This window comes from Cibotium barometz, chromosome 26 (genome assembly GCF_041138505.1).
Source record: "Cibotium barometz isolate CiBa-2024 chromosome 26, ASM4113850v1, whole genome shotgun sequence".
Lineage (NCBI taxonomy): Eukaryota > Viridiplantae > Streptophyta > Polypodiopsida > Cyatheales > Cibotiaceae > Cibotium > Cibotium barometz.
The window spans coordinates 36,435,365-36,507,453 of record NC_141071.1 but is presented as its reverse complement, the minus strand read 5'-3'; the positions used below and the strand labels follow the sequence as shown (position 1 = coordinate 36,507,453).

Sequence of the window (72,089 nt, the reverse complement as noted above, 5' to 3'; positions counted from 1 at the left end):
GGGGTGGTGCCTTATACCTTCTATTTAATAAATGTGATGGGGGCAGAGGGGAGTTTCACAAAGTTAAATAAGAGTGAGAGACAATATAAATAATATATAGGAAGTTTGATTTCTTAGCATTCTTATTAGTGGTGGAGTTAGAATATACTATTTTGGGATTAGTTCATCAATTTTCACCAAAACTAATGTATGAAAGATTTGTTTTTTCAAGGCGGGAGTCCAAGAATGTGTTGCCAAGCTTGGCAGAAGTAAGAAAATGTAATTTTGTGAAGAAATCTATAATTAGAGTAATTCTGGGAGTGGAATGAGTGAAAAGGAGTAATGTTTGGGTGCCCAAGCATTGGAGGTGTGAAGAGGTGTAATGTAGGTGTGAAGAGGCCCAAAATTTTCATGAGAAGGGAGGTTATGGAGCAGTTTTAGGTGCCTCCTTCAAGGGGATTTGGGGGGGCTAGTTCTTGCTCTCTCTCTCTCTCTCTCTCTCTCTCTCTCTCTCTCTCTCTCTCTCTCTCTCTCTCTCTCTCTCTCTCTCTCTCTCTCTCTCTCTCTCTCTCTCTCTCTCTCTCTCTCTCTCTCTCTCTCTCTCTAGTCTCTCTCTCTCTCTCTCTCTCTCTCTCTCTCTCTCTCTCTCTCTCTCTCTCTCTAGTTTGTGACGGTGTTGGGGATGGTGTTAGTTATGGATAGGAAGGGTGAATGCTTGTGTGTTCTTCTCCACTACCTCTCTAATTTCTACATAATTAGAAATCTAATTAAGGGTACTTAGTGGGTTCAAGAGAGGAGTCTTTGATCATTGAGAGTTATTTGATGAAATAAGGATGGGAAGAAAGGGAGGATAAGCTTAGAGAGCCACAATAACACATTCCTTGGTCCCAAAGCAATTGAAACAATTCATCTTTGAGGTATTTCAATGTGTTAATATGTAAGAAATAGTAATAATTAGTGTTTATTAAGAGTTTTAATGCATAATTAATGGGATGATGATTAGCCAAGGTGAATTATATTATAAGTTAGTGAATAGTATGTAATAGCAAACTAAAAATGATTAGTGATCATTGGTTTGAACTTTGGATAATTAAAGATGCAGTGTGGATTCTTCTTCCTTTTATTTGTGAATTCTTTCCGTTGACCATCATCTAGGATATGATTGGTGAACAATAAGGAGAAGAGCTAGGTTTTATCAACCCTTCATTTATTTGCGCCATAAAATCATTTTTTGTGATTATGATTGCACCTAAATTAATGAAGGAAGTAGCAATTATATTAATCATTTGGAACTTCTAGTTTAAAACATGGAAATAGTTTAATGAGAAGACACTATGATAAAGTTTTGGTATTTTTAGGATAAGTTTTACTAATTAAAGATTAACTTTGAAATTATGCAGCAAAGGGCTATGGAATGGGTCAATCATGATTTCAAACATGCTTTAATTTTGGAAATGATTAGTGGTGTTTTACTAGTAAAAATTAGGGCTTTACCTATTTTTGGGAGAGCTATTAATCTTTTAGCTAAATAGTAATAAATTAGTAAATAATGTCAAATAAAAATTAAAAATTTAAAGTATGTCTTACTATTATTATTCTCAATCAGGTGAAGTTTAACAATAGAAATATTTTTTAATAAAAGTAAATTTCTTAATATTTGGACTATTTTTTAGAAAATTAATAATTCATTATCTTTGTGGGCAGCGTTTGAAAGGAAACTAGGCATTTTTTAAAATTAAGTTTCATTGCATAAAAGTATTTTTACAAAAAATAAATTCAACACCTACTTGTATTGTAAAATGAGGTTAATTACATGTTTCATGGAGCATTAATAAGAAGAGATAAATAAAGAATCTATGGGTGTAATAACACATGAAAAAATTAATGTTTTAATGAGTTATGGAGTTAGTAAAAGTATGAGAATGATAGAGTTTAAATTGATGATACTTCCTTTGTAATGAATTTCAACATACTTTCTGAAGATAAAGTGTTTATTTTGATGACTTCTTGTGGCCTACAAAGTTTGATCTTGATTGGATTTAGTTTGATGGTACTGTAAAAGGGCTTAATCGCTTCCATGTTGGAGGGTTAATAATTGAAGATTTAGAAGTGATTACATGTTGAAGAAGAAATGTTTATTTTGTGGTTTAGAATGTGTGTATGAAATTTGAGCTTTAAATGAATTGATTTGGTAGTATTTTATTTGTAAAAGGAAGCTTGTTTATTGTATAAACGTAGGGGTTATGTGTATTATTTAAGTAGCATGGGGTATCCTCGGTTCTCAAATGATAATGTTAGCATTATAGAGTATCTAGGAAGGAATAATTGTATTTAAGGACTACAAAGAAGTGTTATATCAATGTATGAATGAATGATAATTATTACCTAATTAACTCTTACATAGTGTAATAGCCTAATACTTGGTTGGCTAGAACCCTGTTTAGAGAGTTATTTAGGAGTATAGTATATGTGGGTCAATCCTGAATTAAATCTTTTTGTGCTAGAATGTTCTCTTAGTAACAATTGGAGAGAGAACGCATCCCCATTGGTGAATGGTATGTTTCCTTTTTTATTTTGGAAGGAAAAGTTATCCTTATCAATAGGATTTTGATCTCTAGTGTCATTTATTTCATCTGTTTGCGAGACCAAAGGAACAATAGATCCTTAAACTTAAGGAAATCCTCAGAGAGGTATTATGGGGGAGACAGAGTGGCAAGAGGAGGGGTGCTAAAGTTAAATGGGAGATATGTTATCTTCCCAAATATGATAGAGGTTTGGGAATTCTTAAAGTCAAGGCTCTAGTTGATAGACTTAGATCCAAGTGAACTGTTATAGCATTGGAGCTAATCTTATTATTGTAATACCTCCTTGATTAATCCTCAGAGTTGTTTAACTTGGAAGTGGTTGCCAACTATGTCTAACTTATTTTCCACTTTTGAAGGCTCTGATCTTTGGATATCTATATGGAAAATATAGGAAACACATAAGACCCTCCTCTCATGGAGGGAGGAGAAATGTGGGACTACTATGTGTGGATTTAGTTTGGGTCTTGTTTGGGGCTGATGTGTGAACTCAATTTGGGTGTCATCTTGCAATTCAAACCAAGGCTTGGATATTAAGAGGCATATGGTGGACACAAGAAAGGAATTTGAGTATGAGGGAATCTATAGGACTTTGAAGCCTGTCAATGGAATTCCATTTAGATAATTTTGATAACGTTTCATCTTAGCAAAAGAGAAATTGACCCCTTAGGTAGGGAAATGTCAATTCAAGCAACACATGTTTGATTGGAACAAATAGTGGAGATGAAAAGAGGTCTCTTTACTCCAACCTACTACTTTTTGTTTACTAAAGTTTTAATAAGTCCTATTTTTTTTAAAAGCACAAAACTAAAATTGGAACAATCTTTTTTTAATAGGATTTTAAATTTAGGATAAAAGTTGAGTAAAAACTTAAAAACAAGATATTAAAAAATATCTTAAAAATAAAAATTGCATTCAATAGTAAATCAAAATTATGTATATTTGCATGTTTTCTTTGTATAACTATATATTATTTCTTGAAGAAATTCAAGTAATTTATAATATTTTGATAATTAATAGCTTATAAAGACTAATAAAATGTGCATGTATATAAAAACAACTAGTGGAGTGATGAGAAGACACATTAATAATTAAAATAAATATATTTAATTTATGGCATTGTAGCTCTATTAATGGATCACTATGATTTAATTTCATTGTTTTCTCTCACTAGGACCATAGGTCATCTGTATTTGTGAATTTTTCCTTTCATAGACAATAACATCTCGTTCTCTCTCTCTCTCTCTCTCTCTCTCTCTCTCTCTCTCTCTCTCTCTCTCTCTCTCTCTCTCTCTCTCACACACACACACACACACACACACACACACACCACACACACACAATTTGAAATTTGTTGTTCAAGTCACAAATTTGTTGCCCCCCCACCCCCAAATGCTAGACACAAACAAAATACATTCTCTCTCTCTCTCTCTCTCAATTTGAAACTCTGTGTTCAAGCCACATTTGTTTCATTACACCACCCCCTATGCTATATACAAATAAAATACATATGCTCTCTCTCTCTCTCTCTCTCTCTCTCTCTCTCTCTCTCTCTCTACAAACACACAATACCATGAGCATGGCCCCACAACACTGCTATCAAATTTTTTGAATCCCTCATCTAAATTGGCAGTGTTACTCCAAGAGGAACTAAATGAATATCACTAAACTTACGTATCACACTTAACTATTGTATGGATAGTTATGCTCCAGAATCTTATTTTCAAGCTCATCACCACCACTCCCTACATTCGCCACCACCCCTGGAGCTACCTTTATCTTTGTTAAATTGATATTTATTGCTTGCTCTATCTAAGCGTGCAATTCAAATGGTAATTGTTCATGTGCTTGGGGATCTGTTCGCTAGCAAAAGGGTTCAAAAGTAGAGAGAGAGAGAGAGAGAGAGAGAGAGAGAGAGAGAGAGAGAGAGAGAGAGAGAGAGAGAGAGAGAGAGAGAGAGAGAGAGAGAGATGGTTTTCACCAAGTGTTCATGAGCATAGTAATGATCATGGTTGTGTTGTTAATTTTGCATGGTTAGGTGAGAAGATGATGGTGAGAAGATGATGGTTAGAGGTGAGAAGATGATGGTGATTTTCTTTGTTAAATGTTCTAAGGAGAAATGCTAACCATGACGTATTATGTTTCATGTAATCCTCTATGTGCCAAAAAGAAATCATTGTTTAAAAAACAAAGCATTGTTTCTTTGAGAAAGCATCATATTTGCAATAGTGATTTTTAAATTATTATTTTTTGCTTGTAATAGGTTCTTAATTAAAAAAAAGTGCCATTTCAAAGCTTAGCAACTTTGCCAAACACCATTTCTTAAGGGAGAGGGTGGTATTTATAATATTTTTTTGAGAAAAAAGTGTCCTTTTGGAGGTCTAACAACTTTAAAAGCTTGGCCAAATCGGAGTTTTTAGCTTAGCAAATGTAGCACCTGTTGAAATATACAAGTGAATAGGGTGTGTGCAGGAACAAGCCCTTAGCAAGAGGCTGTAAAAGAGAATCTATAAATGTGAGAGAACCTGTGAAAAGGTGAGAAGTATCTACTGGGAGAGAATAAAGGGTAGCATGAGGACATTTAAGAGGTGTGGAGATATTCTGGGAGAGGTGGAGAGAAGCAAGCAAAAGAGGTGGAGTGAATCAAGGAGAAATCAGTGGGATTGGATGCTTGGATGTAAACTCTATAAATTGAGGCATTGGCCTAATGAGTGAGAACTTGCTGGTTTTTTATTATCCATGCCTACATTAAGCTATCAGTTAATTGCTCACTAATCACATCTTAATTATCATCTAATCACATCTTAATTGCTCACTAATCACATCTTAATTATCGTCTAATCTCTTTGTTAATGATGTTGATTCTAGCATTTGATCCACCATAGCTCATCACATTGCTACAAATTTAACATGGTATCAGAGTAGCCTAACCTAGAATCCATCAATTTGTGAGCCTATTATCTTGCTAATCACCTAGCTAATTAGGATTAGTAGATAATTAATATTTTTACCTCTTTTCAACTAGCTCTCTACACTCCCAACCAGTGGAGGGGCTTGATCTCCCTCCAGGAGAAACATTAGGGCAAAAGCTTCTAGGCAAGCATGGCCAGCCTCCCCACAGTCCATAAAATCGGCACGTCAAACCGCCAAGCGAAGCTCACGAAAATCGCGATTTAGCAGGCGTCATTTTTCTCAGGGAAAAATAAAATGTCTTCTTCTCTAGATCAAATTTCTCTAATTCCGCTTGGCCCTAGGGGTTTTCAAGGGTGCTCTACAAGCTGGTGAAGACAGATTTTGATTTGATCAAGTCTACAGTGAGATCCATCAAATCTACAGGTCACTTTGGTAAAACAAGGATTAAGCATCAATGTTTGGTCAAATCTTGTGTTTCTTGGCTTAATCCTCTACCAGACTAATTGCTATTGATGGCCTTAAAAGGATTTGAGCTCATTTGAACTCTAAGGCCCCAGATCTGGACTCCCCGCATACTCTATTTTTTGCACACAAAACATAGGATTAATTTGCTAATCAGTGATTAATCAACACTAAACACTATTTTTTGGTACAATTGAGGGTCCAAATTAACCATTAGGTATCTGATACAAATTCCTATAACTTCAGATTGCAATTCAGAGATGGTTTGACACTCCAACCTCCGTATAGATTTGTTACCCTTGGTTTAATGTAATTTCTGGTAAAATTATGCTGGATAAATTTGTGGTAATCATCATCTTGCATTTAACCCACACACGAATTCAAGTTATTCACAGCCAAAGTTGCATTTGGGAATGTGCATAAGAATGAATGCTATATGCATTATAAATTGGGCACATTACATCATTGTAAAAATGGAATCAAACACTACCCTTGTCCAGAATAAGGCAAGAGGCAAGACCTCCCGCATGAGTTTGCATTGCATAATGACACAAGATAAACATCAAAAGCCCAAAAGAATTGTTAACAATACATTAAAAGTTCTTGCTCACATGGAGCAAGAACTGACACGCAAGCTCATGGCCCCAGCCATGAAAGAAGAAGAACATCTCTTTCCAAGAGGAAGATCAACACCGAGAAGAAGAGCTAGACGAAGCATTGAAGGAAGACATGGACGCATGAAGAGAAGTTGCCACCCCCACGACAAGAAGACTGAAGACAAGAGAAGATGTGAGGCTCCAAGAGGTGAGGAGCCATGTGAAAATCTCAGAGAGAGAGAGAGAGAGAAAGAACCCACAACCCAATGTAACCTGCCCCGACAGAGTAAAACCACCTTTGAGCCACCGATGATGTAGGCCATGTGGTAGATGTATGTGTGAGTACTTTAGTCAAGGTCACGGGCACTTGTAGTAGCCTTGGACACATAGAGAGAGTGTGTGTCAAGGACTATGAGTTTAGGGACTTGAGGCACTGATCGCGCAGACTATCAAGTAATAAGAAGGAAACTTGGTATAGGGTCCAGGTGTGCTAGGATTATTCACTTGAGGGGAGGTGTGCTAGGCACTGGTTGCGGACTATCAAGTAAGAGGAAAACTTGGTATAGGGTCCAGGTGTGCTAGGAGTATTCACTTGAGGGGAGGTGTTGAAATATACAAGTGAATAGGGTGTGTGCGGGAACAAGCCCTTAGGCAAGAGGCTATAAAAGAGAATCTGTAAATGTGAGAGAACTTGTGAAAAGGTGAGAAGTATCTACTGGGAGAGAATAAAGGGTAGCATGAGGAGATTTAGAAGTTGTGGAGATATTCTGGGAGAGGTGGAGAGAATCAAGCAAAAGAGGTGGAGTGAATCAAGGAGAAATCAGTGGGATTGGATGCTTGGATGTAAACTCTATAAATTGAGGCATTGGCCTAATGAGAACTTTCTGGTTTTTTATTATCCATGCCTACATGAAGCTATCAGTTAATTACTCACTAATCACATCAATTATCATCTAATCTCTTTGTTTAATGATGTTGATTCTAGCATTTGATCCACCATAGCTCATCACATTGCTGCATGGTATCAGAGCCTAGCCTAGAATCCATCAATTTGTGAGCCTATTATCTTGCTAATCACTTGGCTAATTAGGATTAGTAGATAATTAAGATTTTTACCTCTTTTCAACTAGCTCTCTGCACCCCCAGCCAGTGGAGGGGCTTGATATCCCTCTAGGAGAAACATTAGGGCAAAAGCTTCTAGGCAAGCATAGCCAGCCTCCCCATAGTCCAGCCCATAAAATTGGCACGTCAAACCGCCAAGCGAAGCTCACGAAAATGGCAATTTAGCAGGCATCGTTTTTCTCAGGGAAAAATGAAATGTCTTCTTCTCCAGATCAAATTTCTCTAATTCCTCTTGGACCTAGGGGTTTTCAAGGGTGCTCTACAAGATGGTGAAGACAAATTTTGATTTGATCAAGTCTACATTGAGATCCAAGCTCTTCATCAAATAAGCAGGTGACTGGTACAACAGAGATTAAGCATTCAATGTTTGGTCAAATCTTGTGTTTCTTGGCTTAATCCTCTACCAGACTAATTGCTATTGATAGCCTTGAAAGGATTTGAGCTCATTTGAACTCTAAGGTCCTAGATCTAGACTCCCACTCTATTTTTTGTACACAAAACAGAGGATTAATTTGCTAATCAATGATTAATCAACACTAATCACTACTTTTTAGTGCAATTGAGGGTTCAAATTAACCATTAGGTATTTGATACAGATCCTTATAACTTCATATTGCAATTCGGAGATGGTTTGACACTCGAACCATTCCGTACAGACCCTTGGTTTAATGTAATTTCTGGTAAAATTATGCTGGATAAATTTGTGGTCATCATCATCTTGCATTTAACCCACACACAAATTCAAGTTATTCACAGCAGCCAGAGTTGCATTTGAGAATGTGGATAAGAATGAATGTTGTATGCATTATGTATTGGGCACATTACATCAAATGGGATCAGACACTACCCTTGTCTAGAATAAGGCAAGGCAAGACCTCCCGCATAGATTTGGGTTTGCATTGCATAATGACACAAGATAAACATCAAAAGCCCAAAAGAACTGTTAACAATACATTAAAACATGTTGCTCTAATGGAGCAAGAACTGACGGCGGTCAAGCTCATGGCCCCAGCCATGAAAGAAGAAGAACATCTCTTTCCAAGAGGAATATCAACACCGAGAAGAAGAGCTCATTGAAGGAAGACATGGACGTGTGAAGAGAAGCTACCCCACAACAAGAAGGCTGAAGACAAGAGAAGATGTGAGGCTCCAATAAGTGAGGAGCCATGTGAAAATCTCTGAAAGAGAGAGAGAGAGAGAGAGAGAGAGAGAGAGAGAGAGAGAGAGAGAGAACCCACAACCCAATGTAACCTGCCCCAACAGAGTAAAATCACCTCTGAGCCACCGATGATGTAGGCCATGTGGTAGATGTATGTGTGAGCACTTTAGTCAAGGTCACAGGCACTTGTAGTAGCCTTGGACACATAGAGAGAGAGAGAGTGTCAAGGACTATGAGTTTAGGGACTTGAGACACTAGTCGCGGACTATCAACCAGTAAGAAGGAAACTTGGTATAGGGTCCAGGTGTGCTAGGATTATTCACTTGAGGAGAGGTGTGCTAGTAGGCACTGGTCTATCAAGTAAGAGGGAAACTTGGTATAGGGTCCAAGTGTGCTAGGAGTATTCACTTGAGGGGAGGTGTTGAAATATACAAGTGAATAGGGTGTGTGCTGCGGGGGAACAAGCCCTTAGCAAGAGGCTGTAAAAGAGAATCCGTAAATGTCAGAGAACCTATGAAAAGGTGAGAAGTATCTGCTGGGAGAGAATAAAGGGTAGCATGAGGAGATTTAGGAGGTGTGGAGATATTTTGGGAGAGGCGGAGAGAATCAAACAAAAGAGGTGGAGTGAATCAAGGAGAAATCAGTGGGATTGGATGCTTGGATGTAAACTCTATAAATTGAGGCATTGGCCTAATGAGAACTTATTGGTTTTTGATTATCCATGCCTACATTAAGCTATCAGTTAATTGCTCACTAATCACATCTTAATTATCATCTAATCTCTTTGTTAATGAGAACTTGCTGGTTTTTTATTATCCATGCCTACATTAAGCTATCACTAATCACATCTTAATTATCATCTAATCTCTTTGTTAATGATATTGATTCTAGCATTTTATCCACCATAGATCATCACATTGCTGCAAATTTAACAGCACCCGTCTAGGAGGAACCCTATCGATACCTCATCTTTTTGACAAGAATAGGGCAACATAGCCTATCCAAAGGAGGACTATGGTTGAGATTTCAATGGGGTCATGAGTGATGATGCCAATGCCTTTGAAGTGTATGGTCGAGTGAGAGAGGAAATAAGAAAATTAATAAGCATGTAATAGATGGTTGGCTTGAGATTATGCAACATGCTACACGAATACTAATAATGATCAATATTACTACCCTTCTGGAAATTTCCAAGGAAGGGTTAATTGGGTGACACCAAGGATGGCAATGTTGATGGTACCTAGATGATACCCAAAACTATTGGTATGGAAGAAGGAGGTAGCCTGCACCTCCCATTTAGGAGCCACAACTAGGTGTATTTCAAGAGTCCTTGCCGAGGGTTAGTGAAGCCTATCCAAGGGGAGTGTTATCAACTCCTTTCAAAGATCCCTACTCTTTTCCCTCACATTTTCCCTCAGCGGCCAAACATAGCTCCGATAACCAATGTGGCTAGCCTAATTGGTAGGTAAATGAAATGAAGGGTAGGAGTAAGCTAACATACTATAATACATGGAAGATACTTTAAAGGAGAAGATTCTTAGGGTGAATGGAAAATATCTTTTGGGTGGCTTAATCAAGGTATGCACTAAACAACAAACTCAAAACCTATCAAATTTAAGGCTTCACTTTGATGACAAATTGCTATCATCGATATCTTTAAAAAAGGTGCTTCATTATCGTCATCTAGGGATGCAAATGATGATGTTCATGATAGTGGTGATGTACACAATGACAAAGGGTAGTTGGTCTCAATTTGTGAGCACATATGGGTTATACAAAAAACTCTGTATTAGTGAACACAATTTTGCACTAATCTCTTGTCTAATAGATTTTTTGAACCTAGCTAGCCTATTATATATGCTCTAAGCTATTTAATGAGCCTTGACATGTTAGATCTATAAAGTTTTTCTAAGATAAATGGTGTAATTAAACTCTAATGTGCAAACTTGAACAAAACAAAGAATGAAAAACAAGCATAAGCCATGAAAATACAAAGAATCAAATCACTCCCAAATCACAATGTGAAAAGCTGCCTACAAGATCATTTTGAGATTCTCCACTCCAATGCTTAATTTTGCAATTAAAAACCGTAAAATAACACAAAAACATTGGTGTTTTTCTACATTTGAGGCAAGTTAATGACTCTACCAAGTTAAGAAATGAAACAAGAACTCTAAGTTAATGAAGCCATCCCTAGAAACTTAACCAAACATGTTCATTGAAAGAATTGAAAGAAACTTTGCAATTAGGAGAAAGAAAAAAAGGCAAGGTTTGTTAAGGAACTTACCAACACTGCTACATAAGTTGTGACCATAAGAGACTCATTTGCTTCCTTTGATGTTGTCACACCACCAAAGTTATCTTAACCAAATGGGTATGTGTAGAGATGGACCTTCCTACCATGTATACCTCTCTCTTGAGAAGAGATGCAACTAAGCTACACCATTCATAAAAGATAGACTCAACTCCTACACATGCAAAAATGTAAGCAAACAAGATCACACAATAACTTAAAGCTAAAATACATCAAATCGGTGTAGCCATTTCCATGGTAGTGATGTGTGGACGTAGGCTAATAATGGGCTTGGACACTTTTTCCCTCTTTTACCCCTTGTCATCTTCTCCTCAAGTTTCTTTTTTTATTATCTCAGATTGAGTTATCCTATTAGGTGGAGAAGGTAACCATATAGTGTGATGTTAATTTGTTAATGACATTTTTGCATGATTCGGGCCTCGTTGGCATGTTGTAAGGTTTTCGTAGGGCATCCTGAGAAAGTGTTAGCTCAAACGCTTTTTGTTTGATTTTGGGTATTCTTCATAGCAAAAGAAGCAGCTTTTCGTGTACAAAAAGGGTCATCGTCATCTTCAACATCACATCTTTGAGCTCAGCGTCAACATTAGCATCAATTTTTGCATTCCTACTAAGTATTACACTCTGTAATTTCTCATACACTTTACAAGTTTCCATTGTCATCGATGATTTATTGGCACGATATCAGTTGCATTCGGTGGGCATTGACCATATCTGCACGTAGTTAGGATATTTGTATTATGTGTTAGAGATTAATTTTTTGTAGGGCTGAGTGACAAGCAGTTATGTATTTGTTATGCTTTCTACTGAGGATAAGCTTGACGGGACCAATTACCTTGTGTTTCTATATGATACGCCAGGGCTTTGGAATATTGTTATTGGCATTGAGGGGCACTCCTTGTGTTACTAACACAACAACATAGTATAGATACTTTGGATGGCGATACAAGTTCTAATGTAACTATGGCATTCGCCTCCGCTCCTCCCACAATGGAACAACTAGGTGGAATGGTAGGGATGCATAAGCACATCCATTAGTGGCACTTTCAATGAAAAGGAGCATTATTTCTCATATTCGATCATGTAAAATTGTGAAACATGCTTGGGATGCACTTGTTGTGCTTTGCCAGATGCATAACAAGACACGAGTGGCCTACTTGCATAAGTAGTTAGAGTTTGAGCATATGAATGAGGAAGATTTAATGGATGAGTTCCTCACAAGTATTAAAGATCTCAAGGAGCAGCTGACATGTTTTGACGATGCCTATTCGGATAGTTCTTTAGTGTCTGCTCTACTGTTCTCATATAGCTCTACTAGATTCATACCAGGATTTTGCATCTACACTTTGGCTCATGAGGAAGGGTGGCCCCAACGCCCTTACTTTTTTGATGAGTTAGTTGCAGTTCTCTTGTAAGAAGAGAAATCTCAGTAAAATCGATCTAGTATACATATACGAAATGCTAGTCAAAAAGATAAAGGCAATGCCTTTTCTCCGAGTGGCTATAAGCCAAAGGCAGAATCAACCTAGGATGTCGAGAAGGAGGATGATGAGCCTAATAAGAAAGACAAATGCCACTATTATCGAAAGCCATGCCATTACATCAATGAATGTAGAAAAAGATTGGAGAAGAAGAAGAAGAAGAAGAAAGAGTCAGACATGGCTATGGGGTTGATGCATTAGCACCAAGTAGTGAAAAAAGAAGTCATCAAACTATACACAGGATGATCCAAAAAAGGAGTCATTGAACTATACACACAAGATGATTGGGCATTAAAAAACACCCCTTATATACATGTTTGGCAAGGGGGTCTCAAGCTTCTGCAACTCCAATACTATCTCTTGCCTTTTAAGACACAACAAACTACCAAAATTTAACTGACCAAAGCGAGCATGCCATAGCTTCTTGTCACTCATAGCATGTGTGGTAGTAATTGAACAAGAATTATGTGAAAATCTCTCATGCCTATCCAACATGTAAAGCCCATGGCTTGGACAAGATGCCACGGGCATCATTTTCAAAAGATCAGTTAGGGATGTCCAAAAATTACAACTTATACACAATAATATATGTAGTCCCATGAGGACACCATCGATCGGGGGACTTTGTGACTTTGATTGATGACTACTCTAGGCACACCTGGGTGTATCCAGTGTACGCAAAGTCAAGAGGTTTTTACATGCTTTAGAAACTTTCTTTCTATGGTTGAAAATGTGTCTACATGTAAAGCTGGCACCCTTCGTATAGATCAAGGGAGTGAGTATATGTCAAAGGAGTTTCATGTATATATCACTGAAAGAGGCATAAAACATCAATTCTACACCTTAGCAAAATGGTGTGGCTAAGAGAAAGAACATATCTCTCATGGAGATGACACATTACATGGTTAAGGGCCATGATTTACCTCATATTTTTTGGTTAGAGGTAGTTATGTGTGCCACTTATGTGCTAAACAAAAGGCCTTGTATATAATTACCCCTTATGAAGCTTGGAATGGCAAGAACCTGTCTATGGCTCATTTGTGTGTTTTTAGTTATCTTGCTTATGTTGGTCTTGAAGACTATAAACGTGTTGCTACACAAATAGAGACAGATACTAAGCTTAGTCTCCAAGATGCAAGTAAACCATTTGATGCACCACTTTAGCAAGCTATTGGGAAATGCCTCATCTATCTATTTAATACGAGGTTCGACAATCACTTTGGGATCTCACAGTTGAACATGTTTATGCATAGTTCCAAAAGTAAGCATTAACACGTTGCTAAGCAAGTATTCTACTTATAGGAAACTCAATCCTTTTGGTTTATTATATAATAAGGAGAGTAATGTTCTGCTACATGCTTTCAGTGATTTTGATTGGGATGGATATTATGACACGCGATTATCCACTACTAACTTTTGCTTTCACCTTGATGATTCATGTATATTACGGCTTGGTAAGAATCAACCTCGATAGTGGTCACTTCAAAGATTTTATAGTGAATATAGAGTGTGTATGGCTTAGATGCCTTTTGGCATATCTTATTGTTGGACAATAGTTCCCCATCTCCATCACTGATAGCCAGATTGCATTAACCTTATGAGGAACCCAATATTTCATGCTCACACAAAGCATATTGAGGTGCATTATCATTATATCAAGGAGAAACTCATTATAGGAGAGATTAGCGTGCCTTATGTCTTTACACCCAACAATATGGTAGATATATTCACGAAGACACTCACAAGAGAAGTTTAAAGCTTTTCGCAAAGCTTTGGGCTTATTGCCATTTAGGAATTGATCAACCATAAGATCCCTATAGGGAGATTTGTAGCCATTTCCACGATAAAGTGATGTGTGGTCACACACAAAACCTATATATGAATAATTTATTGCCCACAAGATGTCTAGGGCATCGTATTCTTATAATTGCTACTATTCCTAGGATATGTATATTACAAAGATGATTGCGAGCTTGTTGCATAAGCATTTTAAGCTTAGCATCTCGTTGATTCATAACATCTAGTGTTTAGCATGGTTACAAAAGATAAGATAAAGCATAAACCAAGTGGTACAAAAAATATATGTAACCATTGTAGTTCAAGTCAAATGCTTACCTTGGCCTTTATGGAATCATGTCATTGGGTCGTACCTTCAAGCCACATAAAACTCCCCGATGTGGGGTTGTGCTAGCTCACCGCCGTTGCATCCTCACTCCATTGTCACTACCAACCTCTCTCTAAGCCATCCCTAGCCAACCCTCCACCTTCCTTATAGCCTACTCGCTAGGTGTGCCTCCTACCTAGCCTTTTATGTGCAATTGGTAAGCCCTCCAATAGATTACTACCACACCTACTACCTCTATAATTTTGTGATTACTGTCCTATATTATTCTAGCCCACCAAAATATACCAAGAGCTACATGTGTTTTAGGAACACATCAAATATTTGCTTCTTGCCCCATATAGCCTTACTATATATATATATAGCCATTATACTGTAATACATCATTTAACATTGTTTAAGAGATCTTTACTACTATCCTATCTTGAGAGAGAGAGAGAGAGAGAGAGAGAGAGCATGTGTGTACTCTTTATGAGGTCTATTCAATCCTTTCAACACTGTCCATCAATACATCTAAATTCACAACCTACCGTATAAATTGAGGTTCCTCCTGTCCCCAAAAGAAAAATATGGACTGTTCAGCAAACATGATTGGTCCTCGAGGTGCTTCATGATATAGATAGCATGCCCATTAAATCGTGGCTGGCGTACGAGACCATCACATAGGATAATTGTTACAAAGAGCGCAAAGACTAGTCAAAATCATGTCCACTTAATAGTGACACGATTATTATTGTGTACAAACCCTGGATTTGAAGGTGCTAGACCTAGCATTTTGAAATAAAGAACCTAGCTTATAATCAGAGCAACTACACCATACTAGGCAAAATAAAAGAGATTGACAACCAGAGAGAACTTTGCTATGGCATTACTCTGTTTTTCTTCAAAGAAATTTCACATCAAACTTGTACTAGGGCTTTGTTTTACTCCTCACAGATGGATTTCCAATGAGTCTGTTGCATTAACGGATGATGAAACAAAAATGGTGTATCAGGTTTAATCTTTCAGAAATCATTACTTTAGAGTGCACCCCACATGCAATCCCAGTGGATTCACAATTCTGGATTGAAGTAAACCATCTTATTCCCAAATTTTCCCACTCAATGCTGCAAGTAAAGATGTGTATGGTCAATATCATTTTAGTACAATTAATGGGCTTCAAGTCATGAAAATTATAAGATGACGACATTGCAGATCATCTCCTGAAGAAGAGTGTTTGTGATTGATAACAAACACTCCATTCATTCCTGAGGATGACCAACAGAATGACCTGCCAACTTGTTTCACAACTCAGAAATCATAAAAGAATGTAGAGATCATCTACACACATGAACCAGACACCTTGTCTTTTGAAACATATTCAATTTTAAAAGAACACTAAATAACTAGGATAACATTTCCTCATTCGCAATACACGGGGCCTCCTCTTTTCAAAGCCAGTAACAACAGCTCTGCTAAGCAAGCATCAATGACACTGGCTGGAACCTGAAAACTGCTACAGATCTCTGAGTCTTTCCATCCATAAAGAAGGCTACAAAAAAGACCTACAAAAAAGAATTTCTCTGCAGCACCTACTCAGGTGTGCTATGTTTCAATGGCACTTTTGTGCCATGTTTGCAACTATGTTGAAACATAGTTGCAAATTTAAGCTGTCCGTTTCCTTTTTGAACGCTTGCTTCTTTTTGCTGCAGAGGAATTTGGCCCTCCTGACCCATTCTGGCTATAAATTTCTTCTAGTGAGTCCTGCTACAAAAGCCAACGAGCCAAGTTTGCTAAACACCCATAGGTTGTACCTCTAGCATTTTTAGACAAAACAAGTAAAGGATTCACCATAGACCTGTCTTTGGTCAGCAGAGAATCAGTGTTATCTAACTACTACATTAATGGATTACATTAACATGTAATTGTGACTGTCATACAATATACTAAATTTGATACACACACACACATTGATGTATTGAATTAACATGTAATGATGACATGCAATTTTAAATGTGATACACGCACGCATGTATACACACACACTAATATGTTGCAGGAAGAAATTATTATGGAAGTTTATATTAGCACAGATAATACATAGACATTTTAAAACATTACTTGCAAGTATAAAAATCATGTGTTTTTTTTTAAATGTCTAGTATACACGTATGTAGATTATATGATTCTATGATGTATATATAGTACATATATATATGAGCTACTGCGTCCACAACATGCATACAGCACCATGCATGCATGCATGCACACATTCATATATATACATATACATACCTGCATATATACATGTGTGTATATATATGTATACAAATATAGCTATATATATGTATATAGATATATATGTAAACATATATATAGAGATATTGTCACCATTTGGCCGCCCAAGTGGTCTTCCTCTATTTTGTGCCAGGGTACGGGAGGCCACGGAGCTTCATGTATACACACACTAATATGTTGCAGAAAGAAATTACTATGGAAGTTTATATTAGCACAGATAATACATATACATTTTAAAACATTACTTGCAAGTATAAAAATAATGTGTTTTTTTTTTATGTTTAGTATATACATATGTAGATTTTATGATTCTATGATGTATATATAGTACATATATATATGAGCTATTGCGTCCACAACATGCATACAGCACCATGCACACGTTCATACATATACATATACATACCTGCATATATATATGTGTGTGTATATATATGTATACAAATATAGCTATATATATGTATATAGATATATATGTCAACATATATATAGAGATATTGTCACCATTTGGCCGCCCAAGTGGTCTTCCTCTATTTTGTGCCAGGGTACGGGAGGCCACGGAGCTTCTCTGTACACACACACTAATATGTTGCACAAAGAAATTACTATGGAAGTTTATATTAGCACAGATAATACATATACATTTTAAAACATTACTTGCAAGTATAAAAATCATATATATATATATATATATATTTTTATGTCTAGTATATATGTATGTAGATTATATGATTCTATGATGTATATATAGTACATATATATATGAGCTACTGCGTCCACAACATCCATACAACACCATGCATGCATGCATGCACACATTCATATATATACATATACATACCTGCATATATATATGTGTGTATATATATGTATGCATATATATCTATATATATGTATGCATATATATCTATATATATGTAAACATATATATAGAGATATTGTCGCCATTTGGCCCCCCAAGTGGTCTTCCTCTATTTCGTGCCACGGTAGGGGAGGCCAGGGAGTTTCATGTCGCCCATATTGAGGCCAGGCCTCGTGTCACCCGTAGTGTGGCCAAGACGTGGAACCCATTGTCAAGGATCCCAATTTAGGCTTCCCACCACTGAGCCAATTCCGTGCTATGGAAGACATGCTATTTACAAGTTCCAGAAACAGGAGATATATCCATTGCTTAATGCATATGCACACATCTCTAACTGCCTGAAACTGTTTTCACAAAACTTGTTTTTGTGTGACTGCCTACTACGATGTGTCCAGTTCATGGGCAGGGGACACCCACCCGTGAACAAGTGGTAAGTATTAATTGTAAAGGTTTTATAACCTTTATTGTTCGCATTCATTAAAGTCGGGCACCAGCCACCACTGGTCAATGCCCGGGGCCCAATAGACCTTTGTGTGGGCACCCTCAGCCGTATAAACACACATTAATGTCTAAACTGTTAAAAAAGGTGCCCACCCCAGTTTGAGGTGGGCTGTGCCACTTGGCATCTGGGGGTTGGACCCCTTCCACCTCAAGCCCACCAACCCCTCCCTCTATTGCTTACTCTCTCTCCTCCTATCTCACATTTGGCAGCTACTTGCAGGTACAATAGTCCGGTACGATTGGTGCAGTGCAAATACACAGTTGGGTACGGCAAGTAGCACTGTACGGCGGCAGAGAGAAGCACCTAGAGCAGTCGACTTGCAGATGGAGCGTTGGGAGAGATGCGCTAGCTACATGCTGAATCCCTAACTGCACCTGCAAGTACATGCTGAAATCCCACTGTACCTGCAAGTACATGCTGAAAAAAACCCTATTGTACTAGCAAGTACTTGCTAAATATCATCCTATATCAACGATACCAAATGTATGTGCTGTGAACCAGCACCAAGGGTACTTGTTTGAGTAACTTCTATTGACCAAAGAGTTCTTCGCATGCAGGAGTTCTTTCACACTAAGTTCACCTGCATTGCCCGATTCAATTGTTTTGTGCAATGTGGCTTTTACATTTTAAGTGTTGGCGTGCGTATTGTTCACGAGACGGTGCCCAAGGATGTTCACACCTAGTTACTGTAGTTATAGTGGTATCAGAGCACTGTTGTTTTCCTCTTCTCAGTGGGAAAACGGTCGATTAGGCATTGGGCTCCGTGTGGACAGCCTTCAAACACTATGGACAGCCATGCACAAAGTGGTCAAGGGGCTAGTTCACATGGCCAAGAAAGTGGTACTCATACTTCTAAAGATTTGGGCAATAAGCATATGCATGCAGGTTATATAGAGGAGCAAATACATGTGGGACAGCTTTCTCAAGGTAAATAGAAGATGCAAGAGGATGACCCAAATGTATTGAAAGCAGAGATTGGGCATGTCAAAAGGCTGTTGTATGCTAGGAAAGAAGAGCTCAAGATGCTCTATGATAACCTGCAGGCTCATAAGCTTATGGAGGCCAATAAGGCTGAGTCTATGGTGCACACACTATGGATTCTATGGCAAAGGAATTGGGTATGAATAACCAAGCGGTAGCCCTCAACTTTCTTATGCACACAGGAGACTTGGTGAAGGGCAATGCAGGTGAACTTTGTGTGAAAGAACTCCTGCATGTGAAGAGGGGTAATGCTATGTCTCGTAGGATAAAGTCTTATTTGCACAAAGATGAGGCTTCCGTGCCTTCCAAGCAAGCCTCCACCCCGCATGGGATGAGAAAAGAAAGGGATGTACATGGCAAAGAGAGTGGCAAACAAGATGTTAATGTACATGTGATGCATGCTTCCCATGGGGAAAGTGATAGTCATGTTAGCCGCCGTGCTTTGCCTATGGAATTGGCTAGAGATGAGCCCCATCATGAGCTGAAAGTGTGCATAATGTTGGGACACCCAAAGCTGATCACGTATCACTTGCAACTCATGTCGTCGAGTATACCCATGGTGAACGAGTCTCATGCAAGGATCCTTATGTGAATGCAAGTGTTGGGAGGCTGCCTTTGCACAGGTCACCGTTGCATAGAGCACACGCCTCCATGCCGCATGTTTCTCGTCAAGGTCTTATGCATGCACCTATTGCTGCCCCATTGGATAAGGGGAAGGGCTAGAAGATGAGGGCCACCATGCCAAAAGGCTTAAAGAATTTAAAGCAAGTGACAAATCTGTAAAGTTTGACGCCTATCATGGTGCTTATGATGCAAGCAAGGCAATGGCTTTTATAGCCCAGTTTGACATTGCCTTAGGTGATAAGGAATTCTCTGAGAAATCCAAGATTCGCCATTCAAGCATGTTCCTAAAGGGCTCAGCTACGCATTGGTGGATCACAGAAAATCTCTCTAGCAACCCCGTTCAGACATAGGAGGACTTTCAATGCCATGGTGAAGATCATGAGCAAGTGTGATAGGATTCATTCTTGTTTGTGGGTGAGCCTCAGAAGAAAAGGAAGTTCAAGTTTGGACTTCAACCGGTCTACACGCCCGGTCTTATACTCACCACAATGCTACCTTGCAAGTCTGGACTTGGGTTATTACTGTTCGAAGAGAGTTATACACTGTGGTCTGTGATGGACCAGGATTACCGTCGAGAACATGATTGAATTCATCGGATCACACAAGGTCATGACCAAGGCCTCAGCACGCAAGTGCTAGTGGTATACCAGTGCTGACTGGCATGGTTCCGGAGTTGAAGCCTTAGCCTCTGGCTTGGGAGGTGAGTCTGGATGGAATCTACGGTTGGGTGGTGACCTAGGCTGCACCCCTTCTATTTGGTACTAATCTGGTCATTTGGGGAGATCTTGGAGGATCTTACAATTGGTATCAGAGCAATCCTAAAAGCGGAAGCAGGAATAAGGTTTGCATGTCTTTCTATTGCTCTTTTCAAGTTTGCGTTGGACTTGGGTATTTCTCTCGGTCATCATATCCATGCTTGATTTGCAAGAAAGAAGTAAGTGTTTTTTCATGGTTGCTTGCATGAGGGAACCTTTTGGATTCTAGGCGAAAGAGAGAGAGAGAGAGAGTAGTACGTATGCACATGTGCAAGAAAAAGGAGAGGGGGGGCATAGATATGTATAGGCCATACATGTCACATGCACTCTGCACTGTAGTGCATGGTGACAAACTGGCTCATCATCATCAGTGCAACATTGTAACAGTATTAGTACCATTCAGGATGATATTTGTCGTATGCCGTGACCCCATTGTAATCCTCGGTCCAGGATAAGTCAGGCACGAGCTACGTAGGTCATTCTCAGCCATAGCAAGCCCGTTAGTCAGTCAGTCTAAGTCCCTTAACCCACTTAAAGAGACGCATTCATGCATATACAGTTTGTAGAAACCTTAGGGTTTGCATCAAAAAGCATTCTGCACATTTGCACATCACTCATCCATTGCATCTAGGCCATGGCAAACACCCCAGATATCATCTAGTGTTTATCAGGATATTTACTAGGATTTTTCTAGTATTTTTCCCATCATTTTCAACATTTTACACATCATTTAGGCATTTATGTTGAACATGAACAGTCGGCCAGCTCAGTAGCCAGCCGACTGGCTTCTTGTGTCCATATAAATAGAGTTCTTGCATAATCATTCATTCATTCAATCATATTCAGCAAAGGAGCCTTCAAGCGCTTGTCATCCTCAGCACTAGGAGCATAAGCGATTGCAGTTTCAGCCTCCTCTCAGCGTTTTCCTCCTACAGTAGTAGGCACCTCAACGCATGAGCATTCAGCCATCTTGCATCAGCAAAACGCATCAGTTCAGCATTCAGCCTTCAGACCACCTTGCGTTTTCTGCATCCATACAGTTTTCAGCATTCATCCATTCATCATTTTGCTCCAGCCACTTGGTGAAGGTAAAACGCAGCATTCATATTCATTTTCAGCATTCTAGAACAGTCCCAAACAGCCCCTCTCTCAGCCCTAGCTTTGCATCCCTCCCTCATTCCATTGGGAAGAGTGCATGGGCTCGAGATTGGACATCTTTGGTGCTTCTACAGCAGTGCATAGTTCAGCCCAACACTTGGTCTTCAAAGATCTTACGTTTGGCTTATCGCCAGTCACACCGTCAGTCTCTTTAAAGATAATAAAGCAAATATTATCTCGGTAATGGAATAGGGGGCCCTTCGGTGGGTAATTCGGGACCCCATACGGTGTACAGTTCTCATCTCTCTCTCTCATATCTCTCTAAAGTTTGGCGTATTAACGTGGATTGCTAAACTCGTGAAACTCAGGATACAGAGAAGACGGTGTAAGCATTTGTGTGACAGGATCCTCCAATACGAATACTTCCGCTGCATGTTACATTGGTATCAGATTCAGCTTGTCCACACACACCGTATCCTAGCGTGAGGGCATCCTTGGATGGTCAGATTGCGTTCCGGCACGACCACCGACTTCAGCATCATGTCTACAGAGGAGAGTACCCATCAACCGGAAGAAGTCTCCCCCGAAGGAGACCTTGCTCTTCCGACAACAGTAGACACCATAGCTCTTCTTAGAGCTCAGAACCAACTTCTCATGGAGGCAGCAACAGCACGTCCTCCTCCGCCTCCAGCAGCCCCCGACTACATCTCTCTTCTCTTTAAGATGGAACAACAAAGAAGAGAAGACGAGGCCCGAAGGAGAGAAGAAAAAGCAGAAGCAGAAGCTAGAAAGCAACAAGAAAAAGCAGAAAGACCGGACTATGAGAAAGCCCAACGCAGGATCGACGAAGACCAGCGTCAGGCTAAACTCGCCGCTCGGGAGCACCAACGAGAGCTCGATCAAGAACGTATGTTACTCGAGCACCAAAGGAAAAAGGAGGCCATTCATCTGAGATACTAGCACCTCTCTTCAGCATCCCCCACCTCAGGTGCCACCAGCCAGCAGTCCGCAACATCAACTACCATCATTCACAGTCAACCAAATTTCAGTAAGTATGATGGTAAGTGTGATCATTTAGCAGTTAATCAGTTTATTCATCAATTTACTGCTCATTTTCCATTAGCTAGGATCACAGATCCTCAGGATAGAGTCCACGTAGCAGCTCCCCATCTCACTGGTGAGGCAGTCACTTGGTGGCAGCATTGGTATAATCTTTATACAGACCAGACCACAGGTGTCACACCCTTTAGCTAGGATACCTTTATCCATGACCTGAAGACCAGATTCCTCCCGTCCCAGGACATGACCGATCTGGCAGATGAGTTCTATGGACTCAGACAGAACGGATCCCTAGTGCTTCAGTTTTCCGGCAAGGTTATTACTTTAGCACAGCAGTTAGGGCTATCTGCGCAGGCCAAGATGAAGCAATTCATTCGTGGATTGGATCCTAACATTCGGTTTACAATTCGTAACTTTGAACCCAGTACATATGACCAGGCTTTGACTCTCGCTCAGAATGAAGAAATGAAGATGAACGGGAACAAGCCCAAGAAATCATCACAATCCAATACCAAACCCCAACCGGGGAAGGGTAATTCGTCTTCTAAAGACACTAAGACAGACAACAACCCTAGCTCTAGTTCAGGGGGTAAGGAACCCAAGCCTAAGCAAACCCCTGAGGAAAAGGCTAAAGCAGGCATCACTGGGGGCTATCTTCCTCCAAAGAAGCAAAGACAGTATCAATCAAAAAACCGATGTTTTTTCTATCATACCATTGGGCATGGTAAGAAGGATTGTCCAAAAAGGCAAGCAGAGCAAGCCTCCAAAGAGCCTTCTGCCACAATTGCCGTAGTATCCCCCGCTCCTCCAGACCCGCTTGCTACCATAAACGCAGTTCAAATCTTACCTTCTATGCATCCCATGCCATCCGTGGTACTCAATGCTAAGCAAGAGGGTGAGGCAACAACCACACAGAAAAGCCTGATCCGAGCTTATGGCTCTGCCAAGGGCCGACAGTTCATAATCCTTTTTGACATGGGCAGTTCTGAGGACGCCATCTCTCCCCAGTTGGCTACCAACATGAGTTGTACCTTAGTGCCCTATCATTTGGAAGTAGGCGGGTTTACACCTGGTCTCCGCACCCACATATCTCAAAGGGCACAACAGTTTTCTTTTCAAGTTCAAAAGGCCTCATTCCAACAAGATTTCATTGTCTCTCCTCTTTTGGGATGTGACCTGATCTTAGGAATCCAATGGTTTCGTCAGTATAAACCTATTCCCAATTGGGGGCAGGACACCTTTATTATCTCTAAAGGTTTTCCTGAGCTTGTCATGATTCGGGGAGATAGGAGCATTCTTGGCATTCCTATGATTTCTCATCTCCAGGCCCGACGAGCTATCCGCAAGGGAGCAAAGGGAGCATTGATTTATGCTCAGACAGCTTCTATCTCATCGATAACCGCTGTCTCATCTTCTTCAGTCCATCCGTTGGCAGATCTCCTTTCTCATTCAGACATTTTAAGGATGATCTCCCACCCAGTATTCCACCCTCTCGTCCTGTGGATCATCTTATCGATTTGGTTCCTAGGACAAAACCTCCTAGCAAGTTTCCCTCTTGTCTTTCCAAGACTTTCAAGGGCAAGCTAGAACAGTAGTCAGTTCTCAAACATTTGAAACATGTTCCTTATGGACGCATTTTCACAGTCATCACAGACCACCAAGCACTTCAGTGGCTCCCGACGATGCCAAGTGCCCAGTGGAGTGATCAGCACACTCGACAGGGTCAGCTCTTCCATCAGGTTGGAGGAATGATCAAGTACATCCCTGGTCAGCATAACCCAGTAGCAACTGTTCTTAGTAGAGAGACCAACATCCAACCCAATCAGGAGTCTACCATTCTCATCATCTCTGGAAAAGACTTAAATAGCATAGAAGATCAGTATGTCAATTCCGCAGAGTTTGGTACTCAACCCAGTTTGGCCCTCAATTTTCAGCCTGGCCATTATTCAGTTCACAGACAGGCAAGTAAGTTTAGACGAGATGTCCACTTCAAGGAAGGGGATTGGGTCTATCTGCGTATCATGAAACAAAGATTGAAACAAGTGGGCAAACGTTGTCCCAAGCTTTCATTCCATAGTTTTGGACCTTTCCCAATAGTTAAGAAGTTAAGTGATGTCTCCATGAAGTTAAAGTTGCCTACCAGTTGGACGATGCATGATGTTTTCCATGTTTCTTGGCTAAAACCATATGTTGGACCAGAAGTGTTTGATGTTTCAGATGAACAACAGCCAGACGTGGTAGACGAAGCAGAAGTCATCGAGCCCGAGCAGATCCTTCTTCATCGTTGGAAGCATGGTTCCGGTCGACGGATACGTCAGTTCTATACGAAGTTCCGAGATCGAGGCACCCATGAAGCCGTATGGCTAGACAAGGAGTTCTTTCAGGAGTACCCCAGTTATTGGCGGACTACTTGGAAGCCATGAACCTGCCCCCAAGCTAAGGAGGAGGAAATGTCACATGCACTCTGCACTGTAGTGCATGGTGACAAATTGGCTCATCATCATCAGTGCAACATTGTAACAGTATTAGTACCATTCAGAATGATATTTGTCGTACGCCGTGACCCCATTGTAACCCCATTGTAATCCTCAATCCAGGATAAGTCAGGCACGAGCTACGTAGGTCATTCTCAGCCATAGCAAGTCAGTCAGTTAGTCTAAGTCCCTTAACCCACTTAAAGAGACACATTCATGCATATACAGTCAGTAGAAACCTTAGGGTTTGCATCAGAAAGCATTTTGCATATTTGCACATCACTCATCCATTGCATCTAGGCCATGGCAAACACCCCAGATATCATCTAGTATTTATCAGGATATTTACTAGGATTTTTTTGATATTTTTTTTATCATTTTCAACATTTTACACATTATTTAGGCATTTATGTTGGACATGAGCAGTCAGCCACCTCAATAGCCAGCCGACTGGCTCCTTGTGTCCATATAAATAGAGTTCTTGCATAATCATTCATTCATTCAATCATATTCAGCAAAGGAGCCTTCAAGTGCTTGTCATCCTCAGCACTAGGAGCATAAGCGATTGCAATCATATAATCATTCATTCATTCAATCATATTCAGCAAAGGAGCCTTCAAGTGCTTGTCATCCTCAGCACTAGGAGCATAAGCGATTGCAGTTTCAGCCTCCTCCTCTCAGCGTTTTCCTCCTACAGCAGTAGGCGCCTCAACCATGAGCATTCAGCCATCTTGCATCAGCAAAATGCATTAGTTCAGCATTCAACCTTCAGTCCACCTTGCGTTTTCTGCATCCATACAGTTTTCAGCATTCATCCATTCATCGTTTTGCTCCAGCCACTTGGTGAAGGTAAAACGCGCATTCATATTCAGTTTCAGCATTCATACACTCAGTCTAGAACAGCCCCAAACAACCCCTCTCTCAACCCTAGCTTTGCATCCCTCCCTCATTCCATTGGGAAGTGTGCATAGGCTCGAGATTGGACATCTTTGGTGCTTCTACAGCAATGCACAATTCAGCCCAACACTTGGTCTTCAGAGATCTTGCGTTTGGCTTATCGCGTCAGTCACACCGTCAGTCTCTTTAAAGATAATAAAGCAAATACTATCTCGGTAACGGGATAGGCGGCCCTTCAATGGGTAATTCGGGACCCCATACGGTGTACAGTTCTCATCTCTCTCTCTCTCATATCTCTTTAAAGTTTGAAGTATTAAAGTGGATTGCTAAACTCGCGAAACTCAGGATACAGAAGACGGTGTGAGCATTTGTGTGACAGGATCCTCCAATACGAATACTTCCGCTGCATGTTACAATACAAGCCAATATGACTGCTGTACAGGGTGCCATGTGTACAACCCAGCCGACCATTAGGCCTTGTGTAGATGTGTGCACATATGGCAACGAGATGGACATGGGTCTTAGAAGGGTGGGTAGTAGAAAAAAAAAAAGTAGCCGCATGGGGCTAATGCAAATTTAGGGGCCAATTTTTTTTAAAGGAAAAAGCACGTTGCTATTTTTATATTTTAGAAAAATAATAAAGTCACGTTTTGTTGGAAAAAGCGTGGGTTAGGGATATTTTTATCCTTGTGCACATAGGAAAGGCTTTTAAATGTTTTTTTTATGGAAGCACATGGATTTGTGTATTTTACTTACCTAACTCGTTGCGTGATGAAACTTTGGAGACAGTCTTCGCGTGGATACACAAGGTTTCCAATTCTCGTGCGTGGAGTACAGGTAGATAGTGATTTTCTTTGCATGTTCTCTTGCCTTTTCTCGCGTGAACGCGTCAATTTCTCTCTTTAAATGTGAAACGCCAAAACCAGTCACATAGATTATCTTGCAATAGCAACCTTCATTCTCCAATTTTTATCTCTTACCATGGCGGAACAGCTCCATTTTGGTACGACCATGAGGAAGACTATCCTCATGGGCTAGGAAATCATATGGAGGTTCAGCGGGACATGGTAGAGGGAGTCTTGGAGAAAAGTATTTCGAGGGTCGGATAGTCAAACTGCAGGCTTAGTTCCATGTTGTTATTCAGCTTTTGTGGCAACTGGTGATAATCCTTCAGACAGCAGTGGTTAGTTCAGCCACCACTGCACGGACAGTTTCAGAGTCTCTTAGGGGTCTCCTCACAGGAGCAACCCTTATGGGGTGGACAGTTTCAGAGTCTCTTAGGGGTCTCCTCACAGGAGCAACCCTTATGGGGTGGACAGGGCAGGTACGCAAACCCACTATGTGGGTGGATTTCGAGACGCAATTTTGAGATGAGTTCAATGCGGTGTCTGAGTTGTTCACTTAGATATGGAGAGCATGTCTTTGACACATGTTACAAGGTTTTTAGAGACTTGCTAGATTTGAGCATGCCATGCAGGATGTGTGGCATCTTCTGATACACATTATGTAGCCTATGTAGTACGAGAGGGGGACATATATTTTATAGTGTGGATCCTTGTGAGTGTAGGCTACCTGGTGGATACCACAAGATGATGAGAGGGATGTTTGATAGCATGGCACTGGATATCTAGATTTTGGCCACCATGTTTGTCGTGTTTATCATCGTTGTCCAGATTGACATGGGGAATCCTTCTTACACTTTTAGATCTAGGGATAACTTCGGTTCCTCTAGATAGTTTATCTGTGATTTGTCTAGTTACCAATTTGACAACCATCCACGACTAAAATTCTTCAAGGTTGTCACTTCAATCGCAATCCATGTTTGTCATAGCCGAGTACTAATGACTACTTGCGTAGTGACTATTCGTAGTTAATGTTACTTTCTTGTATGATCATTGATCTTGCCTGTTTTGACATTGCTAATTAGGGAGCCTTGGTTTTACAATCTGGTCCCCACGTCTTATCTGTTGTACGGAGGGATCATGGAGGAGATTGGGCACATTCTATTGTAGCGCATGGTACTCTTGGATACTTTTTGAGCATATCCTTTGATAGAGGTTATGGCTTTACACTAGGATATGCTTCATATAGGATTTCCGGATGCATCCATATTTCTATTTGGGTGTTAGTTGATCGAAGGTGAGATGCGTTGATTTTTGAATCAGTTATAGGGAAAAGGGAAAATGGATTGGGGATTGCAGATGATTGAAGTGTTGTTACAGATTGATTGCATCTATAATTGGATTGGGGTGGTGAAGCTCTTATGTTTTTCATGTTCTGAGTGGAGTTGGGAAATCGGTTGGGTTACTAGTGGATCTTGAGGGGCGTGAATATATTCTGCAAAGATTGTATCACTAATGGTATTTCAGTGGATTTCATGGATAAATTTATTCTTCTCTGAAGGATTGGTTTGTGTGCCGGATATAGCTAGAAATTTAAATATTTGGGTCCACAAACTGGTGAGTGATAGATCTGTAACATAGATGGGGAATTTCCTGGTAATATGGGACACTAGGGTCTCCTTCATGTGCGGTTTACGGATTTTCGGTGAGGTGGAAGTTTTAACCTCCGATGTGATCCAGAACTAAAACTGATGTTTTACTTGCCTTTGTTCATGAGCTATGAGCTCTATCCTCTAATGTGTCAAATATACGGTTATTGGATTTGTTATCCAGGACTCTGTGGTAGAGTGCTTATACTAGTTCGACCCAGTCCCAGTAACATTGTGATGTTTGCCATTTGGATTACCTTGACACAGTAGTTGGGCAGAACTTGAAGTTTCTAGGTACTTCAGTCAGTCATGATTGACTGGGTTGAGTTCCTTCTCATTATGATTGTTCTCGGCCTGTCAAGCAGCAGAGAGGATATATCATATTTTGGTGGAATGTTGTACGCATTTGGCACCAGGAGACCAATATATACATATACATACATACATATGTGTGTGTGTGTGTGTGTGTGTGTACACACACACACATACATACATACATAAACATATATATACACACATATATATATAAAGAGAGAGAATGTCTGCCCTCAATCTGGACTTGGGCAAATTTCGATTTCTCTTTACTAAGTTGCTTGGAACATCAGTACAGCCTGCCTCAACAAAACCGCAGATTTTGACAATACCTTTGCAAAAGATAGATCTATTGTTTCATCATCGGTCCCATCATCATCATCACTCGCATACTCCCCATCAGTATCCGAAAGCACGAAAGATGCAGCCTCGCCACCGGCAGCCTTATTGGTGGCCTCTGCTTGTTCTGCCTTCTTACGTGTTTCCTCCATCTTGAGTTGCCTAAACCTATTATATTGTTCAAACCCAAACGAGAGGATCAGGAAGATTCCCTGTCTTCAAAATTTGTTCAAGTAACAACAACATTTTCAGTCCCCACCCACATACAGAGACTTGATTACAAGAATTAAGAGGTAGAAGTACCTTTCCCCGCGACGATCCTTTTTTTCTAGTACCGGTGCAGGCGAGCTTGAGGGTAATGCTTGTCCAGCACTTATGATATCCTCTCCATCCTTACTGGTAGGGGGTTTGGCACCACCCAGCTTCCGTAACCACACTTGCTGCCCTGTGCTTAGAATATTATTTGTCAACCTGACAAAAAATGAAAAATCATCAGATCTAAAAGCACAATTGAATCAAATGACACATAGATTTGGAACAAGCCTTTGGGTCTTTCATAAACATTAATACCATCTCTCTCTCTCTCTCTCTCTCTCTCTCTCTCTCTCAAAAGAATGTAGACCTAGCCAAAGTCAGAGCTGCTCGACAACCAGGTAAGTCGGCAGTCTACCAGGAAGGAAGAGCTCTCACTGAGGATTTTTGGAAGCCTGAATCAGAACCCAAACCCCCTAAGAAAACTCAAAAACCACGTCCGATGAGTGTTGATGCGCAGCATCATAGATTTACTAGTTGATTCGTAGGATGTTCTCTTTACTAGACCATGGATTTGTCTTAAGACAAACATGATCTTTAAGATATGTACTATCTCATAGGTCATTTTGGCCTTCCGAGGACGTTAATATAACTCTCTCTCTCTCTCTCTCTCTCTCTCTCTCTCTCTCTCTCTCATGCAAGGCTACGGAGATTGAGACAAAGGAACATTGCTGTAGAACTCTTGTGTATATGTGCTAAGGTTTTCAGAATAGAGAGAAAGAGAGAGAGAGAGCAGTAGATCCCAAACACATAGAACACAAATGTAGTGCTAAAGATCCATCATTGATTACTTCATGGCACGAGCATCCACATCACCCACCTACGCTGACACCGTTGCATCGACATCAGTTCATACCAGCCGTACAATATTCGTGTCCAAGAGGAGTCTTGACCATCTCATGGGCCAAGCGCCCCCACAACCCAGAGCACCACGGATCTCCACCACACAGAGACAGATCCATGAAATTCTTTGATGACATGACATGCCCTCACCATAGCCCCATCTACCATCAGAAGGTTTATAGAGTCATCTTTCAGTTTTCAGATTTCATGTCCTTTTTTAGTTTTTCCATGGCACTGTATACCCATGGTATCATTGTACTATTCTTTTGTAGATGTTAATATATCTTTCTTTCTTTCTTTGTTTCTCTATAACCTGTAAGGAGAGAGTAGATCTAGGAAACTTACCAGTAAAGACTAAGGCCGGATGGTACTGATAGAGAAAAGTAACCTATCATCAATGGAAGAAACTTCAAAATGACCTGTGTGTTCTTCTGGCTTAGATCATCCGACTGCATGGCTAACCAGAAGTCAAAAAATTTATACTGACGATGTCGAACTGACAAGAATCAAAGCAAAGCTATGATATGAAGAGCTTAACCTGTGGAGTTTGCATTATTTGCATTGATATGTACTGTGACACTATCAGGAGCACAGGCAAGACAAGGTAAGCGATGGTATCACTCCAACCTAAAGGTGGAGCACCATCCTACAAAACAAAGGATGCCTCAGTAAAAATTAATGTCAACATCTAGCACAAAACACAGAAAAGCTATAGCTTCTGTAAGCTCTAAACCTTTTCTTTTAATTTTTGCCTTGGGAAGTAAAAAAAACAGAAGTTCTTAAAAAATTTAAGATGAGACACAAAAAAAGAACTTACAACAAAGGGGAAGAGCCATGAAATGCCACTTCCACTTTGTCGGGCAGCAATGGTAGTAGGTCCGGCTAAGGAAGGGATCCAAAAGAAACCTTCTGTTAAAAGACCCTGAGCGCACAAGACAGCAAAACAATGGCAGCATATATCAGATGTCCATGCCTTCATGTCTGAATAAACAACCCATGACGAAAGGCATAGCTTAATTGGTAACTTCCAATGATCTCAAAAGCCATATAGCAATGGAAAGTTCAGGCTACTTCCCAAACTTGACAAAAACCAAAGTGCAATCTCGACTCCCTGAAAGTCTACTCACAAATTTTCAAAGATCTTAAATCACTTGGCGCCAACATCAGTACAATCTACACTCTGGTGTTCTCACCTCATTTGCCACATTTGACAAGGCTCGGTAGAGACCAATCCAGACGGGGATGGTTGCCAAGGTCGGCAAGCAGCCTACAAAAACATGAAACCACATTTGAAAAAAACAGCAAATCACCGGAAATACACTATGAAAGCAACCAGAACTCCGCTCTCAAACACTTCTTCCCTTTTTACCTGCCAATGGATTCACACCCGCTTGTTTGTATAGTCGTGCTGTTTCGAGTTGTATTTGCTCCTTTTTAAAAAAAAGATGAATCCCATAATAGCAAAGCAGGCAAAAAACAGTTGACATAAAACATTACGAAGTAAGAACTGAAGAGTTTTATTCACTTATCTCAAGAATGCAATGGGAACCTTCAGACCCTTCAAAAATAAGATATGCAGAATGACCCTTCCAAAATAAGATGTATGCTGAAATGAATGGCATTACACAGGCACACATCACTATTACATTCCACTGATTGAGACAAGCAAGTTATGGACATTGCCGAAGGACAACCAGGGGAGCCGATTATCAATGGATCCTCAGAGGCACCCTGGTCAGGTGGACACAGGCATCACCCCATCCCCTTTCCTTCCAAGCATCCACAAGAAGCTCTTGCATTGGAGCACTATGAGACACTCTCTGATGGGCCGAGCTGTTGTGGCTAACCAAGTCATTTTAGCCACCATCACCTCTTGCTGGTCCTTGAGATCCTGCGCTGGCCAAGTTCAATGGTTCATACGACCTTTAGTCAAGGGGGAGACAGAAACAAAGCTCATGCCAAAGTGGCCGTGGAACACCATCATCTTACCTCCTCACAATGGAGGTCTAGGCATCCTTGATGTTGCAAGCCTAAGCCACACACTCCTCTGCAAACTTACTGTCCCTGTCCTTGAGCCCAGTGGAGAGCCATGGAAAAAAATTCGATACTCCAGCCTCAGCCACTTGTAGCCCCCTCCCTGGCCACCATGGGATCTTCACAAAGGCACCCTCATGCCTGCCTGATACGGTGATACCTCGGCAGATGGCATGAGCTGAAACCAGCCCTCATACAGTCTCTCCCCTCCGTGTGGAAGAGGAACCACTGCCGTAACACGATTTGATGACTTCTAGAGAGACCACCCATCAACCACACACTCATTATACCTCTTCTTTCAAAATGCAGAGGGTAACAGAAAGTGAGGTCAGGAGGACATCATCTTGGGCTGATATAACAAGCCTACATTATCCTAGAAAACCTTTTATATACACCCTTTAGAGACCTTTTTCACAGCAGCCCTAAAGCAACCTACAGGAGTAAGGACTAAGGATGCTGCCAAAGTGATAGTCATAGGATACTGCCCAAGTGAGTCACCAAACACCCCAGGGCCACCCACTAAGAGGCAAAGAATGTAGCCCACATCCAAAGTCAATAGGCTACTAATCACCACCTTTCCTTGACCCGGAGGAACTTATTGCTGAGGCTCCTGACCAGGCAGGGGCAACATGGTTATATCTAAGGAGACTTGTCGCTGTCGAATTTTATTGACCAGGAGCTACTTATGTTTGAGGCTCATGATCAAGGGACACATGAAGATACCCCTTACTTCTAGGCTCGACATTTTATGGCTACTTTTTGTCAAATCTTGGTTTGGATGTTCTCATGTTACATGCCATGTTCTCATGTTCTCATGTTACATGCCATATTGCATATATGTAATTGATGAACTATCATTGTCTCATAGACCCTTGTTGTATTTCGTTAGATGTTAATAAGATTGTCTCTCTCTCTCTCTCTCTCTCTCTCTCTCTCTCTCTCTCTCTCTCTCTCTCTCTTCCATCTGGCCATCACACACTATTGCGCCTATCCATAAGGCAAGAGACCCCATGGATCCTAATAACTACAGAACCATCATGATCGGCCATATCTTGGCCAAGCTCTATGGATGTATACTTGAGTCTGAGCTCAGTACACTGGCAGACAGAGAGGGATACAGGAGGACCTCCTCTACGCTGGATCACATATTCACGCTCCGGGCTATCATCGAGCAGGGCCTCAGCAGGCCAAGGCAAATGCTGACTATATTGCTGCTTTGTGGACTTCCACAAAGCTTTTCATACAGTGCCTGGGGCCCGTCTCCTACAGCGCTTACAGCATTTTGGGGTCTCATTTGACAAGATCTGGGCTATTTTTGCCTTATATGAGTCAGTTATTGGCAGGGTCAGATACCCAGGACTCTTTGAGGAGGTCTCTAACACCATTGGAGTGAAACGAGGATGCGACCCTCTTTGGACTCTACATAGATGAGATCTCAGACTTCATTGACAGAGCCGGGGGCAGATGAGCTTCTCTAGGAGGTATTCTTGTTTCCATCCTTTTATATGCTGATGATATAGTACTCATTGCAGATTCTGAGGAGAGGCTACAGAAGCACATGGATACTTTACAGGATTTTTGCACACGGAGGGGGCTCTCATTCAACCTTGGGAAAACCAAGGTTACGGTATTCCACACCTCCTAACCCAAGGTTGTTAGAGGCGTCAGAGGCGTTTGGTACGAGGCGGGTATGGTACGCGCCTCGAAAGACTCGTATTTTTTAGAGACGTTAGAGGCGTGTTAGAGGCGTCTGTTTATATGTGTATATATATATATATATATATATATATATATATAAGTGTGATGGCCCCGTCCCCACGGGACCCCAAAGGGGCTCAATTCACCTTGCCGACGTGCCAAACGGCACCCGAAAACGATGGGACCGGTCGACGTTCCCTGCGGCTCGCATAGAGCCAACGGCAACGGGGAACCCACGCCAAGAACAAGAGAGAGAGAAGATCTTGAAGATAAGACTCACGAAGGAGCCGTCATTGCTATTAACCAAGAAATATTTACAAGGGAGAGGGTCGCTTGAGAGAGGGGCATGAGCCACGGCCGTTACGGGGGGCGGGGGGGAGGGGTTGCGAACCGTGACTCGGAGGTAGAGAGGGAGTTGGGCGCTTGAGGTTGCTTGAGTGTGGTTGCTTGGGAGTTGGCTTGTCCCCCGTATAGATGCAACAAATACGGGGCGGTCAAGCACACCCCCAAAGCACCAAGGTGGCCCAGATAGAAATCCCAAACGGGAGGGCCACCACATACACCCCTCCTTTACAGAGCTTGAAGCCCCTTTCAAGCTACAAAAAGGTTATGTACACCATGTACAGGGAGGCAATACATGACCCTCAACAGGTAAGGCATGACATGCTGTTGGCATCATCTTGCAATGTTTCAGGAAATTTGTAAAACTGCATGACCAACTGCTTGTGTGCATCTAACAACTTTGCCTCATGCACCCAAACACAATCTGTCATGGGTCGCCCTTTCCACTTGACATAAAACTTTGGTTGATTGCGGCGCACCCTTGCCTTTAAAACGATCTCTGGTTCAAAGGGGTTGGAGTTGTTGTCGACGAGTGGCACATGGCGACTGAATCTCTCATCGACATAGAGCCTCTTGAGTAAACTGATGTGAAATGCATTGTGTATTCTAACAGTTTCTGGTAAGTCTAACTTGTAAGTGACTCCATTGTAACTCTGCAGGACACGGTAAGGACCATAATACCTGTGGTTGAATTTGGGGGTGAGGTTATTTGGCGACGCGATGTTTTGGGCGCTGACCAACACCAAGTCCCCCGGGTGGAATTCATCGTGTCTTCTTTGGCGATTGGCATACTTGGCATACTTTTGCTTACTCTGTACTAAATTCTACCTGGCTATCTGCATGCGTGTTTGCCATTGTCTCAAAAACTGTTCTGCATCGTGATCCTCTGCATGAATGGCTCCAGTGGCGATTGCCAAGGGGGTTATCACCTCTTTTCCCGTTGCGAGTTCAAAAGGCGAGAACCCCGTAGCATTATGTATGGAGCTATTATAGTGGAATTCTAGGATCTCGAGGTAATCTGCCCAGTCTTTCTGATCTGCTTTGACATAGCTGCAAATGTAATCCTCGATTCCTTGGTTGATCCGCTCCGTTTGTCCATCCGTCTGCGGGTGGTAGGCGGATGAGAAACGAAGCTGAGTGTCTAGTAACTTGAAGAGCTCCCTCCACATGGAGCTCATGAACCTTCCATCCCGATCGGAAATTATGGCCGTCGGTAACCCATGGTACTTGAAAACATGTTTGAAGAATAGTTTCACCGTCTGATACGCAATGAGGAGCGGCTAGTGGGAATGAAGTGAGCCTGTTTTGAAAAATAGTCGACCACAACAAAGATGGTGGTGTACCCATGTGACTCGGGCAACTCGACGATGAAATCCATGCTTACCACATCCCATGGTCGAGACGGTATTGGCATGGTTTGCAACAAACCTGCAGGTTTCACCCATTGCGCCTTCACCAATTGGCACGTGGGGCATGATCTTACATATTCAACCACGTCATCCTGCATCTTAGGCCAATAGAAGAATCTACTCAATTTCTCAAACGACTGTTTCTGGCCGCCATGGCCTGCCAATTTGCAATCATGGGCTTCCCACATCAATCTAGCTTTCAAGCTAGGCACATCTGGCACATAGACTTTCCCATGGGCATAGAAGAGTCCATCATTGAAAAATCATATAACCCTACCTTGCCCTTGTGGAGGTCGCTGAACATCTTCTGCACTGCAGCATCCTGCTTAATGGCTGTACTAATTTCATCTAGGACCCCACTGTCCACTGCACTCACTGCATTACTCTCTGCACTCACTGCATCAATCTCTGGCATACGGCTCAATGCATCAGGCATTGCATTCTGTTTGCCGGGTTTGTGCACTATGTCTATGTCAAACTCTGCAAGGAGATCTTGCCACCTAGCCTGCTTGGGTGACAACTTGGGTTGGGTTTGAAAATACTTGAGGGAGATGTTGTCGGTGAAGACGTTGGTGTGTTTGTCCTGTACATAGTGGTGCCATTTCTCCATGCAATGGACAACGGCGTACATCTCTTTCTCGTGAGTAGGCCACCGCTGTTGAACATCTGAGAACTTCTTAGATTCATAGGCGACGAGATGACCGTCCTGCATGAGCACCCCGTCGAGAGCTCCATCCGAAGCATCGGTATGGATCTCGAATTCCTTGTCGAATTCGGGTAGCTTCAAGACGGGAGTGCGACACATGGCCACTTTCATTTTTTCAAATGAAGTGTTTTCTTTTTCTGTCCAACAAAAAGCCCTTCTGCCCTTGGTGATATCTGTCAAAGGGATTATAATTTTGCAGAAGTCACAGATATGTTTGCGGCGGCAAAACTGTGTGAAGCCTACAAACTCGCGGACTTCCCTGACATTCTTAGGTATTGGCCACTTGACCACGGCTTCCACTTTGCATGGGTCTACTGTGATTCCTCTATTATTGACAACAAATCCCAGAAACTCCACCTCTGATACTGCAAACTCACTTTTCTGGTTTGGCATAAAGCTTGCATTGTCTGAGTCTCTGCAGCACTTTGGTTAGGTGTTCCTTATGCTCTGTCAAGGTTTTACTGTAAATCAAGAGATCATCGATGTAGATAATGAGAAACTCATCAAGATAGTCTTTGAAGGCATCATTCATCAGGGTACAAAAGGTGGCCGGAGCGTTCATGAGGCCAAACGGCAGCACGAGCCATTCATAGCTACCATACCTTGTCCTAAATGCTGTCTTCTGGACGTCCCCTTTTGCGATTCGAATTTGATATAGGCTCTTGGCCGGTCATCGAGCGTCCACACTTGGACGCCCGCCCGTCCATACTTGGGTGCCCGCCCGTTAGTATATCCCTAACTCAACTCGCCAATCAGCCTGCCTAGTTCCAAGCTTCCCCAAGCCTCCAAACTAGTCTTGCGTGCATGTAGCACACGGTAGATACACACTGTGCACATGACATACTCCCCTTCCTCTAAGAGCTAACTCCTGAGCTCACTAAAAAGCCAGGGTAATCTCTCTGAAGAGTAGTCAATGTCTCCCATGTAGCGTCCTCCTCAACACGATCCTTCCACTTGATCTTGTATTCCGTGATAAGCGTATTACGCAATCTTCGTTCACGAAATCCAAGAATCTTTTCAAGTTCGTGCGGAACAAATGTCATGTCCTCAACATCTATAATTTCTTGAGGAGTAACTAACTGATCTGCTCCACCCAGTACTTCCTTAAGTCTACTGACATGAAATACAGGATGAACTTTCACATGAGAAGGCAAATCCAATTCATATGCAATTGAACCAATCCGTCGTGTAACACAAAATAGGCCACAGTATCTAGGGGATAATTTCGGAGATCTACCTGTCCGTAAAGTCTCGGAATCTTTCAGAAAAATAATCCTCCCATAAACTCTGTCTTTTGGATACATATGCTCAAAGCATATTCTCCAAAATTTAATTCACTCTTTCACTCTGGCCATCAGATTGAGGATGATCTGAGGAACTCAAATTCAAAGTTGTTTTCAACTTCTCAAAAACAAGTTTCCAAAAATCACTCGTAAACTTAGAGTCCCTATCACTGACTATGTCCTACGGTAACCCGTACAGTCTAAACAATTGCTCGATAAACTACCGTGCTAATTGCGTAGCTGTAATAGTCTTCTGAGTCGATAAAAATCTAGCCATTTTTGTCAAGCGATCTACCACAACCCAAATAGAATCGTGGCCTTGATGTGTTCTTGGCAATCCGGTAATAAAATCCATGGAAATACTTTCCCATTTATTACCTGGGATTTGCAAAGGATGCAACAACCTAGCCTGTCAAAAGCGTTCAGCTTTATTTGCCTGACAAATTTGACACTTGAGAACATAATCTTCTACATACCCTTTCATCTTCGGCCAATAAAAAGTGTGTTTCACTAATGATAGTGTCCTGTGTACCCCAGGGTGTCCAGCAGAAGGGGCGTCGTGACACTCCTTAAGAATCTTGGACCTAACGTCCGGGATCTATGGTACACAAATTTTGTCATTACGAAATAGTAAACCATTCCGAATCATCCACTGGCCTCCTGCAGCCTGAATAGTAGACTGCTCAGTCATCGAGTCTTGGTCAATCAATGAGCTCCCGTCCTAGATCTTGTGCCAAAATGGACCAAAATAACTATCAGTCCTGCAAAGCCCTCTCAACAATGACTGAAATAAGTCAGTAGAAATCTCGGTGAACGACAAAGTATGTAATATGCGGAAGCTTCGGAGAAGGATCGGTACTTCAAAACTCAGAAATCAGCACTCTTTTCGCGACGGAATTAACGCACAAACTGAAAGGAGATGTGCAGAAAATAGAGAGAGAAGGGGGAGATGGAGAGGACACAGTATTGGGTCCCAATTACCCTCTGTAGGGACCCCACCACGGATGGTGTATTTGCTTTATTAGAATGATGTAAATCTGAAAACAAATACAGAAAACTTGACCTTTTCTTGGCTAGAAAATCCTGCCCTTGACCTTCAGAAGTCCACCCCTTTGCTTGGCAATCTCCTTGGCTTGACTGGCCCTTGATTGGCTTGAGCACTTGGTGAAAACTGAGATGAATGATGGGATTATGGCCTCCACTATTTATACTCCTCCTGAGGAGCAGTCGGCCAGCTGAAAAAACAAGCTATGTCCCACGACTGGTGAAATTCAGCAATAAATGCTGAATTAAATCCCAAAAAATACTACCTTTTTTTCCTAACAGGCTGAAAGTGATGCGCCTGCTTCTGATTGGCTGGACACCACTTTTGTCCACAATCCCAAGGCTGGGCAGGCTGTATGGGCTGCCCCATACATGCCCTACAGCCATCTAAAGGCTGTAATCCCCTGGAGATTGCCTGATCTGTGCCCTAGGGCTGTCCTACAGCCCCTCCATGGCTGGTGGGTTCAGCCTGGGCCTTCCTAGCCCTCATGGGGGTGGTTCTACACCATTCCCGTGCCCACACTCAGATCCGGGGTAGCCCTATGGGCTGGCCCCTTGTCCTAAACCTAATCTACTCAGTGATCTGGCATCCGGTACCATACCAGATACACAGAACCACTGACATCATTCTAGAGGGAGACTCACAGCGCGGACTGGCACTGTTTCATGTGCAAGACAGTGCACACTTGACCTTGGACTCATGTGCAAGACAATGCACACCTGACCTCGGACGACTGAGATGGATCCCTGGCTGACTCGTCCCGGACTGGGCTCACATGGAACCAGTTCACCATCCCAGGTCCTGCACCTTCTGTACAAAAATGTCTACGTGGCATCCAAGTGCGGGATGCACGTGACAAAGTATTCACCTCTCGAATTCGACTAAGCGCATCTGCAATACTATTCATGGACCCTTTCTGATAACGGATCTCAAAATCAAAATCTTGCATTAACTCTGCCCAACGAGCTTTCCTGCCTCTCAAATCAACCGCGTCACACATACTTGATTGACTGATGATCAGTCAATACCACAAACTTGGAGCCATATAAATAATGTCTCCAAACCTTGAGAGTATGAATCACAGCATAAAGCTCCTTCTCAAGGGTTGGCCAACGAGATTGAGTGTCGTCTAGCTTTTTACTTTCAAAAGCAACCGGTCTACCATCTTGAAATAGAGCAGCCCCGATAGCATAGTCACTGGCATCAGTTTCGAGAACATAAGGCCGACTAGGATCGGGTAATGCTAAGATAGGTGCTTCCTTGACTTTATCTTTCAAAAGTCTGAAGGCCATATCCAAATCGTTATTCCAAGTGATAGACTGATTTGACTTACGTCCACGACCTTTCAATAAGTCGGTCATCAGTAGTGTGAGCTGAGAGTACTCCCGTACAGATTTCCGAAGAAAAACAACAAAACCGAGAAAAGAACGAAGTTGTTTCACTGTTCGTGGTATAGGCCAGTCCAGAACCTTCTGAACTCGGTCATGCTCAATCCATCTCTATTGATCTTGTGTTCCAAGTAAATGATGTCGGTCATAAAGAACTCACATTTACTTAAGTTAGCATATAGTCGATTCTGTCTTAAAATAGATAAGACAATCGTGAGGTGTCTGACATGATCCTCAAGAGTACGACTATAAATCAAAATATCATCCAAGAACACCACCACAAATTTTCCCAAATGTTCACGAAAAAGATCGTTCATCATTTGCTGGAAAGTGGCTGGAGCATTGGTTAACCCAAAAGGTAATACCAGAAACTCGTAATGGCCATACCTAGTCCGAAAGGCGGTTCTTTCGACATGCCTTTCATGAATACGTATCTGGTGGTAGCCAGTACGTAAATCTATCTTTGTGAAATATTTCGCTCCTGCTAACCGGTCAATCAGGTCATCTGATCTAGGGAGAGGATAACGGTTCTTAATGGTCAGCTTGTTCAATCTCTTGTAATCTATACACATTCTCCAGGTATTGTCCTTCTTTCTCCTAAGCAACACAGGTGCACCCCAAGGTGATTTACTTGGACGGATCTGGCCCGTCCTCAAATAATCTTCGAGTTGTTTAGCCAACTCATCTTCCTCAACTTGGCTCATCCTGTAAGGTGGAATACTGACAGGATGAGCACCAAGGATCAAGTCAATACAATGATCTACTGCCCGTTCAGGTGGTAAACCCGATGGCAGTTCCTTAGGAAATACGTCTTGAAACGAATCAAGTATCTTCTGTAATTCTTTGCTTTCAAACACACTTAATTCATTTACATCCATGGAAGGGATGAGAAAAGAAGAAAGTGGAATCAATACACAATGGAAAGCAGTATACAAAGAAGAATCCATTATATTTCCAAAATCAATTGTATTTACAAGAGGTCCCTAAGAGGGATGAATACAATCACCTAAAATACTATACTTGGTGTCCTTATGCTGAAAAGAAAAAATATGACTAGACCAATCTATCTGGACTTCAAGAGTCTTAAACCACTCAATCCCTAATAACAAGTCTACATTTTCTAGATGCATAACATAGCATTCCAGAGTATCTTTGTAGTCTTGAATCTAGATTGAAAGCATCTCCACCTTGCGATCCCAAACTTGCCTTCCCGCGCAGGTAGGCGTACCTCATAGGTATGGTCGCTGAGTGTCGTATCGACTCAATTTCTGCACAAGTTTGTAGTTAACAAAGTTATGTGAACTGCCAGGGTCTAAAAGAATGTGAATTTTATGGCCATTCATTTCTCCATAAACTCGGAGAAGTAGAATTGAACAGACAATCAGAACAAGTACTAGGACGAGAAAGTACAATAATTGACGTACCTGTCAAAGACAACTGATTAGCTGTCTTTGGCTTGGGTCCTGTGTTTGTCTTGGTACCCTTCTGCTTTGGGCACTTGTTACGCATGTGTCCTTTTTCTTCGCAGATAAAACAACGTCCTTCCTTCTTGAGCTTTAAAGCCCTAAGGAGTTGTTTCTTCTTCGCTGGTGTCGAGCTGGAACTCTTCGAAGGTTGGTCCGAAGACTTTCCTTCTGTCGCGTTAGCCATAGAGAGAACTTTCTTTTATGCTTGTTCCCCTGCTCGGTAACGGGTTTCGACTTGGAAGAGACCATTGTATCATCATAGATACGAGCTGAATGAATGGCCTCGTCCAATGTTTTACATTTGTTATTTTTTACCTGTAATCGGTATGAGTCTGGTAAACCAGCTACGAAAAACCCCAAAAGAGTAGTAGGATCCATCTTTGTAGCTTTCATCTGCAAGTCACGAAACTTCTGGAGATAGACCTCATAAGTGAGGTGCTACGAGGTCATGGTCAAAGCTGAAAACCGGGCAACAACATCATAATCATCCTCTTTCTTGAGGAATTCCTTCTTAAAGATGTCTTCGAATTGTGCCCAAGTCGCTGGCTTAGGGTTGAGTTCCTTCCACCAAAGCAAAGCTTTGCCGGATAGGAAACCTGCTGCTAACTGGATCTTCTTTCCATCATCATATGGATGAAACTGAAAGTGAACTTGCCACTTATGTAGCCACGTGTCCACGATCTCCTTGGTGCGCTGCTTTTGCTCGCCCCCAAACCGTTCCGGAGTAATGTTGGGGCCTAAAGCTGAAGCCAAGGTATCCATACCCGAGAAAGTAGAGAGGGTAGTGGTCAAGAGAGCGATGGAGTTCTGCAAAGCTTCCATCTGGGCTACAATTTGTGTCTTACGTTCCGACGAAGAAGCTTCGAGAGCTCCTTTGAACTCTTGGAAATCTGATTTTGACACAAAATCGTCAAAAAGATCGGCATCGGTACCTTCCGTAGCCGGCAAGCCTTCGCGTTCCACAAGGGGCTCCAACTCCGATTCTTGGGTCGACATCGTGAAGAGGGTACGTGGAGAGAAAATTCGATCTTTGCACAACAAAAGTGCGAGTGAACTTGAGAGCTTGAGAGCTTGAAAACTTGAGAGATGTGTGGCAAGAAGCCCACTTAAGGGGGTTTATAAAGATAGCCCCAAAAGCTAAAAATCTCCAAAAGCTAGGCTTAGCTTTTACTTTGCTTTTGTGTTTTATATATATATATATATTCTAGGTTCTTAAAAAATAAATAAAACACCTTGGAAACCTTGGAAGAGGGGTCTTTTAAACCTTTTTTTTTTTAAATTAAACTCCAAAAAAAAAAAACAAAAGCTCTAAAAAAAACGTGGGCTTTCCTTGTTTGTTTTTTTCTCCTCCTAGATTAGACCCGCCGGCGTGCTGCTGTCTGCTGACGCCATCCTACTGCCGTCGCCAACTGCTATCGGCGCCTCTGTGCGTCATACGTGTAGCCGTCGGCCGGTGCTGCCTATGCCAATCTGCGCCTGCGCCAGCCTACGTGGGCCTGGGCAGCACGGCAGCGTAGCCCTAGGCGCCTGCCGGCCTAGCCTAGGCGCTGCCTGGGCTGGCTACGCAAGCCTGGCCACAAGGCCACGTGGCCTGGACGCCCGCCTTGCCTAGCCTGGGCTAGGCGCCTACGTGGGCCTGGCTGCTTGGCCGCCTTGCCTAGCCTGGGCTAGGCGCCTACGTGGGCCTGGCTACTTGGCCGCTGCTTGGCTAGCCTTAGGCGCCTGTAGCCGCCGCCTTTGCCTACACGCACAGCTCCCTACGACCAACAGCTCCACACGATCAGTCCTGCAACGCGCCTAGTTCGCTTTATCTTGCTCTCTCTCTCGTTCGTTCAACGAAAAGCAACGTGCTTTTTTCTGATTTCTCTCCCGACTTGCTCATGCGTACGACTACACAAGCGACTCTCTCCTCTTCTTTGCAAAGCAAACGACCCTACGTAGACTACCACCTCCCATCAACATGGGTTTCTTTGATGAAGAAAAAACACATACTGAATTTGAAAACAGTAGCATGCATAGAAAAACAGCAAGCTTTTTAACACATACCTTTCTTCGCCCTCATCTTCTCTACCTACCGACTTGCTCGTTCACGAGGTATGCTCTGATACCACTGTCAAATCCCCACGGATCTCCTCGTGATCGTTCTTGGTACGCGACTCAAATCCTGCAAACAAACGAATAAACAAACAAGGGGGTACACGCCTGACTCACCTCCCAACCATGACAGTCGTGGGGGCGAACCCACAGTCTTGGCTGTCCCCACCGAGCCACGAGCTGAGCTAACTAGGATGACGTACCGACCAATCTCCTCCTCGCGACGTCCCATACCGCCACGAAGCTGCCCTCGCGGGCCTCGAGACTGCTGCCGGCCTCGGCTGCGTAAAGCAGGTGCACGTCTACACTAGATCCAGGCTCCAAGACCATAGAGCTCTCACAAACTCGCGAGACTCTCTATATCCCAATAACTAACCTTGGTCACCCTTTTATAGGCTCTTGGCCGGTCATCGGGCATCCACACTTGGACGCCCGCCCGTCCATACTTGGGTGTCCGCCCGTTAGTATATCCCTAACTCAGCTCGCCAATCAACCTGCCTAGTTCCAAGCTTCCCCAAGCCTCGAAACTAGTCTTGCGTGCGTGTAGCACACGGTAGATACACACTGTGCACATGACACCAGTGGTCCCCCCCCCTTCTCGGGCGCGGTCCCAGCTTAGATCCTCTTCAAGGGGGTGGGAGGGAAGCTGGTCCTCAGGACACTCATGCTGGAGAGTGGCAGACCATTGGCCCCAGACGGAGCCACCAACTGACTTTCAGAGCTTAGCGGCGCCGCCGAGCGCACCAAGCTGGCAGAACACGGGAAGATACGGTTTTGTTAGAGAAACGTTTCAAGCATTTATCTCGGAACTCGTATTTTCGAGGAGACGGTGGCTCTCATTCGGATTTGTGTGGTGTTTCATCACTCCAGGCCCTCCACGCTAGAGTGGCGCAATGATCTTCTCCTTCCCCTTGAGTGCAACCCCGGGGACGGAATGGGATACGGAGTTGGTGTCTGCTACCATCCAAGGGCAGGTAGTCGAACTCTCTCATGGAGCCCACATGTAGAAGCTCCGACATCCCAACATCCAGGTGGGCACGAATCCTACCCTCCTGTGGAACCACTCTATCCGGGCCCTGGAATATGCATACTCTAGGCACCATCTGTCACAATGAAGGTATCTGTAGGAGGACGGGAGAGGTATGTCCACCGAAACATGGAGAAATACAAAGACAAGCACCTCCAAACAGGAGGAAACCAACTCCCCTTCCAGGTCCTTGTGACTAGAGCCACCCACCTCCATCCGTGCCAATGGCCAAAAGTAAGTGCGCACATCAGTGATACGCAGATAATGCAAATGATGTGAAAGCTCTATTGCCTCCCTGTGGATGGCGACAGATGCGTTTTTGGACAAGGATCGAAGACGAAGGCTTGACTCCTGAACTAGAATTTTCCTTAGTGGGTCAATTGCAAAATGGAGAAAATGGTTGGGCCACTGGTAAACTCCAATGAATGGTAGCAGGTTGGTCTCAGCCGATCACACATTTCGAACAGCGAATTAGATTTAACCCTTCTTGAAAGAGACATGTAGATCACACGAGCTGGTAAATTCCAACGACTGGTTGCGGAGTTAGAATGGCGAATCATATTTAACCCTTCTTGAAAGAGACATGTAGATCGCACGAGCTAGAGCATCATCCCATCTCCGCATCTAAATTTGCCCCCCTTCCTCCTTTCCCAGCTCCGCCTCCCTCCTCCTGTGTTTCCACCAATCGTAATCCTCTCCTCCCATCTTGCACCCCTATGAGCCCTTCATGGCATCGCCTGCCTTCACTGTTGTTCGCCCCGCCTCCGGACCTCCTACTTGCACCCATATTTTAGTGCCAGTGTCTTCTGGTCTTCTCACCACCAAGAGGACTCCATGGCAACCGCTCCGTCATACCCGACCAAAGCCGTCGTCCCTTACCTTTCCTTTTCTGAGAAGCGGACCTCCAGCTCCTTGCTTCGACAATTGCCTCCTGGAGGCCTCCACCCTGGTTTGCAAGATTGTGGGTAGCCACCCAGCGAGCAGACAGCTCAAGGATCTTTTGCAGCCTCATCAACAAGCTAGGCAAGACCACTGACATTCATCCTTTGGGGCATGGATACTACTAGGTTGAGTTTGATTCGCAAGCAATATCGGATAGAATCATGAAGTCGAGTCCCGTCGCACGGCGTACGGCCCAAGCCTTCTTTACGAGGTGGCAGCATGGCATCAACCCAACATCCGTTCCCCCCTGGCAAGCATCTCAGGCTTTCTTGTCAAAGTCTGCTTTCCCAGCATCAGGAAGGAATATCTTCCACTCCTCCTGACGGTGATAGGTGGTGCCCCCCCCCCTCTCCCCCCCATGGCGCGGTTCCCAACTTTGCTCCCAATCAGAGAGGAGGGGGGGATCCCGGCCCCCAAGATTCACCGTACCAGGTCTCAACCACCGAGGATCCGAGTGCAAAAGAGTGGCAAGCCACTGATTCTAGGCAAAACCACCGTCATACTTCTAGTGCAAAACGTCATCGTCTAGAATACCGCAAAGAGGATACGGTTTTGTCAAAGAACCATTATGCGCACTTATCACAGCACCCCCCCGACGGCTGGTTGGGGGGCAATCCCACCAAGGAACCTGGCGTTCGCCCCCCCTTTATGGAGACCATTACCTCACCATGATCCACCTCCAAGTTTCCAATATCCCTCAGACCTATCAGAGTCATCAACGGGCCCGGCCTCACAGCCTTAGTCCCCCCTCCCTCTTGAAAGAATGTGCACAAGCGGAAGCAAATAAACATGAGAGAGAAAGATTGCAAGCAAGAACAAGAGCTTTATTAGCTTGAGGTTACAAAGTACAAGAGCCAGCAAATAGGGCAATGTAAGATGATTGAATGAATAAAAGAGAGCAACTCTTATATACTTGTGCATGAAGCAGGTCGGCTGTAGAAACAGGCCGACAGGACCTCCACGACAGCATTAAGAAGATGCAATATTTTAACACCCCCTCTGCATCTTAAAGTGTGCAAAAAAGTCAGAAGAAAACTGATGAAGAAGGTGCGATCATGGACACCTCAGCATGGCCAGTACTGAGTACACCTCGGAAAATGCACATGTCAACTTGTTGTCTTCCGAAAACATAATGCCACTGTAAAGAGTAAAAGAAAATCTGCTTGGCTCCAAACTCAAAGTACACATCACATCTAATAACCTCGAACAAATGAACATGGAACACATCCTGTCCATAGTCTCTGCTGACCAATAGTTCTGGAACTCATCCGAACCATGAAGGAAACTTGGTTGATCCTTGAACTCATCCGGACCATCAAGTGAACTTGCCTGTCTTTATACTCGCTCTGATACCATGAAAGAACGTGCACAAGCGGAAGCAAATAAACATGAGAGAAAGATTGCAAGCAAGAACAAGAGCTTTATAGCTTGAGGTTACAAAGTACAAGAGCCAGCAAATAGGGCAATGTAAGATGATTGAATGAATAAAAGAGAGCAACTCTTATATACTTGTGCATGAAGCAGGTTGGCTGTAGAAACAGGCCGACAGGACCTCCACGACAGCATTAAGATGCAATATTTTAACACCTCCCAAGTGAACCCTTCTTCCTCCAAGCTCCCTCCTCAGCCCCCCCCCCCCCCCCCCCCCCCCCCCCCCCCCCCCCGCGGGCTCCTTCCGTCTCTCCCCCCTCGCCTTCCCCTCTCTCGCTGTCGCTCTCTCTCTCGCTCTCGCTCTCTCTCTCTCTCTTGTGCCAGCTCAGTTTTACCACCTTGAGCACCATGTCACAGCGGCCCATGAGGGATGTATTAGGGTGATATGAGAGCTCTCTCCTCATGTACCTAGATCAGATTTTAAAGTTCTAGATTTTTGTTATCTTTCTTTATTACTATTTTGTACCCAGGATGATGTACCTCATGGATATGATGTAACCTTTTGGTCTCATAGGTCATTTTGGCCTTTTGATGACGTTAATACAACTCTCTCTCTCTCTCTCTCTCTCTCTCTCTCTCTCTCTCTCTCTCATATTGAGCTTCACATATAGAGGGGATCCTGTGGAGGTTCTCATCCTATGTCTACCTTGGTGTCATTTTCAGTGGCCCACGCTTTACCATGCTTCCCGCAGCACATGCTAGAGTGACGCGGGGATATGCAGTCTTGAGCTTACTTGCGCGGCAGTGCTTCCAAGCACATTTCCAGGAGCCCAGGACGAAGGGCTGGCTTTTTGACACCCTTGTCACACCAGCCTTGATGTATGGAGCAACTTTCTAGGGGCCAGATTTATCCAATGAGGATTGGCAGCGAGTTGAGAGGCCCCAGGTCATGATGTTCTCCTATATGATTCGCAGCAAACCATCAATCCCACACCAGATTATCCAGGCAGAGTTTGCTGCAGCCCCGATGGTAGTGGAGACACTCTTCCAGACAATCACGTACCTTCATCGCATCAGTCACATGGATCCCCACAGGTACCCGAGGCTTGCCCTAGAGTCCTCCAGACAGCTAGCACTTGAAGGGCACTCTGGAGTATGGTATGCACTAGTTTCCACTTGGTTCTCAGTATATGGGCTCTGCATGGACCTCCTACCCCCCCTTCAGTACAGTTTGGACTCCCCTTTTTTCCGGCTATCTCACGAGGATACCAACCGGGTTATCCGGTCAGATCTTCTTAGCCTCTACACACATTGCACATGGATCGCACCCCCGAAGCTCCCCACGAAGATGCACTTTTACAGAGACCACTTCTTCACACTCACTGAGGATGGATTCATCCAGCAGCCGGGCTACTTGAGTGTTCACATGTCCCATGCCATGCGGATTGAGATTGGCCAGATACAAGTTTCTTCCCGCCGCCTCAGAGTGGAAATAGGTAGAGCTGAGCGCATCTTCAAAGCCGGGAAGCTCGTACGAACACCCAGAGAGGAGAGGATCTGCCGACTATGCCACACAGAGGTTGAGACGGAGGAGCATTACATATGCCGCTACCCAGTATACTATGAGATCTGCGGGAGGTTTCACTGTCTATTTCGTGAAGGATTCGGTCCACTCTCCAGGATCATTGACTTCCAGGACTAGCGTTGCCTGGGCCTCTTCTTGCTTGAGCTCCGCAGACACAAGGACACCTTCTTAAGACACAAGCCCCAGCCACCCCGCCCCCTCCCTCGGCAACCAACCATCACCAGTTTCTTCCGGACCCAGGAGGGGGAGGACACCGACATATTGGATCTTGTGGACCCTCCACGAGCTACTCAGGACCTACCCCACCAGAGAGGAGTTGCCTCGGACCGAGCCTCTGCACTCCAGCATGCCCGACGCCCTCGACCCCCCCCCCCCGTCGGCCACGATCACCTCATCAACTCTAGATCCAGGACATGCTCCACCGCCATCGAGCTACCTTTCCATGTGACATAGCTGAGGGAGACCTCTCGGCCATATTCATCAACCCCATGCTTGACATTTTAGAGAGTGGTATACCATCTACTCGGAGCTAATGTTGCTCCCATGTTTTTATGTTCTTAGTATTCCATGACGAGTTTCCATGGACACTCTCTCTCTCTCTCTCTCTCTCTCTCTCTCTCTCTCTCTCTCTCTCTCTCTCTCTCTCTCAATCATCATCCGCCTTGCCAGCGCATACCTACCACCTGTCGGTCGTGACTGGTGCCTAACCCGGAGCGGAGGCAACAAGCTAGTTCAATTTGCCTCTTGATCCACCATTTCTTAGAGCCTCCCCGGTGCGTGCCCTCCCAAAGTGCCCCCCCCCCACACGAGTTTTGGGGCAATTGTTGATTACAACTTCTTCCAATGCCTCCCCATCGAGGGAGAGGGTATCTTCGAGGAGATGGTGGCCCCCATCTGTATCTGCGTGGTTTTGCATCACTGCAGGCCCTCCACCCAATGAGTGGGGCGATGATATTCTCCTTCCCTCTGTGTGCAACGCCAGGACGGAATAGAGCACAGAGTCTGTGTCTGCATCCCAACCCTTCCATAAAACTCTATGTCCAAAAGGAAGCAAAGGAATACCACAAAAGGAAAAAGGTCCCATGGAGTGCATATCCACAATTAGAAGTCTCGCTCTTTCATACGTCAAACAAAATGCAGATAATCCCGATAAAATCTAAGGAAAATTTGTTACATAAGCATCACTTTTGCTCACACTAGCTAGTACATGCCAAAATGAGGAGAACAACAAACCTGATTTCCTGCATAACGCTGTTGTATGGCTTTAATTTTTGGTGCCAAATTTTGCATAGCCAAGCTTGATTCCACCTGTTGACAAATTACGTAATGAAGTCAAATGACGTGTGCTTTTAACCAAAACCTCAGAGCATTCAACATGTATGCAATGTAACAAGGTAAAATTTATCTCTTTATATAAGGTTGACAATAAATACTTGTTGCTTTGACAAAGGAAAAGTGGCAGCTTTAACAAGTATTGTCAACAATATGATCGCAAAGCCATAAGCATATGGCACATGTAAAGCTTGAAAGCCATCCTTCAAAACCTGCAATTACCCAAGGGGACATAAAACCAAAAATTATATGTGAATCTTTGCTTTGAGTGGACATAAATGAAAACCTAATAATCACCTCAATTAAATATAAAAGTTTGTTCATAAAATTTTCCTCTCTTCAGTATGTGACAAATGTGTTATTGGAAATGTGTATCAAGCGCTAGGTATTAGTGTGGTCAGGTGGTAAGTATTGTATAAACCTTTGTTATAATATTTTAACGTAAATGTTAAGGTTTCATAACCTTAGGTGTTTATACTTCATTAAAAACCCAAGGTGGACAAGACCAAGTGCCCACGCTATTCTCTCGTGCTATTCATTCTCCATTAAGTGTTTTTTAAGTGTTAATCTGTCACGAGATAGTGTCCAAGAAGTACTCAAAGAAGTGCTCACACCTACCCATGTGAGTTACATCGGTATAAGAGCATGGTTGTTTCCCTCTTCTCAATGGGGAAACTAACTTGTGGACTTGGACACTCCATAAATAGTGCACTTATCACTATGGACAGCTCAACAAGGGATAATGAAGTGCCCAGTCCCTACTCAAGTGGTAGACATGCTTTGGATGCATTGCAGGAAAGGTATGCTCATGTTGCACATGATCGTAACTTGGTATTGGTGGGACAATCGTCCCATGGCAAGGAGAAAGTGCAAGATGAGGAGGCTGAAGTTGAGCATGTGAAGAGGGATGGTAAAGAAGGTGATGCAAGTGAGCTATGTTTCAAGAACCAATCATCCCATGGCAAGGAGAAAGTGCAAGACGAGGAGCACAATGCATTACGGGTTGAAGTTGAGCATGTGAAGAGGGATGTTAAAGAAGGTGATGCAAGTGAGCTATGTTTCAAGAACTCTCCATGCCTGAATGCAAGGAGTCCAATCTCTCAAGGGCTCACACCGCATGCAACAAGTGATGATCGGTAGCCTAACAGTGTAAGGGGCTGGTTACGTAGCAGTACACATACTATGTATGCATCTCATGGTAAGAGTCGTCGACATGCAAGATGAAGGACTGTGCTTGTGGAGTTGTCACGTGATGGACCTGTGCATCATGGGTTAAAAACTATCATCATGCATAAAGGCTACATGTATCTAGGTTGCCGGTTCATATAGCACAAGCCTCCGCACCTCATGTTGCCCATGAGCCCCATGTAGCAAGGGCTGCCCCGTTGAATAAGGCATGAAGAAGTAGCATCATGCAAAGAAGCTCAAAGAATTCAAGGCCACGACATGTCAGTCAAGTTTGAATCATACCATGGAGACTATGATGCTATCAAGGCTACGGTGTTCATTGCACAATTCGACTACCTTTAGTGATGAGGACGTCACTGAGAAGTCAAAGATAAGGCATGCTAGCATGTTCATAAAGGGCACGGCTGCCCATTGGTGGATTTCGGAAAAGCTTTCAAAGCATCCCGTTGCCACTTGGGATGAGTTTCAAGAATGAATCATGCCCAATCTTGCCTCCAAATGCCATGAAGAAGATCATCAAGAAGTGGGACAAGATAGAGCAAAAGGACAACAAGACCATGAAGATCCTCTTGGAGGTCTCACTTGTTATGCATATTAGTGACAAAGAGAAGAAGAGAAAGTTTGAATCCGGGGCTGCATCTAGTGTACCAATCAGGGTTGGAATTGCATCCAAAACAAACTTTACAACAGCTCATTAGCATCTTCTCTTGCCACCAAGTACAAATTAGAGACATATACAAGCATACACTTAAGGAATCTATGCATGGTTTTGTATGTGGATGTTTGCGAATGTGCCACATACGTAAAGATGTGAAACATATATCAAAAGGTCTTGAACATAGATTTGCTGATATGTAGAGATACTTCTCTGACTATTATAAGTTGATAGACGGGAATGAAGGGCACCTTGAGAATGGATTCCAGTCCATCAGTGACTCCACTGAGCCAATCTCGGTTCTGTTTCTGGACAGTGTCAGCCACCGCAGCATCGGTGGAAACCGCGGCATCAGCAATGGTGTAAAGGAGCCCCTCAGCTCTGGCCACAAGCTCGGGGAAGCTTCTGGATATGAAGTGGGAGGTCGCCTCTATATGGCCGTCGAACTCCTGGAAGCTAGAGCGTACGGCAAGGGCACCACCGCCATTAAAGTTGTGTCTCGGTCTTCTGTTGCTGTTGTTGCCTGTCAATGGATCAAAGTGGAGCCTCAGCAGACGAGGGGATAATGATGGGGTGGCGAAACACGGATAGCCGGACCAGCTGCTGCAGGTGGGCGTTGTTGGTGAGAGTAGAGGAGACGCCATAGCTTGCTACGTCGCGTGGAGACTTCTTTACTCATGATATGAGCCTAAAGAGCCATATTTGTAGCACCTGCATACAAAGAGCATGAATTAAAGCTATGTAGTCTCCATGTGTTATGGTTTCATGGCTACAAATAAGTTCACCTAGGACCCCAAACACATAGAAATTGCAGAAATTGTATAACTATGATATATATTTCTTACATCCCATGGGGTCTCCTCGCTCTTATCATCATCACCAAACAACTTGAATTCACATAAATTGCACAACAACAAAAAAAAAAGAGATTTGCAACAAACAATAACTCGAAAAATCACATGTACACCATAAGGCAAAGAATCACCATGAATTTTTGATTGGAGAGTACAGTTTGATGGAAATGCACTCCATGGCGGAGCTCAAATCTACTCTCCTAATCGACATGAATTTTCGATTAGAAGAGTACAGTTTGATGGAAACACGCTCCATGGCAGAGCTCGAACCTCTCGACCACCCTCGAGCTTTCTCACTCGTACTCGCATAAATCGTCCCTCCGTAGAGATTTGATCACATTACATGAAATCATTAGAAAAAGGGACTCTGATAATCACACTCTAATCAACAATTAGGGTCTCAGAGAACTATGCTAATCAACGATTCAGAAATCCCAAGAGAACTCAAATCCTAATAATATGCATTAGTGAACTCGAATTCTACTAAAAATGGCCTTCTCAAAAAGCATGCACGACCAAGCACACATGCAAGAGTGTCTACCACCACCACTATACTTTAGAGAGACTAAAGGAGAGGCTCACGGAAAGTCTCTAAGGCCGTGACCCATTAAAAAGTAGGCATCTTGCCCTCACATTCCAACCAAATGTGGTCGGATGGTAACCAAACTTTACAAGAGTGAGAGTAGGGTCCACATGTAGAGACTTGCAAAGTTTGGTCACTATCATAGCCATATTATCAACCATAGGGCTGATCATGGGTAAGGTCATGGATGCTCCAACATCTAAAGATGGCACTCCACTAACAGTAACATTCATAGAGAACTGTCACGGGACCCTTTTGTACTTCTTGAAGAAATAATTAAAAACTCATAAAATATATCAAAAATCAAAACAAAGACTTGAATTAAATTGAAATCAAATAACATAGCATAACAAAAAGAAAGGAAAATAAAATAACATCACCATCAAGACAAAATTGGGTGCAATCGCCCCCCCATGCCGTGTAGCTCCCCTTCCACGACATGAGTATTTAGAGAATTTTATTCATAAAAATAGCCCAAGGAGCTAAGAATAGATGAGCCTACAAATTGGGCTTGCTTTTCCTACTTTTGGGGTATTACTTTACATATTTTTAATCATATCAAAATCCCTAAGGTTTGTACATATAAAAACATTTGCCCAAGTATAATTGCTAGTCATATCAAAATCCCTAAGGTACATATAAAAACATTTGCCCAAATATAATTGCTAATGGGCCTTGTTACATAAAATAACTTTGTGCACATTTGCACATATATTAATCTTGTGCTCACTTGCACATTCCATTAAGCTGAATCCTATACAAATTAAATTAAACATATTTTTGTACGGTTATTAATTCATCAAAAATATGATAAAATATATACATAGACAGTCCTCCCATTTGAGGAAGCAACTGTCCTCAGTTACATAAGAAAAATGTCGAGAGAACACGATTATATTTGTAGGAATTGATGTCATAACCTGTAAGGTAAACTCAGAGGTCCAAACATGTCTCAGAGGCATAAAGGCATGGCTCAGAGGTTCTTATGGACATGGAATACCAATAAGAAAATCTCGTGCGACACCTAAATTGGTGATTGTCACACTGATCATCAAATCAAAAATAATATACACAAAAAGTTTGATCCATGATTCACACAATAAAAATAATCATCATCTTCACACCACCGCTCAATCCACCAGCCATACGACACCTCTATCGGTACCCTCATATAGTGCGACACCTCAATTAGTACCCTCACACATCTCATGTAGTGCGACACCTCAATCGGTACCCTCATATAGTGCGACACCTCAATTGGTACCCTCGCACATCTCATGCAGTGCGACACCTCAATCGGTACCCTCGCACTTCTCGTTGCTATACTCAGACACTGTCCACGTTAGTTAAACAATTAATTGAACACATCAATTAATCCCAACATCATCTTGAGATATAGACAACTCATAAATATTTAAATAACAAACCACACACATGTTTGCCAGGCATAAGTACCCCGAGAATCACCCCTCCATACGAACCAACTGAAATAAACAATGGAGGCCCACGAGTATGCCATATACGGGCGTTCCTGATATACAGTTGCATAAACGCATGAGAGGATGGCTTCATGATTTTTGTGGAAGACTAGATCTACACATAATGCATGTGCAATGAACCAATTAAATGAATGTATGTAAGACGAGTCTAAGTGTCCCATACCACATAGGCGCGTTGCACATACACATAGGATGGTAAAAGATAGAAGACATAATGTGTATGGAGTAAGTATATGAAACCAATTTAATGTCCCATACCACCACATTAATTCCATATATCACTTCCTTCAGAATAGAAGTTTGAGGCGAAGTGGCTAGTTCCCTCTGAAATTTAAATTCCGACATAATTTTTCTCTATCTATAAATTTTATTTAAGTTACTAAACTTGAACTAATCTTAATGTTGAATTTATGGTTAGGTTCTTAGGTTGGAAAAATATTATAGAAATACTTATGAAATAGTTGTATAAAATGAAATGAATATATACATATACATACCTCCATCGTTGTGTTGTAATTGAAATAATCTGCCAAAAATAATATTAACACTCAAAAGAGATGTAAATCATTATTACTTTTATGGATAGGGTATATAAAGTTATTAAACAGAATCTCATGAGAAACTTAACATCATACGAATAAAAGTTGAATTGGTTATGGATATAAGGATAGGAAATACTAACCTTGAGTTGAAAGGCTGTTTGAGAGGATGTGAAATTATAAACGAAGAGTAGATAAAATTGATTTTTCAATATATCAAAAGTTTAAGTGCAAATATGAATGTGGAGGACTAGTAACAATTCTAACAATCTTGATTAAGCAAACAAGTCTAGATGATGAAAGATTAATTTACTTTTGAAGTTGAAATAAACTTGAATAATAAACATGAAACTTAGCAATTATAAGGTTGAGTTAAGGGTAAGAGATTCATACCTTTTATATATTCGATTGCAATGATGCTCTACATTGAGAAAAATGAGAAACAATGCGAATGGATTGAAATATAATTATTCTTCCAAACGTAACTAGGGTTGTATTAAATTATGACTTTATAAGAAATAAAACTTATAGTAGTATGGTTTGAGATTTTACGCACAATTATTTTAAGCATGATCATTATTGTAAGGATAGCAATGAGAAACTTACTTGGAAGGTGTTTGAATCACTATCTGAAAGATAAAACTTACATAGAGATATTGGAAGAACTATTTACTAAATTTTGGAGAATAGCAACTTACTTGCAAGTGTCGAACAACTTTGTTGGGACTACTGGAATCATTCTCAAGATATAATAACAATAAAAGTGGTGTTCAAATATCATAAAAATATGAAAAGTTTTGAAGTTTTGAACATTTTTGTAGATATCCTGAAAATATTGTAATCTCTGCATCACAAAAATAATTAGATTGGAACAAAGAATTTAGGATCTCTTCTAAGCCTTGAAAGAAGGTCGTACTCCCAAAAGTTAAAGCTTTTTGAGGTTTTCAACAAAGCTTTTTTTTCCTAAATTTTCCGAGTTACAAAAATATAACCTTTTTGCCTTAAGGTCACATGATAGAAGTTCTCACTTCATGCATTGGTCAAAATGAAAACACCAAGAGTGGACAAAAAAACCTAAATCGGACCTTAATCTAGAGCTTTTGAAAGCTTTATAATTAAGCTTTAATCAAAGCTTAGTAAAGCTTTGAAGTAAGCTTATCAAAATTGTAAAGCTTTGAAGTAAGCAATTATAAGGTTGAGTTAAGCTTACTAAGCTTTGATTAAAGCTTAATATATATCAAAATTTGCTTCTTCTATGGTGCGCCCGGCCGCTTGATAGGAGGAGTTATTGTTATGACTCACCCTAACCCTCCTTGAAACGCATCCAAAAAGAGATTACCTGGTGAACCGCAACTGTTATGAAGATCTTTTCAATGGCCGAGCTCGTAACCCTTGAGGTCTCCAAGCTCGACAACTCCTTGAGAAGCAAATCCACCGCGTCTGCCGAGCGTTGTCACACCGCCGCGTTGCACTACAGGTTCTCGTCCCTCCTGTCACCTCACTTCACTCACACATACTCACTAGCATGCATTAGGGAGAAAGATTAGCAAGAGGGTTAGCAAGAGCAAGACTCAATTGCACAATGGGAGAGTATGTTGTATTATGAGAGAAATTCAATTATATGCATGGCCATAAGTGTTCACACTCAATTAAACTATGGCCGACTGGGCACTTTAGCCTAATGCTATTACAATGACTACTCTCATGATATATCCATGAAGTACATCACTTAGGACTTCATCCTAACTTTCTACCATGTGCTCTTGAAGCGGAAATCGCCATAAATACTCCGTCACACCATTACGGGCGTCCATCCAAGTTGTAGTTTTGGACACTATTGCTTCATATCTTGAATGTATGACCCTTTGGTGTATCTATCGTGACTCCTTGATGTAAGATAATGGTGGTATCTCTTGTTAATCCCAGAATTGGATAACATTCCCCTCTTCCTGATGGCAATCACATCCTTGTGATCGCGTTGAAGACCTTTGTATGGGGAATGAACAAGCTTTGGCGATGGCTTTGATGTTGAATGACGTTCAATGGTCTTTGTTCCTCAAGAAGAAATAAGAAAAGCTAGTTAATGAATGAAGAGATTTGTGGTTTATTGAAAATTCCTAACGGGGTGGTGGGTGGGGTTTTTTCTGAATGATTGCATTTTTACATTTGTGTGAGTCCCCCCTTTTTTTGGGCTCAATTTGTTTTTGGCAATCATCGGCAAGGTTACATGTGATTTTGTTAATGGGGACACTAAGAGATGTTAATAATGGGAGAGAAGAGAGAGAAGGTTCCAGAGGAACCTAGACTTAATCATCAGAATGAGATGGTGATTCTCAGTTCCTCATTTGATTCATTGAGGCGACATTCATCATTTGAAGTAATTGGCTTGTGATGATGTCCCTTTGTGTGGCAGGATTCTTGTCAAATATTGTTGAGTAGGACATGATCCTCTCTTCTTTTGTCCATGTGATTTTTATGTTTTTATGTATATTTAAGTGCTCTTATGAAGTAGATTTACATGAAGTACAAGAATTGAGTCATATAGACTCTTATTGAATTGTGTTGCGTTGAAGTAGCCACTTGTTGGTGAGGATTGAAAGAATTACGTAGACTTGCGAGGCTAATATAGATATCTTCACTAAGGATTGAAGATTATTGATTTGTGAAGATAGTGGCATCATTTAGAGAGGTTTGTAATTTGAAAGAAAATTCCAGTGAGATAGGTTGTACCATTGACCAGGCTTTCGCCCACCATGGCCCCCCATCCAAAGATGTACCTGTAAAATGTTAATGGTGAGGATTTGGTGCAAATGTTCACCAATGCTGCATGAGTATGGATACGTACTCATGGAGCAGCTACTACATTAATTGAGCCAAAAGAATATTAAGCAATAAGCTTAACAATTATATAGTGGCTATTACGTGATATGGCTTAATCCATGATGAGGCTTAAATTGTGACAGTGCTGGTTCAAGACGTGAGACTGTATTTCTTGAGAAACCTGAACTCATGAGATTGCATGATTTTTGGCCGTGAGGGGTTATTTCATGAGCGGCCTAATTCGGTGGAGCTGCAAGTTTTGACCCCGAGTTTTTTTTTTGGTCATCTATGTCATGATTTGCAAGCAACAGCTTCTTGTGTGCTCATTTCTCACTTCGAGAGGGGTGACAAGAGCATTGTTATTTTGTTCTTGATGTACTCCTAAGTCTCCGTATTGATTCTTGAATTTGTTTGCTGAAATGATGTGTCGAGGCAGTAAGGAAGACTGCTGATTGTTTGCATGAACAAACAAGCTCTTGTGTTGATGTTGAATGCACGAGAGTGGTTGAGTGATTTGCTTGTTGTTGCTTGGGCCTCCATTCTTGTTGAACTTTAGGTGAAGTTATTGGGGTTAAAGTCGGTGGTGAGGTTTTCTTTACATTGTTCGATTTTGGCAACCATATGATGGAATTACCATCATAGTATCCTTGTTGTTGAAGTACGTGCATAGGCACCCATCTTTGACCAACACTGTAATAATTTGGTGGCCGATGTGCTTTGGTGTTGAGACTTTCTTCTTTGTGTAATCTTAGGGGACTTTGTGATGCACTTGGGGACCCAAGCTTTGGTATTTCTTTGGTAGTACCCTTGTGCTTGCAGCAGTGTTTTTAGTACCCACACTTGTTGCATTGGGAGAGTTTTTTGAGGAACTTGCATAGGCTTTTGTGGACGGTGTTGTGGAGTACTTTTCTTTTTCCTTGGCTTTCGAGTGCTGTGTTGAGGAAGAGGTTTTGATTGTCAAGGCACCCAAATTTGATTGGCACCTTCATAGTAGCCTTGAGCTACAAGTAGCTGCTTTTCCACCCACATTTTGATACTATTAAGATATCATGATTGTGGGAGTCTTGGTGGAGTTTTCTTTAGGGTTGATGTGGAAGGTTTGGGACCCTCCTTAACCTTGGCTAGTGCTGAGGCTGCAGGTTTGAGACTCATGGGAATTGTTGATGATGATGAGGTTAGAGTCTCTTGTGGAGTGGCTGTTGATGGAAGAGGCCTTTAAATACTCCTTGTATTCAAAAGAAAATCAAACTAAAAACTTGCATAAAAACCTTGTTTTCTTAAAGGACTGTCTTATGCCAGAATGCTAGAGGGGGCAGAGGGGTCTCACAGCTCATCTCCGAGCCACTAGACTCTCCATCAACAAGAGAACTGTCTTACGCCAGAATGCTGGAGGGGTCTCACAGCTCATCTCCGAGCCACTAGACTCTCCATCAACAAGAGAATGCCCTATAGAAATATTAGGCATACCAAGGGACTCAACCACTTTCTCTTTACCTTTATGTGATGTCATGTGAATCGGGATGTAAATGAATGATATGGGATGTGACGGATGATCTATGAGATGTGAATCGGGATGTGAATAAATGAGATGTGATGACATGTGAATCGAATAGATAAGAATGAATGGATGGATGGGATGTGATGTGAATAGATGTGATGAGATGTCATGTGAATCAGATAGATGTGAATAAATGGATGGATGTGGATGTGTATGTGATGAAAATGAATGTGAATGTGTATGTGAAGAATGGATGTGGATGTGTATGTGATGAAAATGGATGTGAATGTGTATGTAAAGAATGGATGTGGATATGTACGTCAAGAATGGATGTGAATGTGTATGTGAAAAATGGATGTGGATGTGTATGTGAAGAATGGATGTGGATGTATGTGAAAGAATGGATGTGGATGTATGTGAAAGAATGGATGTGGATGTGTATGTGAAAGAATGGATGTGGATGTGTATGTGAAAGAATGTGATGTGATGTGACATGAATATATGTGGATGTGAAGTGATAGATATGAATGTATGGATAGATGTGGGTAGTCGTACATGTGAACAATTGGATGAATGTGGATTCAATGTGGATGAATGAGATGAGATGTGTATGAATGAGATGTGATGTGGATAGATGTGATGTGATGTTATGTGGATAGAATGTATGTGATGGGATGGTGATGAGAATGAATGTGATGGATATGAATGAATATGATGTGATGGATGTGAATGGATGGAGGTGATGTGATGTGAAATGGATAGATGTGAGTGAATGAGATGTGATGTGAATTGGGGTGTGAATGAATAAGATGTGATGTCATGTGAATCGGGATGTGAATGAATGATATGGGATGTGAATGGATGAGATGTGAATCGGGATGTGAATAAATGAGATGTGATGTGAATCGGGATGTGAATGACTGAGATGTGATGTGAAATGGATGTGATGTAGATTGGGATAGATGTGAATGGATGATATGTGATGTAAATTGGGATAGATGTGAATGGATGATATGTGATGTGATATCTAAATTGGGATAGATGTGAATGAATGTGATGTGATGTGATGTGAAACAGGATAGATGTGAATGAATGAGATGTGATGTGAATGGATGAGGTGTGATGAGATGTGAATATGGGTAGAAGCGAGTGGATGAGATGTGATGAGGATAAATGAGGAAAGATGTGATGAGATGAAAATGATGTGATTGGATGAGAATGGGAATACATATAAAACGGATGTGGATTGAATAATGTGGATTGATGTGGAAAGACGAGAGTTCGTATAGAAATTGTATTTATGACCTGTTTTTAAATGACTATTTTATGTCAAGAATGCTGGGGAAGAATTTTGACCGTCTTGTTAATGAGGTCGTGGAGACCTAACTGATAAAGTTACAATAGCTGACCGAGAGTCAATGGAGGACGTCTCGCATAGCAAGGTCGGTCGAGGTCTTGACCAGCCTCGGTTCGATTTAAATGGTGAGCTTCCGGTACGGTGGATGAGGGACTAAGGAAGCGACCTATGAGTGAAGCGCTAGGTGACCTGTGAAGGATCCTAGAGGGTGCTGACCATACAGTGCTCGGGCTCTAAGTCGCCAAAGATACCCACACGTATATCGTGGAAGATATTGGAACAAGGAGTAAGAGTTGTTTTCTGAATTCGGGCATGGATATCGTTGATGGACCTTGCTGGCCCTCAACGGATGATTCCATGGCTCTTTTATATGAATCTGTTGGTTGATCTTGCTGATCTTTGACGGAGATTCCATTATAAGCGAGTGAGGGACCCTTCCCCATGCAAGAAGTGCTACTTCTGCTGCTAGCACCCCTGAATTCTTTGCACAGGGGGGATAGGGATCTTTTAGCTGGTATCAGAGCAAATTGGCTAAAGTGGATCAACCGAGAAGCCAAAAATGTCAAAAATTTATGAAGTAATAATAAAAAGTTAGAAATGTGTGATGAAATTCATACAAATTGATATTCAGAAGATTGAAATTCATAAATTTAGTAATTGGGTCTTCAAATGGAAGTATCGCAATTGTATGGAATCCCTGGCTTGCTTGAGGCATAGACATGATGGTATTTACCTAAAAATTCCAAGGACCGTGACTACCCGTATATATCGAGGGTATAACTGCAGCACTTACTGGCAGTATATACGAGTAAATCTAAGACCTTGAAATTATAAGAAAAAATGCTATCCAGATAATGAATTCAATTGTGGTTGATATGATCTTAAAATTCTGGTTGAGAACTGATGAGTTGATTTGGATTCTGATTGAAAAATGATGATTCCTAAATTTTGGTTGAAAAGCGATAAGCTGAGCAAAAACCACAATGAGAATGAATGGGACGAGTCCCTATTGATGATGTTCGTATAACTGGAATGATGATATGACTGCAGCAAATCACTATGAGATTAGTGGATTGTGCTGATAGCTTGCTGTTAACACTTGACCCAGTGGATCAAGTTAAGGTATGACAAATTAAAAATCTATATAATTGAAATTCCCATGGAGGAATGTTGAGATGGAAATTTCGGTCCAATGGACCATTATTGTGTTAAGGATATGAATGATATGATCTGAATGAATTGTTATCTGATGATGAGTTCTATATAAGAGATCTTTATTCCAGGATTCTGTTGGGTTCACCAGACTATAAGGAACCCCAGAATTAATTGGATCTTAAGGGAAAGAGTTGTCCTCTAGTTTGCGAGATGAGGACATCTCGCGTTTTTTAAGTGGGGTAGGGTGTAAGATTCCTTTTGAGGTGTGCAGGTGTAAGAACCTCCCCTTCTGATCTTATAATTATTCCCCTCTCTAAAATAAAAGAAAGATCTTGTTTTACCCTGTTTTGGCCTGGAGAGAGAAATTTTTGCATCTGAAAGAAATATTCTAACTATTCCATGTACATATTCACCTATGAATATGCATGGACATATCATTGATATTAATTATTAAAATTGATTTCTATGCATAGAAAGATGCATAATGAAAATTTTTTATTACAAAAGTGTTATTCTTATTAAATTTGATTTTTTCTATGCATAGAAAGATGGATAAAGGAATTTTTTATATTACAAAAGTGTTATTCTTATTAAATTTGATTTTTATGCATAGAAAGATGCATAAAAGAATTTTTTTAAATTACAAAAGTGTTATTCTTATTAAATTTGATTTCTATGCATAGAAAGGTGCATAAAGGAATTTTTTTATTACAAAAGTGTTATTCTTATTCAATTTGATTTCTATGCATAGAAAGACGCATAAAGGAATTTTTTTAATTAAAAAAGTGTTATTCTTATTAAATTTGATTTCTATGCATAGAAAGATGCATAAAGGAATTTTCTTTATTACAAAAGTGTTATTCTTATTAAATTTGATTTCTATGCATAGAAAGATGCATAAAGGAACTTTTTTATTACAAACGTGTTATTCATATTAAATTTGATTTTATGCATAAATAGATGCATAAAAGGATTTTTTTTTAATATAAAAGTGTTATTCCCATTGAAGTTGATTTTTATGCATAAATAGATGCATAAAGAATTTTTATATCAAAATTAGAATTCTCTTAAATTCTATGAGTCTTTGATAAATGAATAATTAAATACTCTAAGAGAGAATTTTCTATTGTTTTATATTCACACGGATTGTAAAAAGAAAATTCAAGAAATCTATCGAGATCAAAATATTTAGATAAATGATTAATTTATTCCTCATTGGAGTTCGTAACTAATTTAGAAATCAATTAAGTGAATATTCAAAGAAAGAAATTCAATAAAATAGTAACTGAATTATTAAACCTTTTCGAGAAAGATAGTTCAGGAAAAATCTTATCCGACTCAAACCTTGAATCATACCATGACCAAGACCAAACTCTTTCGTCAATTTCGAGGAAAGAACGTGTGATCAGTTTAGAAAAATACACTCAAAATTCCACCAAATCTGAAACTAAGTTTGAGACCCTTCAAATTGATCTGTGGATCAAGGTTATAGAACTCAAAGAATTCTGGTATGAAATTCAGAATTTCGATCAAGAAGTTTTGGGGATACTGTTTCAAGAAATACTCCTTGTATTCAAAAGAAAATCAAACTAAAAACTTGCCCTGTTTTCTTAAAGGACTGTCTTACGCTAGAATGCTAGAGGGGGCAGAGGGGTCTCACAGCTCATCTGTAAGCCACTAGACTCTCCATCAACAAGAGAATACCCTATAGAAATATCAGGCATACCAAGGGACTCAACCACTTTCTCTTTACCTTTATGTGATGTCATGTGAATCGGGATGTAAATGAATGATATGGGATGTGAATGGATGATATGTGATGTGATGTGAATCGAGATGTGAATGAATGAGATGTGATGACATGTGAATGAGATAGATGTGAATAAATGGATTGATGGGATGGGATGTGATGTGAATAGATGTGGTGAGATGTCATGTGAATCAGATAGATGTGAATGAATGGATGGATGGGATGTGATGTGAATAGATGTGATGAGATGCCATGTGAATGAGATAGATGTGAATAAATGGATTGATGGGATGTGATGTGAATAGATGTGGTGAGATGTCATGTGAATCAGATAGATGTGAATGAATGGATGGATGGGATGTGATGTGAATAGATGTGATGAGATGCCATGTGAATTAGATAGATGTGAATGAATGGATGGATGTGGATGTGTATGTGAAATGGATGTGAATGTGTATGTGAAGAATGGATGTAGATGTGTATGTGATGAAAATAGATGTGAATGTGTATGTGAAGAATGGATGTGGATGTGTACATGAAGAATGGATGTGGATGTGTATGTGAAAGAATGGATGTGGATATGTATGTGAAAGAATGGATGTGGATGTGTATGTGAAAGAATGGATGTGGATGTATGTGAAAAAATAGATGTGGATGTGTATGTGAAAGAATGGATATGGATGTGTATGTGAAAGAATGTGATGTGATGTAAAGAGATGTGATGTGACATGAGTATATGTGGATGTGAAGTGATAGATATGAATGTATGGATAGATGTGGGTAGTTGTACATGTGAACGATTGGATGAATGTGGATGAATGAGATGAGATGTGTATGAATGAGATATGATGTGGATAGATGTGATGTGATGTTATGTGGATAGAATGTATGTGATGGGATGGTGATGAGAATGAATGTGATAGATATGAATGAATGTGATGTGATGGATGTGAATGGATGGAGGTGGTGTGATGTGAATGGATGGAGGTGGTGTGATGTGAAATGGATAGATGTGAATGAATGAGATGTGATGTGAATCGGGGTGTGAATGAATAAGATGTGATGTCATGTGAATCAGGATGTGAATGAATGATATGGGATGTGAATGGATGAGATGTGACTCAGGATGTGAATGAATGAGATGTGTATGTGAAATGGATGTGATGTAAATTGGGATAGATGTGAATGGATGATATGTGATGTGAATGAATGTGATGTGATGTGATGTGAAACAGGATAGATGTGAATGAATGAGATGTGATGTGAATGGATGAGGTGTGATGAGATGTGAATATGGGTAGAAGCGAGTGGATGAGATGTGATTAGGATAAATGAGGAAAGATGTGATGAGATGAAAATGATGTGATTGGATGAGAATGGGAATACATATAAAACGGATGTGGATTGAATAATGTGGATTGATGTGGAACAATGTGGCAAGACAAGAGTTCGTTATAGAAACTGTATTTATGACCTGTTTTTAAATGACTGTTTTATGTCAAGAATGTTGGGCAAGAATTTTACCGTCTTGTGAATGAGGTCGTGGAGACCTAACTGATAAAGTTGCAACAGCTGACGTAGAGTCAATGGACGATGTCTCGCATAGCAAGGTCGGCAGAGATCTTGACCAGCCTCGGTTCGGTTTAAATGGTGAGCTTCCGGAACCGTGGATGAGGGACTAAGAAAGTGGCCTATGAGTGCAGCGCTAGGTGACCTGCGAAGGATCCTAGAGGATGCTGACCATACGGTGCTCGGGCTCTGAGGCGCCGAAGATACCTACACGTACTTCGTGGAAGATATTGGAACAAGGAGTAAGAGTTGTTTTCTGAATTTGGGCATGGATCTGGTTGATTGACCTTGTTGGTCCTCTCACCGGATGAGTCCATGGCTCTTTTATATGGATCTGTTGGTTGATCTTGTTGATCTTCGATAGAGATTCCATTATAAGTGAATATATTGCTGGGTACTATGAGCAGAACTATTGAAAAGGCCCCTGATTGGATAGGTGGTGAGTGTTTTGGTTGCCAATGATGCCATAAGTACACCGATATAGGAAAGATTAGAAATTAGAATTCAACCGAATATTTTGGAACATTATGATTAATTGCTACTATAGTTTCATTAAAAGATTTTTTTAAAGACAGCTGAATCTGTGAAAAAGGCAATTTCATGTTGGGTGTGTAAGTGGTGTGACTAGTTTTAAGTTTGCACGAATATCAGGTAGGGGGCCTAGGAACTCTTTTCCCTGGTACCTGGGACAAAACCTAACAAAATTCTTAAATGGATCCCATCACTACAGTGGTTGGGCGGTTGGCTAACCCACGAAGCTAAATGGGGTTAGGCTGAACGACTGATGGATCCCTAAAATGAGACTCAATTCTGTTATGGTATGATAGATGAAGTAAATCCCGGATCGAAATTGTTCTAAGGAAAAGAATCAACGGCAGTGCCTCTCAATGAGGAAAAAAGCGTTGATCTCTATGATCCAAGTGCAAGTCTTTTCCTTGATCTGACTATGATAGTTACGGGTTCGGTCAGATCAGTTCAGTAAGTTAAGGCTCTTGACTACGTTAGAGTAAAAATATCCAGGAGGAATCGCCCGTGCTTTCTGGGCGAGGGAAGTTTTTCCGGGTTCGGTTTTGGAAGAATCGAGGGATTAATCTCTTGTCCGGATATCCGTGGGCGAGGCCCGGAGTGAGGGACCCTTCCCCATGCAACAAGTGCTACTTCCGCTGCTAGCACCCCTGAATTCGTTGCACGGGGGAGACATGGATCTTTCAACTGGTATCAGAGAGCGAATTGGCTAAAGTGGATCAACCGAGAAGTAACAGTAAAAAGTTAGAAATGTGTGATGAAATTCACACAAATTGATATTCAGACTGAAATTCATAAATTTAGTACTTGGGTCTTCAAATGGAAGTATCACAATTGTATGGAATCCCTGACTTGCTTGAGGCCTAGACATGATGGTATTTACCTAAAAATTCCAAGGACCATGACTACCCATATATACCGAGGGTATACCTGCAGCACTTACTGGCAGTATATACGAGTAAATCTAAGACCTTGAAATTATAAGGAAAAATGCTATCCAGATGATGAATTCGAATGTGGTTGATATGATTTTAAAATTTTGGTTGAGAACTTATGAGTTGATTTGGATTCTGATTGAAAAATGATGATTCCTGAATTTTGGTTGAAAAGCGATATGCTGAGCAAAACCACAATGAGAATGAATGGGACGAATCCCTGCCATGATGTTTGTAACTGGAATGACAATAAGTCATTACCCCCAATTTTTCATCAATAAAATGAGATATTTTCATCTCTCCTCTATCGTGTTTCAAAACTAGATCCAAAAAGTAAGCTGAACTGACCCAAAAATGGTCAAAAATTGACCAAACTGATCTGGAAAATTCTAGAATCAGCTTGCTTGGTTAGAGGCTCACTTTTTCCTATAAATAGAAGCCTCCCCATTTATAAAAGCTTAATGGTGTTTATGCACTGTTACTCTGCTCCTGTCCTAAGCCATCTACATTGAATTTTTAATAATTCAATTGTTTTTGGCCTAATCCTTTCCAAAGTGAATTGGTGGCCACTCTTGCTTCAAACAAGAGTAGAACCCTCAATCCCTCAAGCCAAAGGAGAGCTTACAAGCTCCATGTAAGCTAATTTTCTTACTTGTTTAATGAAGAATCTATGATTTAATGAATTTTTATGTTTTGCAGATGTTGAATTAAATTCAAATGCTATGCCTTTGATAAAAAGGCCACCCCCTTCTCCTCTTTACATTCCAACCTTTCTCAATCCTAGAAAGATAAACTAAAGGATTAATTAAACTCTTTTTATTGTTTACTCTCTTGAATTTAGAAAATTATGTAGATTAGAGTTCTATAAATTTGATTTGGGTTAATTTAAGTTAAATAAAGAATGATAAAAATGAAAAATGGTCAGCCATACAAATGAGGTTATGGTAAAATTTTCTAGAATTTTGTGGAAAAGAAAGTTTATTTTTATGTTATTTCAAAAGAGTAATTTCCACCATTTTTGCATCTGAAAGAAATATTCTAGTTACTCCATGTACATATTTACCTATAAATATGCATGGATATCACTGCTGATATTAATTATTAAAATTGATTTCTATGCATAGAAAGATGCATAATGGAATTGTTTTTATTACAAAAGTGTTATTCCTATTAAATTTGATTTCTATGCATAGAAAGATGCATAAAGGTTTTTTTTAATTACAAAAGTGTTATTCTTATTAAAATTGATATTTATGCATAGAAAGATGCATAAAGGAATTTTTTTAATTACAAAAGTGTTATTCTTATTAAATTTAATTTCTATGCATAGAAAAATGCATAAAGAAAACTTTTTTATTACAAAAGTGTTATTCTTATTAAATTTAATTTCTATGCATAGAAAAATGCATTAAGAAAAAAATTTTATTACAAAAGTGTTATTCTTATTAAATTTTATGTTTATTCATAGAAAGATGCATAAAGGATTTTTTTTTTAATTACAAAGTGTTATTCTTATTAAATTTGATTTCTATGCATAGAGAGATGCATAAAGGAATTTTTTTAATTACAAAAGTGTTATTCTTATTAAATTTGATTTCTATGCATAGAGAGATGTATAAAGGAATTTTTTTAATTACAAAAGTGTTATTCCTATTAAATTTGATTTTATGCATAAATAGATGCAGAAAAAGATTTTTTTATTATAAAAGTGTTATTCCCATTGAAGTTGATTTTTATGCATAAATAGATGCATAAAGAATTTTTATATCAAAATTATAATTCTCTTAAATTCTATGTTTAAATTCTATGAGTATTTGATAAATGAATAATTAAATACTCTAAGAGAGAATTTTCTATCGTTTTATATTCACACGGATTGTAAAAAGAAAATTCAGGAGATCTATCAAGATCGAAATATTCAGATAAATGATTAATTTATTCCTCATTGGAATTCGTAACTAATTTATAAATCAGTTAAGTGAATACTCAAAGAAAGAAATTCAATAAAATAGTAACTGAATTATCAAACCTTTTCGAGAAAGATAGTTCAGGAAAAATCTTATTCGACTCGAACCTTGAATCAGACCGTGACCAAGACCAAACTCTTTCGTCAATTTTGAGGAAAGAAGGTGTGATCAGTTTAGAAAAATACACTCAAAATTCTACCAAATGTGAAACTAAGTTTGAGACCCTTCGAATTGATCTGTGGATCAAGGTTATAGAATCATTCTGGTATGAAATTAAGAATTTCGATCAAGAAGTTTTGGGGATACTGATTCAAGAAATACTCCTTGTATTTAAAAGAAAATCAAACTGAAAACTTACATAGAAACCATGTTTTCTTAAAGGACTATCTTACACCAAGATGCTGAAAGGGGGCAGAGGGGTTTCACAGCTCATCTCCGGAGCCACTAGACTCTCCATCAGACCATGACCATACCAAACTCTTTCGTCAGTTTCAAGGAAAGAAGGTGTGACCAATTTAGAAAAATACACTTAAAATTCTGCCAAATCTGAAACTAAGTTTGAGACCCTTCGAATTGATATGTGGATCAAGGTTATAGAATTCAAGGAATTCTGGTATAAAATTCAGAATTCCGATCAAGAAGTTTTGGGGTTACTGATTCAAGAAATACTCCTTGTATTCAAAAGGAAATCAAACTGAAAACTTGCATAGAAACCCTATTTTCTTAAAGGAAAGTCTTACAATGCTGGAGGGGACAGAGGGGTCTCACAGCTCATCTTCGAGCCACTAGACTCTCCATCAACAAGAGAATGCCCTATAGAAATGTCAGGAATACCAAGGGACTCAACCACTTTCTCTTTACCTTTATGCGATGTCATGTGAATCGGGATGTAAATGAATGATATGGGATGTGAATGGATGATATGTGATGTGATGTGAATCGGGATGTGAATGAATGAGATGCGATGACGTGAATTCGAGAGATGTAAATGAATGGATGGATGGGATGTGATGTGAATAGATGTGATGAGATGTCATGTGAATGAGATAGATGTGAATGAATGGATGGATGGGATGTGATGTGAATAGATGTGATGAGATGTCATGTGTATCATCAGATAGATGTGAATGAATGGATGGATGTGGATGTGGATGTGTATGTGATGAAAATAGATGTGAATGTTGTTACCATATTATAGTAGTGATGTGTGTGAACACACTTAGGACCGCCGGGGCACTTTTTCCCTCACTAGGAGGTTTTTTCCCCCGTGCATTGTATATACGCCCATTATCTTCTAGGGCTTGTTATCTTTCATTTTTGGCACTCATAATACACTACTGTGTTGTGCTCAAGCTTCCTCATCTTCTTGAAGTTGTGTGTGCATTCCTGCAACCCTAATTCCAACAATTGGTATCAGAGCAGGCTTCCTCCTCCCGGGCAGCATCACCGGCACCTGCCGCTTCATCTCCTCCGATTGCGTCGAGGTTTCACGAGCGTCTGCTGCAGGTTAGTATATGCCGTGGGAGAGCCCATAGGGCCTGTTCGTTTCAGAATTTTGATCTGAAGTCGTTTCGCCCTCCGTTTTTGCATTCCAAGTACTGCGCAGGCAAAATCGTCCTACTGTGCAGATTTTCTGTCAAGATTAAAATCTGCAGGACAGGTGCCCATTCGTCTGTTTTGGGCTGTGCTACATAGCACAGGTCGATTTTATACAGGTTTACCTCTTACAGAGAGCATTTACATCTAGTAGTACAGTCATTGGCCATGGCTGACAACAATGATGTATTCCGCATGTTGGCTGCTGAGGATAAGTTGGATGGCACCAACTATCCATTGTGGGCATATATGATGCGACATGTATTGGTAGCAAAGGGGTTATGGAACATTGTGCAGGGTATTGATGCACGTCCTATTGTGGCTGGGAATGCTGCAAACACATCAGAAACAGGTACTGTTGATGATGGTGCAGGCACAAGTGCTGTAGCAGCTGTTCGAGAACCACCACTTTCAGCAGAGCAGATTCGTTGGGATGGTAGAGATGCGCAGGCTCATGCCTTGGTTGCGCTGTCTGTCAAACGTACCATTATCCCACATATTCGCTCCTGCAGGACTTCTAAGGATGCTTGGGATGTACTTGCCACATTGTATCAGGCAAGAAATGAGGCTCGTGTTGCTTATCTCCGAAAACAGTTGGAGAGTGAGCATATGAACGAAGGTGATTCTATGGATAGCTTTTTGACAAAGATCAAGGATTTCAAAGAGCAGCTCATTTCTGCAGATGAAATCCTGTCAGACAGTTCACTTGTGCAGACTGTTTTGAATGGTCTACCAGATTCTTATCAGGGTTTTGCTTCCACTCTTCGCTTGATGATGAAAGGCAATCCCAATGCCTTATCATTTGAGGAGTTAGTTTCTGTTTTGCTGCAAGAAGACCAGTCAAGGCAAAACAGGAATATTATGCGTGTCGCAGATCAAGCTTTCGTTGCTAGTCAGAGAAGCGGGAAAGGTAAAGCTGGCTTTTCTTCTAGTAAGCAGAAATCTGCAAATGCTGCGCAACCAAAGAAGGAAGACAAAGATGAGAAGAAGGGTGACAAACAGAAGACATTTTGCAAGTACTGTAAGGGAAATGATCATGTCATCAAAGCGTGTCCTAAGCTGGCTGCGAAAGAGGCTAAGAAGAAAGAGGCTGGTATGGCTGTTGTTGCAGATGCCTCTCCTTCTAACAATGAATCTGCTAATGTTGTTCAAGATACAGAATGGGCATTCAATGCGCAGTGCAGTTATGACCCATCTTTGCATGACACATGTATGTCTGCAGTAGATTCAGATGTATGGTACTTTGACAGTGGTGCCACTAAGCATATCACCTCGCAGCGCAGTTTATTCACTTTCCTTGAGTCTGCTCCCACAGGGAATACTG

At 41.3% G+C, this 72,089-nt stretch overlaps 1 protein-coding gene across 4 annotated transcripts; it reads right to left on the bottom strand.

The window, feature by feature from the left end:
- Nucleotides 1-16,074: 16,074 nt before the first annotated feature.
- LOC147623915 (inner membrane protein PPF-1, chloroplastic-like) lies at nucleotides 16,075-52,952 on the bottom strand. Of its 4 annotated transcripts, none has more exons than XM_086820539.1 (12): nucleotides 52,370-52,842; nucleotides 50,377-50,487; nucleotides 50,177-50,251; nucleotides 31,923-31,983; nucleotides 31,747-31,820; nucleotides 31,371-31,475; nucleotides 31,092-31,199; nucleotides 30,899-31,002; nucleotides 29,702-29,869; nucleotides 29,392-29,566; nucleotides 29,005-29,101; nucleotides 16,075-16,473 (listed from the first exon to the last, which is right to left on the bottom strand). In XM_086820539.1, exons 1-11 carry the CDS (start codon nucleotides 52,760-52,762, stop codon nucleotides 29,051-29,053), a joined length of 1,425 nt encoding a protein of 474 aa, XP_086676665.1. In that variant the 5' UTR covers nucleotides 52,763-52,842; the 3' UTR covers nucleotides 16,075-16,473; nucleotides 29,005-29,050. The 4 variants fall into 4 exon arrangements, with proteins under 4 accessions (XP_086676665.1, XP_086676666.1, XP_086676664.1 ...); XM_086820540.1 differs by having other exon boundaries at nucleotides 16,075-16,470; XM_086820538.1 differs by lacking the exon at nucleotides 29,005-29,101 and having other exon boundaries at nucleotides 16,075-16,470; nucleotides 52,370-52,952.
- Between the last annotated feature and the right edge of the window lie 19,137 nt (nucleotides 52,953-72,089).

Excerpts from the sequence above, each read along its gene's own strand:
- LOC147623915 (XM_086820537.1), bottom strand. The coding sequence starts at position 52,762 with ATGGCGTCTCCTCTACTCTCACCAACAACGCCCACCTGCAGCAGCTGG. Across the intron at positions 50,252-50,376 it reads TTCCTTTGTCAAAGCAACAA|GTGGAATCAAGCTTGGCTAT; the intron begins GTATTTATTGTC and ends ATTTGTCAACAG. Across the intron at positions 31,476-31,746 it reads TGTCAAATGTGGCAAATGAG|GGTCTTTTAACAGAAGGTTT; the intron begins GTGAGAACACCA and ends TTGTGCGCTCAG.